Source organism: Hippocampus zosterae, chromosome 1 (genome assembly GCF_025434085.1).
Source record: "Hippocampus zosterae strain Florida chromosome 1, ASM2543408v3, whole genome shotgun sequence".
Classification (NCBI taxonomy): Eukaryota; Metazoa; Chordata; class Actinopteri; order Syngnathiformes; family Syngnathidae; genus Hippocampus; species Hippocampus zosterae.
Window position 1 is genome coordinate 19,708,729 of NC_067451.1, and position 66,933 is coordinate 19,775,661.

General features: G+C 42.1%; 2 protein-coding genes and 1 long non-coding RNA gene across 5 annotated transcripts; 1 reads left to right on the forward strand and 2 right to left on the reverse strand.

Moving 5' to 3' along the window:
- Nucleotides 1-6,406: 6,406 nt before the first annotated feature.
- On the reverse strand, nt 6,407-23,365 carry ssrp1a (structure specific recognition protein 1a). 3 transcript variants are annotated; one of them, XM_052069240.1, is made up of 18 exons: nt 23,229-23,365; nt 22,608-22,681; nt 17,374-17,559; nt 14,406-14,511; nt 13,870-14,063; nt 13,687-13,787; nt 13,422-13,551; nt 13,162-13,265; nt 12,184-12,312; nt 11,866-12,087; nt 11,428-11,500; nt 10,625-10,757; nt 9,600-9,645; nt 9,384-9,516; nt 9,128-9,295; nt 7,668-7,765; nt 7,408-7,591; nt 6,407-6,857 (listed from the first exon to the last, which is right to left on the reverse strand). In XM_052069240.1, exons 2-18 carry the CDS (start codon nt 22,659-22,661, stop codon nt 6,786-6,788), a joined length of 2,133 nt encoding a protein of 710 aa, XP_051925200.1. In that variant the 5' UTR covers nt 22,662-22,681; nt 23,229-23,365; the 3' UTR covers nt 6,407-6,785. The 3 variants fall into 3 exon arrangements, with proteins under 3 accessions (XP_051925200.1, XP_051925199.1, XP_051925201.1); XM_052069239.1 differs by lacking the exon at nt 23,229-23,365 and adding an exon at nt 22,821-23,063; XM_052069241.1 differs by lacking the exon at nt 23,229-23,365 and adding an exon at nt 22,819-23,063 and having other exon boundaries at nt 6,407-6,839; nt 7,396-7,591.
- Nucleotides 23,366-24,986: 1,621 nt separating this feature from the next.
- clcf1 (cardiotrophin-like cytokine factor 1) lies at nt 24,987-38,792 on the forward strand. The gene is made up of 3 exons (XM_052069400.1): nt 24,987-25,444; nt 36,633-36,787; nt 37,520-38,792. Exons 1-3 carry the CDS (start codon nt 25,429-25,431, stop codon nt 38,639-38,641), a joined length of 1,293 nt encoding a protein of 430 aa, XP_051925360.1. The 5' UTR covers nt 24,987-25,428; the 3' UTR covers nt 38,642-38,792.
- A 924-nt stretch (nt 38,793-39,716) lies between these two features.
- LOC127603468 (uncharacterized) lies at nt 39,717-40,107 on the reverse strand. The gene is made up of 2 exons (XR_007963061.1): nt 39,886-40,107; nt 39,717-39,844 (listed from the first exon to the last, which is right to left on the reverse strand). It is a non-coding gene; the product is annotated as an uncharacterized LOC127603468 (long non-coding RNA).
- Between the last annotated feature and the right edge of the window lie 26,826 nt (nt 40,108-66,933).

A 66,933-nucleotide genomic window follows, 5' to 3' on the forward strand; every position in this document is an offset into this window, starting at 1 on the left:
CCCATTTTAATGCTCTCATCAACATGGAATCATGAATCAGTTTTCTATGTGCCAAATGCAAATATTTACTGAAATAACAATTTCGATTTTCAATTTTACATGAACATTTTTCACTTGGTGCAGTTATTCATACATAATCTCTCACACAATATTACTGTCCATCAATAACGGTGAAAAAAATATTTTGTCACACAACAGCTGCTTTAACAGCTTTTTTTATGAAATCAAAACAGAGCAATATAACATTATAAAGTGCACATCTAAGGTACACTAGTACTCAGCCTATAGTGGATTTATACCATGGTTGCATACTTCATTTTTCTGTTTTTGTTGCGAACTCGATGAGGATGTGGAAAACCACACTTGAAGCCAATGGCAAGTCACTTACCCAAGTGTCCATCAAATGTGGCATATACCAAGGTGATGCACTCTCCCCACTGCTGTTCTGCATAGGACTGAACACCCTAAGCCAAGTAATAACCAAGACAGGCTATGGATACCGCCTCAGAAATGGAGCTACGATCAGTCACCTCCTCTACATGGATGACATAAAGCTGTATGCTAAGAGCAAAAGGGACATAGACTCCCTGATCCACACAACCAGGATCTACAGCAGCGACATCGGGATGTCATTCGGGCTTGAGAAATGTAGTCGGATGGTGACTAAGAGAGGAAAGGTAGTCCGCACTGAAGTGGTCTCACTCCCTGAAGGAACAATAGCAGACATTGAGGACAGCTACAAGTACCTTGGTATACCACAAGCCAATGGCAACCTCGAACTGGCAACAAGGAAAGCGGCTACGGCCAAATACTTCCAGCGAGTGAGGCAAGTCCTAAGAAGCCAGCTCAATGGCAAGAATAAGACCTGGGCAATACACAGCGATGCCCTGCCAGTGATCAGATACCCTGCAGGAATAATAAGGTGGCCAAAGGAAGAGATTCAGACCACGGACGTTAAGACCCGAAAGCTCCTAACCATGCATGGAGGGTTCCATCCCAAATCCAGCACCCTGAGTCTGTATGCAAGCCGAAAGGAAGGAGGCCGGGGACTAGTGAGTGTGAGAGCCACTGTCCAGGATGAAACATCCAAGCTCCATGAATACATCAAGGAGAAGGCTCCAACGGATGACGTACTCAGAGAATGTCTCAGACAATGGGGAACAGAAGATGAGGCGCTGGAAGAGGGACCATCATGGGAGGACAAGCCCCTACACGGGATGTACCACCGGACCATAACTGAAGTGGCTGATCTCAAGAAGTCCTATCAGTGGCTAGAGAGGGCTGGCCTGAAGGACAGCACAGAGGCACTCATCCTGGCTGCTCAGGAGCAGGCCTTGAGCACCAGAGCCATCGAGGCACAGATATACCACACCAGACAAGACCCAAGGTGTAGGTTGTGCAAAGAGGCACCTGAGACGATCCAACACATAACTGCAGGGTGTAAGATGCTGGCAGGGAAAGCCTACATGGAACGCCATAACCAGGTGGCTGGCATAGTCTACCGAAACATCTGTGCGGAGTATGGACTGGAAACCCCAAGGTCAAAATGGGAAACACCTCCGAAGGTGGTGGAAAATGACAGAGCGAAGATCCTGTGGGACTTCCAGATCCAGACTGACAAGATGGTAATGGCGAACCAACCAGATATCGTGATCATAGATAAAGGGCAGAGGAAAGCCGTTGTAGTGGATGTAGCGGTCCCAAGTGATGGAAACATCAGGAAGAAGGAACATGAGAAACTCGAGAAATACCAAGGGCTCAGAGAGGAGCTGGAGAGAGCCTGGAAGGTAAAGGTGACAGTCGTGCCTGTGGTGGTCGGCGCACTCGGGGCAGTGACCCGCAAACTAGATGAGTGGTTGCAACAGATCCCGGGAACAACATCGGACATCTCAGTCCAGAAATGTGCAGTGCTGGGAACAGCAAGGATACTGCGCAGAGCCCTCAAGCTTCCTGGCCTCTGGTAGAGGACCCGAGCTGAATGAGGGACGGACACCACCCGAGGGGTGAGATGAGGATTTTTATATATATATATATATATATATATATATATATATATATATATATATATATATATATATATATATATACACACACACACACACACAAGTATGAGTACCCCTCAAATTCAAATGAGCACTTCCAAAAATGGGTTACAAATGCCCTTGAGTTGCAATCCACAGAATGAAATAAAAAATCAATTCCTGTTGGTCCATCTTAGTATTGAGAAGAGTTTCCTGGAACATAAAACCTCTTTAAGTGGATCATTATGACAAAACCAAACACTTCAATTATCAACATTAAACATCACTTGTAACACATCAAGTAGAGTTCAGCATGCCCAAGTACAAGTGCACAGGCCCTCGCTAGCCCTCGTTCTAAATGCATTGTGCTGCATTACAAAGTGTAGCATAATTGGCAATAACGGCGACATTCGATATGGCCACTTCTCATTCCACTCATGAGCACCAGCAGAATTTTTAATGCTCGAGATAATGTGACGCAAGTCAGTGTATATAGCGTATGTGTATGTGTGTGTTCAGTTGGACTGTGCCATTGCTTAAATGGATCCATTATGTTTGCGGTCAGTTCATTGTAATGCGATCTGTGACCAAACACGTTCGTGCTGATAGGAAGGGTGACCGAGATCCCCAAGGTAGACCATTAGACGTCCTCTTAGTGACCCAGTGAAACTTATTACATTGATGCACACATTTGTTTTTAGCCCATATGCAAATGACATGTGTTTTCGTTGGTAATGAGGCAAGCCCTTGTCCTCGTGCAAGTTCAGTCCACATCGATCAAAGCACGTGATGGAAAGAAATTGCTGTCTGACAATTGGGAGAATTACGGTCATCATTGCAAAACAAATTGAAAATTTGAAACAACATCACTTGAAATGCATGACTAATGCAATATCACAAGAAAGGATATATTTGTTTCAAGAATGATGTCACTGTATGAGACTGTATTTGTAATACAACAAGAATAAAATCATATGTTTTGATTTAAAAAAACAACAACTTTGGGTTAAGAGAGAAAAAAAAGTTGTGATAGCATGAGAAAAATGTGGTAAGCGACCCCCCTCCCCAAAAAAGAAAGTGCACTTTTGGGGGTTGAAAAATATATTTTTTTTCAAATTGCTGAAAAAGAACAACTTTTAGAAAAAATGGGGAGAGAAGTAGAATTTTATTCAGTTACATCGTTTTTGGATTTATTTTACATAATTTACTGAAAATAGCCCCTCTCCCTTGCAAATGTAGATTCGTGTAATTGATGAAAATCCACCACCAACAAACCACATTTTTTTTTAATAGAAATTTTAGGGCCACAACAAGAATCCTGATGTGTGTATAGCAGGTTTCCTGGCTTTTCTGCATAAACCTTCCACACACATATCAGGATTCCTGGTATTCATTAAAACAAATGGACCAGTAGATTTTGTAGTTTAATTACACTTATTTTTAAAACCAACTCTTCTTAATATTTCTCGCATTTTGACATGATGTGACCACACCTAGACAACACCTAACATCAACAGTACCGTAGCTCGCCATTGTGAGGCTTTAAGGCTTTAAACAGAAAATGGCCACAGAGCTTTCGTGTCACAGAATATCATTAGCAGGTGAGACATAGAGACCGGAAGACTCACAGAAAGGCATAGAAGCTGTTGTCCTTGCATTGGTCCCTGATATACGGAAGAGGATTAGGGCCAATGAAGAAAAAAAACAAGGTTGGCAAGATTCTCACTTTTATCTCAGAAGTGTGACTTTATTCTCTGAATTCTGACTACAAGGTGAGAATTCTCACTTCAGAATTCTTAGATAAAATTGAGAATCTTGCCAATTTTGTTCCCCCCCCCTTCATTGGCCCTAATCCTCTTCCGTATTTTCCTTTCTTTTTTTAATCACAAAAAATAGTTGATAAACAAATTAATCATCTTGAAATGTGTAGTGGTTCATCTCAGACTTGTTTTCTTCCACATCATGGTTTTTGTCCTGAAACTCTTTGTTTCTTTTTAGTCAAGTCAACAGTATTTATAGAGCACTTTCAAACAGCCATCGCTGCATACAAAGTGCTGTACATGGAGCAATTTAAAGTATAAAGTAAAATCCGCCGCTTTGATGCTGCCCGCAGGGGAACTGGGCGCAGTGAAGGAGATGTGTGTGTGTGTGTGTGCGTATGCAGCTTTTTGAAAAACAAACAAACAAACAAAAATCTCTGTTAGTGTCTCTAACTGCACCACTACTAAAAAAAAAGTACATCAGATAACAGTCTGCCATATAAAACGGAGCTATTATGTTGTATTTGGCAATATATTTGCAAATGTGGATTATTTTCATTTCTGTCGTCCTCCATGAAAGGAGACTAATCATTGTGTTGAATCCCCCAAATAAATAAAAACATTGCATTAACTTTGGCCAACACTTGTTAATATTTTGGAATATTTTCTGACAATGTTCCGGACCAAACAGGTATCTAAATCATATTTCATTTTTGTTTGTGCATTTTATACACTGTCAATTTGCACTAATTTCCTGTTTTTGAGGAAAGGGATATAGTTTACATGAAAACATTTTTTCAAATCAGATTCCTTGATGAATCAACAAATTAATTTAATTGATAAATGAACAATAATTTTAAAAATCGTTTTTACTTCATCTCATAAAAACCACTCATGTTGCTGTCTTGTAGATGTCATTAATGGTGAGAAGAATTCTGAGTATTCATGCATTGTTTTGTGTTTTTTGTTATTGTAAAGTGTCCTTGGGTGTCTTGAAAGGCGCTTATAAATAAAATGTATTGTTATTATTATTAATATTTTGTTTTCATCTCTAAAATCTAGCATTTGAATAGGGGTATGAAGACTTTTTATATCCACTGTGTCTTGACACAATTGAGGTTGGGAAAGACTGCACAAGACCAATGTGCTTTCCCCATGGAATTTTTCATGTCTTTCTTCTGAAATGAGCTTTGAAAGTGGAGGACAACGGAAGTGAGTGTCATTATGTGACAACAGGCAGCCAAAGTGATGATGAACGGGAGGAGGCCACTCAAGACATCAGCCAACAGGATGTGCCGGAAGAGCCACTCATCACACAAATTGGAGTCAGAACGGCGGCAGGCCAACCGCACACGCGGGAGAGTGTCTGCATCTTCAAAACCAATCACGTGAACCTTGAATTAAGCTGGCTTTTAACAAACCTCTGTGTACTTGTGGATCATCGGCCTCCCGTTTGAAACCAGACCTTTCCACCACTGCCAGTGGCGCTGGCAGACTTCCCGCCGTTAGAGCACACTCGCAAACCGCCTGCCTGGTTAATATGGCCTGATGCGCCGACGCCATAGTGCAAAGGAATCCCGCGGGATTTTTCCAAAGGGGAGGAACGATACAGCAAGAGCCATTTTGTAATGGAGGCAAGGGCATCTCAAGACATCAATTACCCGGACGCTTCCTTTAATGTGGTTTAACATTTATGAGCTGTGTTTGTAAAAAGTGAAGACAAGGAAGGAGGGTGAGAAAACCAAAAGTGCTGGAACAGTCCAAATGGGTTCGTGTTAACTTCAGAAAGAATGCAAAATGACCGCCAGCCATCCATTTTCTAAAGTGCTTGTCCTCATTGGGGTCACAGCTGGACTGGAGTCTATCGCGCAGAGGCAAATCTTGGGCTGGTCACCGGTCAACCACAAGGCACATATCGACAAACAGCCAATCACACACAAGCATGTTTGGAGGCGTGGGAGGAAGCAGGACTACTCGGAGAAAACCGGGCAAGCACGGACGGGGCAAACATGCAAACACCACAAAGGAAGGCACAAGCGGAGATGGGTAACGCAAAACCTCAGAACTGCGAGGCAGATGCACGAACCACTAACTCACCGTGCCACCTCCAAAATGACCTGATCACACATGAAGATTCAATGAGAAAATTACTTGTTTTGTTTTTATTATTGCTTTGTACTTTACATTGCTGTACAGACTAATGGCATCATATTGAGGTGTTTCAATTTTTTCCCCATCTTATTCAGCTTGTGGAGATTAAAACCCCCCCACCCCCCGCCACCATATTCTCTTCGTAAAAAACTGGCAGAGTGAAACTGAGCGTAGACTGACTTAATACTTCAAGTGACAAGGTTTACATTGTAATGTTGGCAGATGCAACGAGAGGGAAGTGCACGTCAATGAAGCAATACGGTCCATGCAATATGAAAGAGGTCAATTTAGCATCACAGGACACGGGTGTGGATGACCGATTCGCCAATTAAAGAGATTGCCGTAGCGGTTATTTCCTGCCATGTACTGTATGTCATTGATTATGAACTGAATTACAGGCAACCATAAAACTACTCAATTCATTCTCAGAAAATGGATGATGGATGTTTTGGTGCAGCTAAAGAACATTACATCTTTTATTAAAAAAAATATTTTTATTCAAGCCTGGAAATATGACAATGGAAACTATGAACTACGAACCGCACCATCAAGTGTTATAAAACTACAACAGATATCCTCATGGAAGGACAAAGGGAGGGGGAAAAAAAGAAAACATCAAAAATGCAAATGCTCATCTTTGAGGAAAGATCTCGGAGACTAAAGAGTCGGCACGTCGTGCTGAGTCTTGGAGCCAAATTTACAACTTTGCGAATTAGCTCCGTTTTCAGTCTGGTTGTGAGACGTCAACATGAAGAGTGTAAATGCCAATTCATTGAGCGAATAACTGAAATGGTTTTGTGTGTGTGTGTGTGTGTGTGTGTGTGTGTGTGTGTGTGTGAGAGAGAGGTAGAGTTTAATCAGACTCTTCCTCTGAGCTCGCAGGTGTGGATGCAGCCTCCTCTTCCTCCTCCTCTTCTTCTGATTCCTGGTTCAAAAACAAAGGCAGCAAATGACATTTGAGCAACAATGAAACCAAAGCAGCTAATCAGAATCAGAATGGTTTATAATCATAAATTTTTTTTTAAAGTGTGTGCGCCAGCGCGACAATAATTGTTTATACATGTACGGCGGGAATCCTGCATCATACTGCCCCCGTGGGTAAAGTGGGCACAGCACAAGAACGGGAACGCATTAAGGGCTATTTTATTCATTTCAATGGAGAAAGATCGGAGATATGAGTGCGGTCACTGAATGAATTAAACTCAGACTCAAATTCAAGGCACCTCTGTACTCTGAGCGGCGAAGCAGTTAAATTTATGATCCGAGGCCAAGTTGAGGTTTGCTTTACCGGATTCTGTTTTGGCTTCATGGACAGTAACATTACTCCAAAGCGATTTGGAACCGGAGACGATGAAGATGATATGCAACAATTAGTTTTTGACCGCAGAGGTTGCCGGTATGCTTCCGCGAAGTGAAAGAAAGCCACAGACTAATTGGATGAGATAACACGTGTCGTCATCAACGCTTCTATCCACCTCCTTCTTCTTCCTCTTCTTTTTGGACTTGCTCTTGTGGTCCGAGTCGGACGAGCTCTCGCTGGTCTCGATGAACTCTTTGCTCTTGAAGCTCTCGTTGCCGCCACTGCGCTCCCTCTCCTTGTCTCCTGCGGAGGACTTTCTCTTCTTGTCGTCCTTTTTGCCTGCAGACTTCTTGGCCTCCCTGAAGGGAGAGAGGGGTCATATTAGGAAACGTTCAAGAAAGTAGCCTGACTGCCATGCTAGGTTATAAGTCTTACCTCTTGGAAATGGAAGAATCTCCTCCGCCGCTTTCCCTGTACTCCTTCTTTGCAATGTCATATTGCCGTTTGGCTTCTCCCGCCTTCGCATCCCACTCCTGAAGAACAGATAACATTCTTACAAGAGGTCTGTTCTGACACCCAAAAACAGAGCAGAGCACAACATAATGTGATGTCAATTTAATTAAGCAGGATATGGCTGCAGCTATCGAATATTTCGAGAATATTCAACCGATTGTGCCATCGATTAATTGGATAAAAATTGGTTTCGCATTATTAAACGCAATGAGGTGCATGTGAGTGGCAGACATGCTCACATTCTACTTCAGTGTCTGACTCTGAGCGCAGATGGTTTTAAAGGGGAGCAGGAGGTGAGTGGTGAGTGACATGGGCGTCATTGAAAGGGGGTGTTGAGTTGTCTGACTGTTAACTGTCTGCATGTCGAATGACTGCGTGAGTGGCATCTATTGGTGACTTTTGCATTAGGTACTACTTTGCACTGGTAGTCCACATTACAGTACATTAGCTAACACTGATGGGTTAAAACAGGGGTGGGCAATTATTTTCCCGGGGGGTGGGGGGCAAATGAGAAGCAGAAAATATTGTGGAGGGACTGGCAAAAAGTTAGAAATAGAAAATAAAGAAGATAGCACAATGTCTTTGTATGCCAATAATAATGTAACATTCTCCTCCACCATCACACTCAGCACCGGTTCTCCTCAAGGATGTGTACTGAGCCCCCTGTTGTTCACGCTCTACACATTTGACTGCTCTCCGACCGACTCTTATTAGCGGTCCAGTTTGCGGAAAGTTTTTAACATGATAACAATCAAACCATTCTAGGAAATGCTCATTTACTCGAGTCACAAGCAATTCACTGTGAGCATGGAAATTGCCAGAATCGGACTGAGTAAGAATCGCTTCCTTGTTTTTAAAGTCTCGTAGATTTGAGTCTTTCTGACTCCAGGTGTCTCCTGAATGTTTCGTATTTTGTTACCCGCTTCGTTTAATCAGATACATATCACTTTCCCTTCCATGGTCATTACTCTCTCCCTCTTTCTTCGTCTTCCCCTCACTCCTTGTGCTCTGCAACTTGAAGTAACTGCGCCACCTGGTGTTGAAATACCTGTCATTACAAGTCCAAACTAAATGAATGCAATCAAACCTTAATTGTGCACCAATCTTCGGCGGGCCGGCCGGATTAAAAAGACCAATGGGCCGGATCCGGCCCACGGGCCGTAGTTTGCCCACCCCTGGGTTAACATGTCTTGGCGATTATTGCTACGTTACACTTTATTTTCCCTGTTAAGCTTGCTTCATATTGGGTGGGGTCATTTTGTGAGCAATTAAGCTTTGACTTTTCTTTCTCGAGCCAGAAAATGATCTAGTTTTAACAAAACCAACCAAACCAAATCGTAGCGCAGTCAACGTATCCTTGGTCCTTCCTTCTAATTCCTTACCTCTTTCTCATCTTTGCCCAGCTGCCTCCACATTTCTCCGGCTTTCTTAGAGATCTCTGTGACAGAGATTCCAGGGTTTTCCGACTTGATTCTCTCACGGCTGGAATTGAGCCATAGCATGTAGGCACTCATCGGCCGCTTGGGGCCACCTTTGTCTTTCTGCTTCTTCTGCGGTGGTTAGAAAAATGTATGTGACTGCTGCTGTTAAATGCTAGCGCGAACACATTTGTCAGCATTCCAAATTCTTGCTTCTCACCTCTTTGCGTGGCTTCCTTTCCTTTTTCTCCTTCACCACTTTAGGCTTTTCGACTTTTTGCTTCTTTGGACTGTCATCCTCACTCCCCTCGCCTTCGTCGCTGCTGTCGCTGGCCGACGCCTTGCTGTCGTACCTGACGGTGGAAGGCAAAATATTATGTTTGCGTGGTGAAAACAGCGAGATGCGTGTTCGCACAGGGGTCGAGGTTTTCCTTACTCCTCTGCAATGTCGTCATCCTCCTCACCAGGGTTGAAAGACTCATCTAAAGCAGAAAAGGTCAACAAAGTCGAAGTCCAACTTAATATTGTAACCCCACCGCCCCCCAAAATACAAATAATGTTTTTTTTCATGTGAAGAGTGCTTGTGAAGGTTTCCATAACAAAACATAATGCGTAATAGTCATCAAGAATAACTGTCACACACCTAGCCTGTGAACAAACAGTGCATCTTAGCTTCTTGCTAGCAGACGTCGTGACCTTCCGTATGATATGTAAAAAAATAACTTTTAAACAATCCCTCACGGGCTCTTCAGATGGAACCAAAGCAGTTGAACCTGATGATGTTTCATTTCAATGTAATTAATACATAAATATGAATGAATAAAAAATAACAATCATAATGATAATAATAATTAAATTATGTGAAGGAAAATTGTAAATAGTACTGTGATTTATCCATTGTGTTCATATTGTATTTAATTGATAGATGTTTGTTTTTTTTTCTCTTTCTCCTTTCTTCTTTCTACATACATTCTTGCTGCTGGAGGCTGTAAATTTCCCCAGTGTGGGACGAATAAAGGATATCTTATCTTATCTTAAATAGGTCTCTATTTACATAAAGATTAAGTTATAATATTTGAGTTACTACAAGTGAAATATGTTATCCTTTCACAACTTCCGCCGAAAATATGTACATTTTAACTGGGCAAAATACTGCAACATTTTAACAAATATGAAATGTCACTTTTCCATTCAAAGGCAATTTTTACATTAAATACAACTGAAACAAGAGAGTGAGATAATGAAATGGAAACGATGAGCAGTTTCCTTTGTGTTTTGGTCCTTCACTGTACTGAATGTGAACCAAGGTCCGTATGGAACGGCGATTTCTGCCATACAATTAGACCCCAAGCGACTACACATTTCTGTTTCACCGTTGAGCCCCGAGGGCCTCAATAAGTGTCTTGCAATGAAAACAAGTTTGACGGCCCTGTTCAAAACATCATGTGCTCGTCAACTCACCACTGCCGCTGTCAGAATCGTCGCTGTCGTTACCCTCCTCTCTGATCTTGCCCTCGGCCTTCATACGCTCCAAGTAGGCATCGTGCTTGTCTTCGTCAGAGTCGCTGTACTCATCGATCTTGCCCTTCATGCCCTGGAAACAGAGTCCTTGGTTAGAGAACACCTACAAAAAAACCAGACTCCCTACATAGTCCACCACTCCCATGGAGATGCTCCCAGGCCCAAATGTTAAAGGTCAAAAGAGGTATGTGCATGAAAAAAAAGGAAAAAAGAAAAAAGGGAAAAAAAAGTTCAGTTCTATTACATTTACGCTCCTTAGCAAAAATGTCCTGAGTGCTTTTTCAGGCCAGCAAAGTTTGTGCATAAAAACTGTAATGTGTCAGACTGCAGGTGTTAAGTGTTGCTTTCGACCACAGTTGTATTGTGTTATTGCACATCAAAAGCCCCCCTAGGCCTCAAATCTGCACATTACAAATTCAAACAGACATACACACACACACAGATATGTGCCACACGCCTGCAGCCCTCCTGATACCAATGTTAGCAATTTTTTCCCAATCCAAAAGCAATGTTTGCGTCACACCCAACCAAAATGTAAATCAACAATGTGGGGCTGGATTTCGGTCGGCACGCCATGCAAGCACAAATCACGCCAACCACGAGACGAACATACGAACCTTCTTCTATACAGGGACAAGCACACACGCACAAGTACAAGGAGAAGGGAGGGCGACAAGTGTCATTAAGTGAAATGGATCGTGATTGACAAAAAAGCGTCTTGACACAGAGGGCGACCGCGTTACCTCTTTGAAACCTCTGTTCTTGATGTTGAGCTTCTTGGCGTTGACAAAGTCAAACAGTTTGTCGTACTCTTCCCTGAAGAAATGAATAAGCCAATGTAAAGATGGAGAATGAAAGACGCATGGCAACATCAGGAGTTTGGGGGTTCTTATTTCTTGTACTCAGCAAGTGAGGGATATATGGCTTGAAGGTGATTTTTTAATTTTATTTTTAAGAATGGACCGAAAATGCATTGTGGCATTTGCGCTTAATTTGAATTTACCCACATTTTCCAATGCACATCTCCAACTGTTGAGTGTTTCAGTAGTGGAAAGGTTTTGGTTTGTCCTGAAATGTCAACCAAGAGCCCAGCATACATAGCTTCGGGTGAGAAGCGTCTATTTTGGTATGGGTAGATTATTCTTGACTACTGGGAATACTTCAAGAACTCATGAAGTCACCTCTCAATGTTGCTGAAGGTGTACTGGTTGCCCTGCTTGGTCTCAATCTCAAAATCAAAGGAACGAGTGGTGGTGGTGCCTCGGGCAAAGTTGACGCAGGAGATCTCCTCGAAGCGCAGGTGCACGGGGGGTTTGTGGACGTAGATGAAGCCCCTCTCCAGGGGATAGAGGAGGCCCGAGGTTGCCTTATAGGAGCAAGTGATGCACTGAGCACCAGAGTGGCTGAGAAGGAAGTGGCAAAGGTTACATTAGCTGTATTTTATTCAGTATTAAAAAACAAAAAATGTGACTATAGGAAGGGTGTGTTTTGGTGCGAACCCCTGAAAGTTTCCAGGCACAGTGATCTTTCTGTTGACCAGGGCCTTCATCACCCTGCTGACCAGCTCGTAGAGAGACCCCGACATGTTTTTACTCAGTTTGCCCTCAAAGCGGCGCTCCACATCATCCCTGATGACAAGCAGGGGAAATTACTGTCAACCATGAGAACTGTGCTCCCCCACGCCCCCAGTGGAAAAAAAACCTCTTTCAAACAGCTGTGTGTACTGAGAGCCAAAAAGGGTATCGCAAGAAAATATATTATTGTAATACGACACAATTTAATATAATAAAATCCAAAGCCTGAGTCTCAAAAATGTGCAATTTCTTTTTATACGGCTTTATAATACAATAGGATGCGATACGTCACTACTTATTAAGCGCGTTCACAACAGCTGCAACTGTAACAAAGCGCTATATAGAACAGTTCACATGAGCACTACGCACTTTGCTGTGATTATGTTACTTGAGATACATCGCGGTTTTAACTATTTTTCACTGATAAAGTAAGGTATTTTTTACTGATAAATGTTTCGTTATGTATTGGTAAATTATGTATGGGTGGGTACATGGTAAATTGATATGCGAGTATTGGTGTTATTTGTAAAGCGGAAATGTGAGGGAAATGTCATTGTGCTGATTTTTTTTTTAAACTGTGCAATGACTATCAAGGTGATTCTGATTCACTTTTGTATTACTTACAGTATATTTTATTGTTTAGTTTTGTGTTGTCACTGCCTGGTATTGACACTTTTGTCCACTTTGGGCATCCGTGAACGTGTGTTGCTTTGCGTTCCATACGCAGCCGTATTGGTCACAGCCCATATCACATGTGCCGCTTAAAATGGAAACAGAAATTGACTGGAATAAAACTTGGGCCTGCAGTGTAAATCATTCACCATTTATGATATTTGTAGTGTTATGACCTAATTCGCGTGTATCATGAAGTGTCTGTCGAGTGTAATTGCAGCACAAACTCACTCGCTCATGTTGAGGGAGAGGCTGATGTTCTCCTCTTTGGAGAACAGCAGAATCAGGAAGTGGTAACGTGTCTGGCCCTGCTTGATAGGAGGATCCAGACTGATCTATACCAAAAGACAAGAAGCATATGTGATGGTCACAAAGAAAAGCCTTGTAAGAATATACAGTATAAGGTAGGCAAAATCTCACCCCACCCTATATTTCGGGCGGGGGGAGCTTAATTAGGTTGAAAAGCACTCGATAGCAAAATGCAGACTTACGACAAAAAACATCTGTCTTTGGTCCTTGTGTGGCAGCAGGAATAGACGAAGGACAGTGGTATAGGGAATCTTGTAGTCAAACGTCTTACCATGGAGGTGAAGGAAGGTTGGGTAGATGCGGATGTCATATCTGGCAGACACAGAAGGGCAACATTTGATTTTTTAAATTGAGCGCTAGGAGTCATTTGTAGATGAAAGAACAACATGGGCCTTTACTTTGCCCACCCTTGCTCTGAATGGCATTTGAGGCTTGTAGCTATTTTACCTTCCTCTGGGCGTGAGACACTGTAGTTCTTTGAAAATACACACAGCATCTCCCGTGGCCTGGATCACATCCGCCTTTGACAACACATTCTGGGCGAAGGCCTGAACAGGAGGCCGACAGGAGATTTCAGCACAGTTGCTAAATGGCTTCACAGAGAATGCGATGGAGGAAAAGTCCTCCCACCTCCACAGGGTCTTGCCGTTCATCCGCCTGGCCTGGCGGGACGTAGAAGCGGACCTCCATGAGCGAGACCTCGGCGTCGTCGTTCTGATGGAACTCCAGTGTCACTTCATTCTTGCCTGTGGCGCACTGCGACACATTGGAGAGCGGGACCTCAAAGGCTGTAATGTCATTCACGTCGAATGATAACAGCGGCCCTGTAGTGGAAGAACAATTTATGCATCAATAAAGGAAAAAATATAGATGTGTTTGTTTTTTTATCTTGGGCTGCCCCTACTCAGTGCGCCAAAAGCAAAGTACAAATTTGTTGCCAACTCATTCAGTACCAACCAATTCTGGACCAAGTCTGAAAAGACGTTTAAAAACATCTTTGGGAGTGAATGAGTTAACTACGTAACTAATTTCCTAGAGAAAATGACATTTAAGTGTGCATACATATGCAAATTGAACACGATTCGATTCAAACTGTGCCGCGTGTTCTGTGCACTAAAACAACTGCAAATCCAGAATGACTGCCAATTGTCATGTTGTGTTTTTACCAGAAAACTTGGCTGTTCCCCAGTTCCAACCCTTCACACACATGTCCTTCTCCGTTAGCTCCATGCTGTAGTTTGCTTTGAAGAAGTCGGAGATCTTCTCAAAGTCCTGATGCAGGGAGACAAACAAATGAATAATCTGTAGTTAGAAATGTCCTGCAGTGATGCATGGGTCAAAGCTTAGCAAAGCATTTGCTCACCCACTAGAAAAAAGTGGAACATGGGCTGGAGGGACTAATTAAACTGACGCTGTTGAAACCATGCCTATCATTCAGGCCTTCCAGGTCCACAGGAGGGTGAGCATAATCAATCCATCTAACTACTTTGTCCTCCTACGCGGCTTAATAATGCACACATCCAGGCACTGTCCTCATCACATGTGGAAGTGATTGTGGCAGGCACGAAAGAAGATAATGAGACTGTGGGAAAGAGTTTACACACCTGGATATGTGCTTGTCCGCTTTCTCATTACAACCCCTGCAATCACTGTGTGTGTGTGTGTGTGTGTGTGTGTGTGTGTGTGTGTGTGTGTGTGTGTGTGTGTGTAAGGTACGACATAACCAGGCCCCTCGCCTCCTCCTGACTGGATACGCAGCAACGACCGCGCAATGTGATGCTCCAAGCTCCCATCCAATGATTTCAGTTTGGTGCAAGAACGGGGAAACCAAGTTTTTGGAGCATTCAAATGAATGAAACCAGAGCGTAACCGCACTGACACTTTACATTTCTGAATGCGAACATAGTACTGCACTCGTGGGATTCAAAAAGAGAGACTGTGTGTAAATGTTCAAAACAGTTATATTTACTCGACTGTTCACAGGCGAGCTTGGTCCAGAAGGGGGCTGCTCCCAGGCACACGTTCAACATTGCGCTAAGGTTACGACATATCAGAGTGTACACAGCCAGAGGCCAAGCTAGCAGGCATCGACCAATTACTGACACTGGCTGAGGGATACTAAACAATGACATCACACGCCGGTGCTCAGACGTGAGGATTTATCTCTGAAAAGTGGTCTGATTAACCCCAGGAGACGCTGCTCACGCCACCTCAGGTTATACCGGAGCCTTTTTTCCACTCATTCCCTGGCATCCTGACAATCTCTGTGCACGCACGGCAGCAAGGGAGAGGGAAAAGAAAAACACACAGGGAGATAAAAACAAAAAAAAAAATTCCCCTCCACAGCAGTCTCTGCCAAATTGTTTCAGTGAACCGATATAAACACCGACTTACACGAGCCCATGATTACGCTGTTTATGCAGCACATGTGCGAGCGCCGCTTTCCTTCATTAATCCCATTAGGGCCTGACACACACACACAAGCAGACCTTTCAACAACTCATTCACATGGTGGCAGCACAGTGGCGCTTTGGTTAGCGCCGCCGCCTCAAAAACAGAATTCTAGATTGCAATCTCAGCTAGGAGATATTCTTCTCTTGCTTAAGGTTTTTTTCCGGTTTTGAGCTGTTGCTTGTTCGATTTTTTACTTTGTGTTCCAAGCCAAAATTTCACTTCTGACTTGTGTTGTCAGTCTCGACACCAAAATGACTTTCATACACCGATACAGAAATGATACCACAGAAAAAGCCAAGTTGAAACATGTCAAAATGTTCTTGTGTGGGGCGTGCTCACTTTCAACGTACAAATAATGCACATTTTCCACAGCTGACTGATAAACAGCTGAAAGCTTGAACCCTTAGTTTTTTTTGGGGACTATTCGCTAACTGCTGAACCGCACAGAAGTACTGGTGTGCAAGTAAAAATACTCGCTATTTGGGCTGAACGATTGCAGGAAAAGATTACATTGTGATTTTTTCTGACAGATACTGCGATTTCAATTCAATTGATTTTTTGTGTGTGTGTGTTTAAATCCAGCTCCAGGGCAATATTCATGTGGATGTACTGTGACGTTTCCAAATATGAATATGACATCATACCATCAAAACATATTCACATGTTCGAGAGATTACTCAGATAACATAAGGACACTAAAGCGACTGTATGAAGTCCTATATCCTTTTTTTTTTTTTTAATGAGGCGAGGTTTTGCGGTCATTTAGTATTGGTATATTATGCAACCCCAGTTACGGGGAAGCTTCAGATATGCCGCCGCTCGAGGGAACGGGGGAAAAACCCCAACAGTTGCCAATACACTTTCACCTGTTTATGAAATGAAACAAATAGTAAAACACACACAAAACACAAAACGAAAGCACAGAGAATGGAGAAGATGCAAACACCGAATTAACTGCGAGGTAAACAGCCAACACGAGTGAGTCCAGGCTCCTGACATTACTCACTTGGCCACCCCCCTTTACAACTATATTATGATGTGAGCCGAACTTTAAGCTTAATTAACCTTATTAAACCATTTAAAAAAAAAAAACAATTAATAGTTTTTGTATTCACAATTTATAATGCAGTATTTTCTTCAGTAAAAATGTAACAAAAAATGGTGCCGTTATATTGGGGCTGTAATGGATTAATGGGGCATTTCAATGGACTTGGTAACGAAATGAATTCCACTCTCAAGTCAAGGTACGACTCTCCCGTATGTTGCCCATTCAGTCTAAAATGTCAGCCTTTCTGTCTGTTTGTTTGTACAGTATGTGCCAGACCTGTAAATGAAAGGTTCACCAGGACCCCCCCCCCCCCCCCCCAACAGGATAAGTATTAAATTAACAGAAGGATATTGACCGAGATCTTAACGGAAAAAATCCCTCAACCAAATGGCAACATAAGTAATTTTTAAGAATCCCCCTCGCTTGTGTTACATCCCACTTTCATTAATACAGCACTAGACAAGCACGCTTGGAGCTGTTGCTCAAGTAAGGTCACATTTATTTCATGGAAACATTTCACTATGGGTTTCCCAAGAGAGGAAGCGATGCCAAGCATACAGCTGTCAGACCACTCCTCTAAATGTAGCTGTAGGGCCTATGGAACTGATTCGCAAATGCAATTGGACACTCACCGTATCCCTGAAGCCGTCGTATTTGTAGATGTGTCCCGTGCTGGTGCTCAACTTGATTCCGTGACCTAAACACACACGTCGCCATTGAGCCAGGCTAAGTTCACCTGCCGGGATGTTGTCCACCTTTCCGGTCTTGCTGCTTTTGTACACCACATTCTGCTTGCTGAAGCGCAGCCGGCCATCATTCTGCAGAGAAAAAATAAGGCACAGGGGTCTTTTGAAAAATTACGAAAGCTAATGTTCAACTCTTTTGGAGATCTCATGCTAGGTTTACACCAGACACATATTTAACTATTCGCATGACGTGATCCCATACAGAGTCAATGCAGATGGCGTGTTGTGGCATAAAATGGCAGCACGCCACGGGGAGGAGTATGGGGATGGGATGCGCTTGCCTTCGAGCCTGCGGGCAATCACACACATACAGTATCTGTTTTATAATAATAATAATAATAATACATTTTATTTGTGGGCGCCTTTCTAGAAACTCAAGGACACCTTACAACAAGCAGTTAAAATCACGAGTACAATGTTAAAAAACTACATCAAATAAGATAAGAAAAAATACAACAAAATAAATAAATAAAACAATGGCTTTATGGTCTGAGTGAATAGGCTTGTCGAAACAGATGTGTTTTGAGGCGGGATTTGAAATGTGTTAATGAGGCTGTATTACAAAGGTCAGCGGGGAGTGAGTTCCATAGCTGGGGAGCAGAGCGACTGAAGGCTCTATTTCCCATGGTGACGAGGCGAGCAGGGGGGACAGAGAGGAGGACAGAGGAGGAGGAACGAAGAGAGCGGACAGGCGTAGGAATATGGATGAGGTCAGATAGGTATGGAGGGGCTAGGTCATGAATGGATTTGAATGTGAGTAGCAGGATTTTATATTGAATGCGGTGTAAAATGGGAAGCCAGTGGAGATGTTGGAGGACAGGTGTAATATGGTTTATGTATGGCGTGAGTGTGATAATGCGGGCGGCTGAATTTTGGACCAGCTGAAGCTTATGGAGGGTTTTTTGAGGGAGACCAAACAGAAGGGAATTACAGTAATCGAGTCGCGAGGTGACGAGGGTGTGTACAAGTATAGCAGTGGACTGAGGAGTGAGAGAAGAGCGGAGCCGGTGGATGTTTCGAAGATGATAATATGCAGAACGAGTGATGTGGTTGATATGTGAGGTGAAGGAGAGGGTGCTATCAAGGATGACACCCAGACTCTTGACCTGAGGGGAGGGGGAGATGGAAGAGCTTTCGAAGGTAATGGAGAAATTGTTTATTTTGTTTAGATTGGATTTAGTGCCAATAAGGAGGAATTCAGTTTTATTGCTATTCAGTTTGAGGAAATTTGAGGTGAACCAAGATTTTAATTCCTGCAGGCAGTTGGTTAGGGAGGATGGTGGAAGTACGGTATTAGGTTTGGTAGAGATGTAGAGCTGGGTGTCATCCGCGTAGCAATGAAAATGAATGTGATGTTTCCTGAAGATATTACCCACGGGAAGAAGATAGATTAGAAATAGCAATGGGCCAAGGACAGAACCCTGAGGAACACCTGAAGTGAGGGGAAAGGGGTGAGATCTAAAACGTTTGAGCTGGATAAACTGGGTGCGGTCAGAAAGATAGGAGCGGAACCAGGAGAGGGGGATGCTGGTGATGCCAATGGAGGAGAGTCTGTCGAGGAGGATGGAGTGAGAGATGGTGTCAAAGGCTGCACTGAGGTCAAGCAGGAGGAGGATGGCGAGTGAACCGGAGTCAGCAGAGAGAAGAAGGTCATTGCATATTTTGAGGAGGGCAGTTTCAGTACTATGGAGGGGACGGAAGCCAGATTGAAATTGTTCGTATAGCTTATTGGAGGAAAGATGGGTGTGAAGTTGAGCAGCTACTGTTTTCTCTAGAAGTTTGGAGATGAACGGAAGGTTTGATATGGGACGAAAGTTGTTCAAGTCGCAGGGATCAGAGCCAGGTTTCTTCAGTATGGGAGTGACAGCAGCAGTTTTGAGATGAGATGGTACAATGCCAGTAGAGAGGGAAGTTTGAATAATGTTAGTGATGAGAGGGGAGAGGGCCGGGATAGAAGCTTTGACTAAAACAGTAGGGAGAGGGTCAAGCTGACAAGTAGAGGATTTGGACTTCTGGATTAAGATGGAGATTTGGTGGACAGATGGGGATGTGAATGCAGAGAATAGGTGGGTAGGAACCGGGGAGAATGGAGAAGGAGGGTTAGGAGCAGCTGAAGGGGTGAGTTGCTGGTGGATAAGTTGGATTTTGGATGTAAAAAATGAGGCCAGAGTATTACAAAAATCAGTGGAATAGAGATGTGAGGGAAGAGTGTCAGCAGGTTTAGTGAGTTTAGAAATGAGTGAAAAGAGTGATCTGGGGTTGCCTTCATTGGAACTGATTAATCCAGAGTAGGAGATTGATTTGGCTTTGGATATGGAGTCCTTGTAATGGAGAAAGTGGGTAGTGTACATTTCTTTATGAATGGCGAGTCCAGTTTTTCTATATAATCTTTCAAGTTGACGGCCTTTTGATTTAAGTTGTCTGAGGGTAGGGGTAAACCAGGGTGCTGTTTGGTTGAAGGAGACAGTTCGGGTTTTGCCCCGAGTTGCTCAAGTAGAGCTAAATAAAACCAACCTGACAAAATCGCATCACATCAGCATTGCCTATGCCAACCAGAGTCCGGCACCCTATTCAGAAAATGAAAGACGAGCTCAACCTCCGCTGGCACACTTGAGTTTTTCAATTCATCCTGCACGAAGAATGCGAGGACCCACAAAGTGTGCCTTGGTTTATCATGTAAGTATAGTTGCGGCTACTGGCACCAAACCCCCCGCCCCACCAAAAACAGCTGGGGAAAAATGAGAAACCTTGAAAAAGGGCCACAAAAAAAAAGAAGGAAAAATTAAATAAAATAGTGGCTGGCTGACGGGCCAATAACGTGGAGGTATTTTTACTGTCCTGTCTTCTAGTACCCCCTTGGGTGTGTGTCAGTAGTACGTTCTGTGGTCATGCATTATTTTAAAATATTTTACTTTATAAATACAATAAGCTCATATAATAGATGTTTGCAGATAAATGGAAGCAGAAAGCCAGTCAAGTGCCTCCATCCAAGGAAGAGGCGTTTAGTAATTAATGTTGAATTTTTCTTTTTTTTTACAACTTTATCACATTTTTAAAAAAGTTAAACCATTCAATAAATGCACATTATTTTTACATCACTGCTCTTTCTTCCGCCAAACTAAAATGCAGTTAACATACTGCATGTGCCTTTTATTATGTTCGATATTTTGGTTTTGGCAAATGTTCAGGTCTGTTTCAGGTTTATGTCTGTATTCATCAGCAATGTAAAGAAATAGTTTATTGTGCACCCTGGGTGGTCTCATGAACGGTCCAATCTGCGTAACTGCGATTTTCGTGGGAGGTGCCAAGTGTGCAGCATGCAAACCATTCAGTTGTATTGGAAATACTGCAGACGAGTATACATAAGACGTAGAGTGCCAACATTAAATAAACATGTCATTGAGTATTTAATGAATTTAATTTCGTCAGACTTGCCTCTCGTTGCCGTGTCTGTGTGCGTGCATGTGTCTGTGTGTAGCCATACTCATTTATTGATCTAACTGTACAGCTGCTGCCATCAGTAATAATAATAACAATAAAATCCCATAACTTCATGCAATGTTACATAGTGAGTCGAGTGTGTGTATATCTATCTGTATGAAAGACAAAGAGCAACCAAAAAATTGGCATTTAGCCTGACCGATCCAAAGCAATGTGAACAACATAAAATATGGGGTGATGTGGCCAGCATCATGAACTATGATGAATCTTCCAAAAGCTGTGGCGTTTCGACTGTTTAATATAAAGGGAGCCACAAAAATAAAACATTCTTTTTACGTGGCTTCCACCCAACTCTGGGATCAAGCATGGGTCTCCCCCAGTTGGGGAGCGCAGAGTGTTGACCTTTGAGCCCAACACCCTATTAAAAGTGAAGGGAAGTGAACGCCGCACGGTGCAGCAAGCTGCTGTCATCGGCACGAAAAAGGCAGCAAAATTCATGAGTTGCTGTGTGCTTCTCGATGGTCCGGCAGTTGGCGGGAATTGTGGGACAACAACATTGTTGCTGTCATTCAATGTTGCTTTTGAAATGAAGTGTTTAGTTTCCCTTTCTTTAAACAAGTAATTCTGTGTCTCTTTTCTGGAACATGTAGCACTTGTGACACGTGAATGCACAAATGAACGTGATCAAATGCGCGCAAGTGCACACAATGCCACAGCTCAATGTATGCTATTATACTCGACATTTGTTTTACATATTGAGATGGGTTGGCCGATTAATCGGTCGGGCCCTAGTTTTGAACCACATTTCTCCCTTTAATTCCGTGGACATTGGTCATGCATCGGCAACCTGGGGACAGTATAATATAGAATATACTACAGGAAGACAGTCACTCCTCAGTAGGCGACGGTAAAATTTGTTGTTCTTTGCAGAGGGGAAATAAGATATATGACTGCAAGTATTATTAATGATCTGCGGAAAAGTGTTGCTCCACTATGAATCTTTTGTTGTTTCAAGGGGTATTACACTGCTATTTATTAGCTGGTCAATGGCATTTTGCATCAAGTGAAGCTGACTTCACTAAGGCACATCTATTTGGTTGTTTTACATATATGTGTGGTGTAACTCACATTATTTTCTGTTCAAATTTGAGTAGGAGGCGCACAAAACAACGGTACGCCTATTTTGGAAGGAATTACAGAGAGGATGATTCATTAAAAGTTCATGAGTAAGTACGGCTTGGACTCCCGTAACAACTTCCGCAAACAACCCAGCCTCAATGTTGCTCCTCCTCGACAAGTAAATCTTGTCGAGATGCATCACTTAAATATAGTTCACTGACACCAATGTACTACTATTATATTAGACACTTCTTTGGGGCAGAAAGTGTAAAAAAGAACACAAAATGCTAATTTATGAGTTTTTCAGGAAATAACTAGCAAATAAAAAGATGCAAATTGGTGAATCCGTGGATATGCAGGAGACTACACCCCTTGGAAACAAATACTTTGCAACCAATGTATTAATCCATTCAAAGAGGATAACATCACATTAACGATCATATCGTCTTACCTGCGATAGCATTTTTCATACTTCAAATCGGGTCCGGATTTGTTTTTTTTTTGTCGCACAAAATATGTGTCCATTCGTCGATAAGGAGACTTTTTACTACGGTACTTACCCAGGAGCCTTTGACTTCCTGGTAAATCTCGTTGAACTCCAGTGTGTCTCCCATCTCGGCAATAGGCTGATGCTCTGCAGACACACAAACGGAATAAAAATAAATACACAAAACGACGTGGGTTTTTAGACATGTTCACAGTAAATGTCGTTCGGTAAATACGAAAAGAGGAGGCAATTGTAAAGAGGGAGGTAGCTTATTGTCCACACACACTCGGGAATAATGATTCCGTAAGCTTGCACTTTTCCTCAAGTACCCTCGTTTCTTCCAAATTTTGGCCGCTCTTACTCTCGGACTAGTTTCACGTTAGCACTGTTTCCGAGCAACATGTAGCGTTTCATTTAATAAAGTATGCAACGCTCATTAAACATATCGCTGCGACATTAATAGCTAAGCTAACTTGAATTCCACGAGGTGCGCTTGTTTTAGGCGGATGTATTGTGTTGCAATCTCAAAGCCTGCAGCCCGTATGTGGGTGAAAAGAAAACGAGCACCGCCTCATTTAGACACCAAACGCTTTACATCGAGCGCGCAAAGCAAGCAAGGCCGGTCTAAGGAAACAAAGTGGAGTTGATGAATTTAAAACGGACTCGGGATAGACACACGCTTCGTGTTACTTACAGATATTAAAGCTTTGCCTATTGTTCACCATTAACACGTAGAATGAAAATTTCAAAGTCTTGCTGTCAATCTGATGAGGAGGTCTGCCTGTTTTCCCGCGTGTAGCGTCAGGCGCTAACCCACGTCACAGGAAGCTCTTGCAGTTCGGTATTACTTCCGGTAGTACGATCAACTGCACTGTGAAATCTATCAATATTTTTATTAAATTCCAATCGAAAAACATATTTTATAGTAAATCTCATATTTAACCAACGATTTGTTCACGCAAAATATACATTTTAAAGGTTTGTATTTTGACATCTTATGGTCTAATGATGTAGTGAAGATTCTTTCCCACTAGATGTCGTTAAATTCATCGAATGTAACCAGATCATTGCCACGTTCTCTTTGAAGACTTCCACTTTTTTTCTAAAAAAAACCCCTCACATTTTAAAAAAGAAGCAAATCACGAAGTTCGAATGGTGATGGAGGAAAAAAGTCAATTGGGGCATGCAACGAAATGTCCAAATTCAAGCCTAAATTATAACTTGGGTGATCAACTAAAACATATTTTAATTAGAGATTGTACTTTAAATAGAATGCTGATATTTGTTATTCACAAAAGGAATAGAGTAATGAACTTCAAACACCACGGGTTTGTAGTGAAATCAGACATTAAATAGAAACGGAAACGAGAGGAAAACCAGAGAAGATTTGACACATGCAACAACTTCCGTGCAGCCCTTGTTTATTAAAAAAACATTTTAATTTCATGTTGTGCCAAAAACACGCACAAGTTATTTCCTTTCTCATATTTGTATAACTCTGACACATTAAGTACGCTGCGTTTTTTTAGGAGGTCTGTGTGTGGGCTGGCTTGTTTCCAGCGTGATTATAATCAGTGCACATAATTTGTTCATCTTTGTAATGCAAACCGGCCAGCGTTAGAGCACACTTTGGGAATATATATCTTTGAGTTTGCTGCGCGGGATAGGAGCATTTGAGGCCTCACCAAGAGCGCATTTTGCAATTCAATGAGAATGCAAGATGACTAAGACCTACAAAATCACTCTTGTGTGATAGCTGATGAGAATTATTAAGTGTAAAGAAATGACCAGAAGCATTCAGAAAATGTAAACATTCATGAGAAATGTATGGCAATAATTTTATCCCTACATTGCTGTGACGTTGCAGTCTTGAAAAAATATATATTTAATTTTCCCGCATTAATGTCACTATTTAGAGCAGTGATTTCCAACCCACAATTGATCATCAGGTGGGCTGATGGGAAATTAAAAAAGTTCACTTAACCGGTCCGAAAATTATTTTAGAAATAATTTGTCATCTACTGTAGGCTATTTAAGACAGGAAGAATAATTAAATGCTCTTCCACTAAATGTAACAAGCATACTTAACCTGTGTATCCACTGACATTTTGTTTTCTGGGTTTCCTTGAGAATGTAAAATCCATCCCTTGGATAAACAACGGCTGTACTTTTTTAGATTTTTTTAATGATGCGTGTGGTCATTATTTTTTGTCTAAAATATAGTTTTGTGCGTATTTATTATGTCTTACATGTTGTTGTTTTTTTTATTTATAAATCTGAACACTAATGAAAATGAGTGCGCGATTAATGCGCCCCCTGAACATTTTGCAGCCGTCTCATTGCATTAATACTCCCAAATATTCAGAAACTGATTAAATAGGTGAAGAACGTAAGTGGCGCGGAGACATCAAACGATCACAAGTCGGCGTGCGTGGAGGCTGCGATGACGCGTGCGTGCGTGGAGACGCAGATGAGTTGAGACAAGTCCCGTGGTTCCGGGGCGAGCGGTGATGCGTCAAACCGGTGAATCAGCCATAAGGATTAAAAAGAAGAAAGTCGGGATTCCGAAATGGGAAAGTGGGGATGAAAGGAGGAGAAGGAGGAGGAGGAGGAGCGGGGAGGAGGAAGAAACTACAAAAAGCTCTCGTCGCCTCGGAGAGTGTCACACCGATCACAGAAGTCCGAGCAGATGCTCCATCCTGACGAGCAGCTTCTTCAGAACATCTAACATCACCTGCTTTGGACCTCCTCATCGTTCGCAACCTTTGCTTCAAATGTGAAGGGGGGCGGGGTCGGGGGGACAAAATGAGCGAGAGAGCACCTTGAAAGGTTCCACAGCTGATTGATGAACTCCTGAGCACCGAAGGGAAATAAAAGAATTTGGAGTGAGGAAAATGACATTTTACATCGGTAAGTACAGACCTGGAACCATTTCAAAACTATTTCAAAAGTATTTTTCCCCTCCTTGTATTTGTGCGGAGGTATGCCTTCATATTTGAAACCTGTCTTCTCGATAATAGAATATTAGGAACTCATATTTTGGACAGAAATGTTCATTTTGCCGTGTTTTAACAAAATTGCCGATGTTATTTAGGAGCGATATTCAAAAAGAGGGGAAAACACAAATGCAACACAAGAGTCCCGTTGCCTCGATCAACCCTTTTTGGATTACTATGACTTGCATGACAACAAATCAACACAGACATAAAGAAGAAGCACAATTTTTAGCAAGCAGATTGGTATTTTCTTTGATATTCCAACACCGACAGAGAAAATTACAATCATTGTGAAGAGCTGTGAAATTTTCAGTGTTGTACACTTTATCATGGGGAACCCTTTTGTGTGTAAAATTATTATTTTTTTTGTTGCTTTCCTCACCATGATCCTAAATTGACTCTTGATCAGAGATTACTCCAAAATAGTCAAAAGACAGAAAAGGGGAAAAAAGTGACATTTATTAAAATATTCACAATTTGTTCAACAAGTTCAACTAGAATGAGTTATTCTTTGAAGAAAAAAAATAAAAACATGCCAGTCAATGAGTGATAATATTCATTTTGCACAGAGCGAGGAGAACAAAGGGGTGACTCGATAGGAGTTTTTAGCCCTTGTGAATTCCCTTTAAAATGAAGATAAAGTTTTTGGGGTCATGCACAGCAAGCTTTAAGCTGTCTCGTTGGCTGTCACCGATATGTGAAAGTACAGGATTCATGTTAGTCACAGCACACACATGCACGCACACATGTACGCAGGCACACACACACACACACACACACACACATGCACACACACACACACACACACACACATTCACACTGATTCCCATTCGCTTTTAAACAAAAAGTCTGTCCTCGGGCGATTAAACAAACATAACATGCAGGTATAAACACAAAATGTATTATTGTGATGGTTGAGTGGATGAGTGTGTGAGTGCGCACTGGCGCGCACACACACACACACACACACGCACACTTGAAACAAAGAACAATTGAAAGATTGTGCAGAGAGGTTGGGTTCACGATGATATTTGATTGGCCTGCGTAGATATCAAGCAGCAACGGAGAGGTTAATTCCAAGCAGACTCCCCATTGACACAAGTCCACAGCACCCAGAGGGGAAGAGAGAGAGCAGTGGGGAAAAAGGAGGGAACATATAAAATGAGTCGGTCACGCTTTGAACAGTTACACATGCTGTTTACATTTTTGCCAAATTAACATGGCCCCTCGGCGTAGGAAAAAACCTTACCACAACCCGCCTTTCAAATCCTCTCCACCCCCCTTCTGTCTGTCCTGCAACACTGTTGCAAGTCAACATACAGTAGGCTATACCACAGGTTAAGTAGCTGTCACATGCTTCGGAGGGATCCTTTCAATTACTAAACGAGAGAAGCAGAGTTATTGTGAAGAACGAACAAGGTGTCAGCTATCCTCTCACAATTTCATATAGACAGATGACACAATAAACCGACTGTAACTCAGTTGGTGGTAAAAATGTCAAAGGAAAACATTCTTGCAGAGCTGTCGTGAAAGCGCTTTATAAACCAAGATGCATTGTATTGTTTTATCAATTAACGGGTTCAATTCCAGCTCCGGCCTCCCTGTGTGGAGTTTGCATGTTCTCCCCGGGCCTGCGTGGGTTTTCTCCGGGTGCTCCGGTTTCCTCCCACATTCCAAAAACATGCGTGGCAGGCTGATTGAACACTCTAAATTGTCCCTAGGTGTGGGTGTGAGTGCGAATGGTTGTTCGTCTCTGTGTGCCCTGCGATTGGCTGGCAACTGATCCAGGGTGTCCCCCGCCTACTGCCCGAAGACGGCTGGGATAGGCTCCAGCACCCCCCGCGACCCTAGTGAGGATTAAGCGGCTCCGAAAATGGATGGATGGATGGATTCACTGTTTCCTTTAGAATGCAGCAAAAGGGCACAAACGGGGAAAACCCCCATACAAACGTTTCCCAGTTGCTTGTCTTCCAAACATTGTCATAATTACATGAATAAACAACATGAAGAAATTGATCTTGAAATTCCAAAGGTAAATGTGGAACATTTTAAATGTGTAAATGACTTTCTATAGACTTCTCTAAATGTATACATATTCACCGTTTTTGACATATTTGCAGAGTCTAACAAAGCAGGGGTGGGGATGCTATAAAATAACCAAATAAATAAATACATACATATATACATAAAATCAAAAAAACATGCAACCCACAAATGCTCCTAATAAAATGTGCTTTGAAGGCTGCATCATCCTCCACACCCTATTTTAGGGCTAAATACTAAATACACGCACACAGACACAGACACACACACACACACACACACACACACACACACACACACACACACACACACAGACACACACACACACGCACGCACACTCACAAAAGAAAATCCCCACCCATGCTTTTAAAGAAGGGGGGATGTGCATGGGGGTTGTCTGAAAAAGAGGAAGCAAGGAATGAAAGATGAGGATGAAGGCAACAAGTGGAGCCAATTAGTCAAAGGAAAACAGAGCAAAGGCAATTAGGCCGAAGCCTTAGCCAAGTTTCACTTTTCATTAAGATTTTGGAAGCAATCCGGAAGGAGGGAAGGCAGAAATTGACAGGTTGTATGAACTAAAGCAACTAACCATAGATTAGGGGTGGCTCGGTCAAAAGTGGCAAACAACACGGATGCTCATGTTTGACAGCATCTCCTAAGGCACCGATGGTCAGGACCGTGCTCGTAAATCCATTGTGGGTGTTTGGAGCAGTGAAATGTATGTGACGCCACACGGCTTTGGTTATATGGATTATTCGCCCCGTGTGTGCGCGCGCGGATCTGCGCCGCCCTGGATGCATATGTGTGCGTCTATGCCTGCTCGTTTGTGTGTGTTGAGTTAGTGAAGGAATGCGCATTTGATTGGCTACAGGCTGCTCATAAATGTGACCTCTAACTGTACATGCACACACCGCACGCACAAAAACATACACACACTGACCGTGACCCCTCAACTGTCACCCTTCCGAACCCTTCGAGTGGCCTCACATGTGATGTGAAATTGACCTTTAAAACGACACCACACTCAGGTGTCATGGCGTGACCTCGAACAAGTTCCTTCTGGTGTTCTTGTAACCATGACAACCAACCTATGATATTGCGCTAAACTCTAACCAAGTTCTAACAACGAGTCCTCGTGGGATTTGTGGGAATCAACTTTTGCGTTTTGACGTTGCAGATGAATAAGGTGCGAACGCAAAGTAAAAGGAGGGTGAGGTTCTGTTCTCACAAGTATTTTTTTCACGGTACACTTTCGGATGAAGTGCGACGGCCGATGTTCAATGCACAACCAAGTCACTTGCGGCATAACCTTGAGACGCCGTTGTCCTGTCTGGCGAACTTGCGGGTGATCAAACCGCAATGGCACACGTGTTAAAACGTTGATCCAGTGTTTCACCTCCCCTCTGGTATTTTATTTCATTTCTACTCAGATGTGTCGCAGAATTCACCAATTTATGCAATTATCCAATCGATACCTGCAACACATCTAAAGAACATGTAAATGCTCTTTTCCAAGATGGCAGCAGGTACAATTACCTGGGGTCCTCATCATTATTGAAGTCAATTGTTTATATCATTTGTGTGTCTGGTTTTATCTGCTCCGGCCCGCCCCTCAAATCGCATGCCCCTTTATTAGTCCAAAAGTTGCTGTACACAATAATTTCATGGCATTCATTGATTTGTAATTATTATTTTTAAACAATAGGCTGTGTACTGACTGAATCATCCGGAATCGTCATGGCAGTATTGACAATATTTTTAAAAGAAATAACTCCTTCAGATGTATCCTCTCATTTTCATGGGGGTGTTTTCAATCCGTACATAAAAGATTAATTGATTATATGCAACAACAACAACAACAACTAATAATAATAATAAAGAATCAAAGTTAATCCAAACACACTACAGGCCCAATGTGTTTGCCTTTTGTTACATTTTTGTTTGCTCATGTGACATTGCAAAATGTGTACCTTGGCTCAATAAAATTTCGAAAACTCTGAACTATATATTACAGTTCCCCCAGAAGTTACATGTGAATGTCAAAATTAAGAAATGAGTTGATGATGATAAACTTTGGTTCATAAAACAGCAGATAATAACTATAATAAGCATATATGATCAAATAAAATAAATAACAGCAACAGGGGTAATTTAGCTCTTAGAGGTTTGAATATACGGTAACTCATTTTCAGATCACATTTGGTCCCACTCAGAAAGAGAAAAAAGTTTGCGCAAACTCAAAGTCAAATTTTCAGTTCAGTGTCCTCACTTCAGTGTCAAAAACAACAATGAATCACATCAAGACATTTGACACAGTTTGTCCACACTGTTCAGATTAGTATGATTACATTTGCATGCCATTAATTTTGCCCCAAATTGAATGCGTCGTGATGTGTTGTTTTATTTTGCTACGGTGTTACTTTATGCATCGAAATCATATTGTGCTACATAGACGCTCGTTCCTACCGACTGCTGTCAGGCTGATGAATAAAAAATAACAATCATAATAATAATAATAATTAAATGATGTGAAGGTAAATTGTAAATAGTACTGCGATTTATCCATTTGTGTTCATATTGTATTTAATTGAAAGATGTTTGTTGTTGTTGTTTTTTTCTCTTCTTCTTTCTACCCACATTCTTGCTGCTGGAGGCTGTAAATTTCCCCATTGTGGGACAAATAAAGGATATCTTATCTTATCTTATCTTATCTTATTACTATTATGCAGCATTCTTGAATTGCTCTGATCCAACCAATGAAATGGAAAGAAACACAAGCATATCGTGCAATGTCACAATAACAGCATTGATTACTTTAATATTGTGAGTGAAAGTTGTTTGCCTTCATTGTGACATCAGTGCTGACATAATTTCCGAGCGAGGAAAATAGTCCTAAATTTGCAGACACGACGAGGGAGAAAAATCTCAGCCGTCCGCACGGAGCCTCACGGTTTCTGCTTTGAATGGTTCTAAACATGTCGAGTGATGGCCCCGCTTCAATGGGGGTGCGTCAAATGAGGGCAAGGATGATAAAAGTCAGAAGATAATTGATGGTGATGCGCGCCAGTTGGTTTGATTGTTTGTCTCGGCATTTGTATGATCACGACATCAAAAGCGGCTCCTCTTTCGCTAATGGATTCCTTTCTCTTTGATATTACAACACAACAAATCTGGAAGAAAATACTTCAAAGACAATGTATCTGCTGTCAATGAGGGAATCAACGCTCACTCGCACTGGGTCGGTAACCCTTGGGTAACCCTTATCCTTTTAATGCACAATCCGGTGATCGTTTTGAAAACACTTTATTTATTGTGTTTCCATTTATGAGTTTTGGCACGTTTAACCCATGTACAAAGTCACGTTGACTCAGCATCAGGGGTGAGAAGAAAATGATTCCACTTTTCTTGTGTTTTGTCCATAAGACAGTGTTGTGATCCAACGGCAGTATTAATGTGGACGAGCTGCTTCCGAATCCTGACAGAGCACTGCTTTTATGGAGTGTCTCCCTGACTTCATGTTCTTGCCGCTTCCCTTGTTGCATTCCAGAAAACGGGGAATGTCTGAAGTTTCTGACCTCCGACTAGTGAAAATGCACAAGAACACCGCTCAGTAACAATGGCGATATCCAAAAAGTTGAAAACTTCAGAACACTGTACAGACTACGTACAGCATATAGTTTTGCCATTTAGTATTAAATACAGCAAATGACAACATATGTTCTGTATTCTCAAAGAAAGCAAATCGCTGCGCTTATCAAGGTCCCCATGTCTTTTTTCACATGAGTGGAATGTGAGGTCGGATCTTATAATTTTTCTGACATCTGTGAAGCCTGTAATACAGCATCTTCCAAGATTTTATAAGAACCTATTTGTGTTATTTAGCGTGGAGTAATGATTCTCAAAGTGTTGGTCTAGTGCCACAAGGGGCAAGTGGGCTCTGTTTTGTCATGCCAAAGTACAGTTCAACTGTATTTAACTTTTAATACAAAAAAAAGGTTCCTTGAGATACAAATTAAATTCATTGAGTGGCCATTCTTGGAACAGGAATCTGTTCAATTTATCTTTCATTTAAAAAAAATGTTTTTAATGAATGGAACTGCAATTAGTCCATTCTATCCTCCACCCAAAACAACTTCAATATTTGTCAAAGCACTCTGGATACTATGCTTCATACAAACATAAAATGTAACAGTTGTTACATTTTATGCTTGAATTTCTATGAACATTTTTTTGCTTCAATTTAATGGACATTGTGTTTCTTGGGGTTATATAATACTGACATAAGGTTATACACGGAGAAGGTCACTAATCAGTCAGCTGCAGTAATAGTTGTGGTCCTTCATAGAGGATAAAGAATATGTGTGAATTTTGTTAAATTGTCTGTCATCATGTGTTGCTCCACTCTTTGTGGTGTAATATCAGTTTCTTAAAGGGTTATAACACTGAAGCTATTCATTGGCCAGTCTAAGGTGTTTGTAATTTTTGTTAGCATTTTGCTCAACTAGTTTGTGGTTGTTTTAAATACAAGTGGAATTCTTTTTGTTTTATGTTTAGTTTGACTAAACTTCAACTGAGCGTGGCAATAAAGTGCTTGTGGCCTTGTTTTCGAAAAATTGGTCTATCGTTCAAATTGCTGCTTGCTGGGAAGTGAGTTTACTTATGATGAGCACTTGTATCTCAAATTCAAAGCTAAACGATGGCTTGTATCTCTTTTCAGCTTACTATACCAGAGTGTGCTGAAGTTTTCTTGTTATGTTGCCCAGTCCAGCGGTTATGTTTTGTTGTTGATAGTTTGTTTGTTCTCATATAAAAAAAAGACCATCGCCAAAAGTCATATGCGGACAATGTGGGGACGCGCCAATGTGTGTTGCTATAATGCAGTTGTCCCAGAGAGAATGTTCTGGTTGATGCCCTGAAAGGAAGGTGCTTCCACTCTCCACCAGGTACATGCATGCAGCCTCAAGCCTGCGGCTCTCACCTTGAAGTCTGGCCTGACGCCAGCTCTAATGAAGTCACTCATTAGAACATTATACAACAACAACACAGAGCTGGCTTTTACGGTATGTTAGTTATGCGCGCTTGTACAAAACAGTTTTAACCACGGTGGAGGAAGAGGCTTGGCAAAATGAAAATGAACCCCCCCCCCCCCCCCCCAAAAAAAAATATCGTAATTACGATGAACCATGACCATCACGGACAGAACACTTGGGGCACTTTGTGTACCTTCCTCTGCATCAGACGCTTTCCAAACTAGTTTTTCCTCTGTAAAAGTGATCTATTTTGTTCCATCATGTGTGGATGCTAATGGATGTTCCACAGGAGGAACCTCCGTGTGACTTGATGGTCTTCAAACGTTCACATGTGGCACAAAGATGTTTATTGCTCCTGACAGGTGGCAGGGTTTTGTGGGATGAGGCCATCTGAGCAGGTTCTGCCGGCTCACGGGCGTTGTTGTAGTTGATTTGTTTTAAGGTGTGTGTGTGTGTGTGTGTGTCTGGGAGCGGCCCGGGACTATCGACGAGTTTTCCAAAATATTCCTTGGAGACACTTTGATGTGGGCGACCGGAGGTTCAACGGGTAGTGTTACAAGTGATCAGCTCTTATTATGTTGCTGCATGTAGTTCTTCGTCAGACTAATTACAAGATATCCATCACTCAATTTGTCGAAAGCAGTGCTTGCCCAACTTTTTACAGCAACTATCACCTGAAAAAATACTTTAATAACTATAATAACCGAATTTAAAATACAGTATGTCTTTAAGTGTTCATTAAAAATAAGAATGAGGTAAATACATAAATAAATAAAAATGAAAAAAAGAGAGTCTTTTAGTATGACTATAAACCACTGAAACATTATGCACAGTTTGAACCTTAACACTGCGCTTCAATACGGGAAAATCAAACATGCACTTCCATAATGAATCCATTAAAATGTATTGCCAAAAATTGTATGTGTCAGAATAAATGTGCTGAACTTAAAAATGAAATACAGCTGAAGTGTAGTCTTTCATATGCCACGCTGCAAGTGATCCTCCTCAACTTTACATACTTGTGTTAAAAGTTTATTTGTGGAATATGTAGTAGCCAGCGGCCCGGTAGTCCAGTGGTTAGCACGTCGGCTTCACAGTGCAGAGGTATCGGGTTCGATTCCAGCTCCGGCCTCCCTGTGTGGAGTTTGCATGTTCTCCACGGGCCTGCGTGAGTTTTCTCCGGGTGCTCCGGTTTCCTCCCACATTCCAAAAACGTGCGTGGCAGGCTGATTGAACACTCTAAATTGTCCCTAAGTGTGAGTGTGAGCGTGGATGGTTGTTCGTCTCTGTGTGCCCTGTGATTGGCTGGCAACCGATTCAGGGTGTCCCTCGCCTACTGCCCGAAGACGGCTGGGATAGGCTCCGGCACCCCCCGCGACCCTAGTGAGGATTAAGCAGTTCGGAAGATGAATGAATGTAGTAGCCATTTTAACGTCGATTGCTTGAATAATTGATAACTAGTATTATATACGATTACAAATGAGACTATTGATTGACTTTTTAAGTGAATTCATTGCTCATCAGTAAGAGTACATGTTGCGTGGGCTAATTAATTCTTTGTGTAAATCATTTCCATTTCAGTTTGGCTCACTCACAAATGAAGTTCGAATCCATGTGAAAGAACATATCGTATTGGACGTTGGAGGCATCACTCAAAAGCACATTGAGTTGCCCTGCGTATGAAATGTGCTCTATTAATGAAACTGTTTGTCTTACTCCCTCAAAATTAAACATGGACTTTCATTCATCTTTCATCTTCTTGTCAGATTGTCCCCCACAATTACTTTGTCAGCTAACCGCAAATATATCATATATCAAATTAAGATGACAAAACAATTACAGTGTGTAGAGACTGGTTGACAAGAAAATGTGTTAAACTGGACTATATAATTAAATGACAGTGCAAACTACAACCATAGAAAATATATTGTTCAATTAATACCGCTCTGTCCATGAATTCTGAGCATTATTTTCTTTGTAATTGTTTCAATATCTTGTGTAACCTACTTAATATTTGATTTTCCGAACATAATAAAAATGTGCTAACAGACCTGCATCTTCATTTTAGTTTAGAATAGAATAGAAAGCCTTTATTCTCATTTCATGGTGAAGATACAACAGAATTGGGGCAAAACTACAAATTTGTGCGCTCAAGAATAAACATTTGAATTAAAAAATAATAAAATATAATTTACTGTTAAAACTACAATAAAAATACATCACTTAATTGTTGTATAGTTTTTTAAAATGTTTTTTTTTGGTAAAACTCAGTACAGCTCTCCAGAACAAGAGAGCATTTCTTGTTAATAAAATCATAGCTGGCATTGAAAGAATTGAATATGACCTTGCTCGGCCGCTATTACAGAACCATGAGGGCTGTGAGGGAAAAAGGGCCAGAGAAGGGGGACCAGCCGGGCTGAAGGGGAAGCAGGGAGAGGTAACAGGGTAGAACAACAAAGGGCGAGTATGGTGGCGCAAACGGGAAGCCTCGGGTGTGTCAGTCTGACCAAGATTGACAGGGTTGCGAAAATCGTTGTTAAACAGTGGCATGTTTCGACCATAATTACATACATGAATCACCGCCTGCTGTGTCATGTGGTGCGAGAGAAACAGTTTGCAAAGGCATGACAGAAAGAATATGTTCGTGTGTGTGTGTGTGTGTGTGAGAGAGTGAGAGTGAAAGCAGCATTATGAGAGGCCAGCGAACATGCGGTCCCTTTTTGTTGAAAAACATCTTTCAGCTTCAATTTTCTCTGTTTGAAACCAGAGTTAGAAGCAGTGCAGAGTTTTCCGTGTCCCCTCAGAAGCACACACATGCACGCGCACCAATTACATTACACAGTGGTACCTTGAGTTGCAAGTTTCATGTGTTCCAAGACCAAGCTCCTCACTCAATGTACTCATCCTTTACTACAGTAGTATGTACTATCACAACATTTTTTCTCATTAAAATGAATGGAAGTGACATGTACTCATTCCAGACCCCCCACCCCCAAAATCCCTCAAAAAATAGCACTGTACTGCATATAAACAAACAAAATGTGGGACAAATAAAGGATATCTTATCTTATCTTATCTTATGACAAAACTTAATAAAAGAGAATGGAAAAAAATCAACTGCTGTGATTACAATACGTAATGTAGCATTTGTGTGTTAGATGTATGCACGGCCGAGTGACAAGCATCAGGGCCGGTGTCATATTGGCTATGTTCAATTCAGCTCGATACAAGTGTGCTCATTCTGTATTTGAATGTTAGACAATTGGTCCCATTCCAAAACTGTGGCTGTCCATGCCCACATATAAGGGTATTAACATTGCATATGTCACTCAGGTCTCCATAAAAAAAAAAAAATCAACCAAGCAACGGCTCGTAACTTGAAAAATTCATAAATTGGGACACCTGGAAGTCGAGTATACCACTGCATATATTCAAAGTAACGTGAAGCACATCCACATATTGGAAATACATTTTTTGACTCTACAAATGTCCTGCAAACTACACGACCTCCATAAACTAAGTATAAAAGCATTCATCGTCAATGCTCTTTTGTTTTGCTTTTGTTCTTTTATTCTTTTTTTCAAAACATATACGAGCACGTGCGTGTCGGTGTGTGAACATGGAAGCCATTCGCCCGACCGTCCCGAGCTACTAAGTGAGGTTTTATTTGAAGCTAGTGTAAACCTCTGAACGCCAGAGGGCCCAAAATAAGAATGGAAATGGAAAAAGCTTTTTTTGGCAGTGTTAAATGAGCGCCCTGGCAGTGTGTAAACAGACAAGGGCATTGCCATAGAGACAAAGAATTACACCGGAATATTGTAAGAGAGGGGGAAAAAAATACTTTAAACAATGAAGAAGCAGTAACTGAAGCAAAGTTCGGAATTTGTCACAGGGGGTCATTTCTGGGGCTGTGGAATCATATCATCTATGTTGTGATTATGAAAACTTCTGCAATTTGTCAATTGTTAACTACCAAAACGGTTGCCGTTGGAACATTTGGAATCCTTTTTGAGTGTGCTGTCTTTACAGTTCATCAAATCCACCTCGTGCTCTTAATGTCTGCTGCCATGGTCGCCGTCGTGGGTTCATCCCACAGCTTGGCCAGTGAGAGGAGTTCAATAGAGAGCACGTATGAGCTCACCAAATTTCTGGAATACCAGCTCAAGGAAATCAAAGACGTCTACGTGAGTTTTATTTTGCTTATTTTATCCATGTGATTTGTTGGTTCATTTGTGTGCTCTTATTTACATTTTTGCAGCATTTATTTATAAGAAATAAACCTATTCTCAATGTGTATTGTTGTTGTTTATGTTATTATCATATGCAATTGAATAAGAAGACCATTTCAGAATTCGAAATTTGCCTGAGAAACTGTAGAATGATCACTGGTTGAACTCAACCGAGATGACCATTTTGTAAATACGCTATTTGTATATTAATACTTTTCAGTGAATCCGTCAGTATTCCTCTGTAAATGCTGAAATGAAAATGTCTGAGATGTATTCGCACATACATGGGAAGAAACGCAACACAGAAAATCACATTTGAACTTTTAATCATTTTACCACGTGAATTCTACAGACCATTGTTACTTCTGGGGAATTACTCATGGGAATTATTTTGAGTTCGACAGAGATTTATTGACATCAAATACCTTTGTGCCATTTCTGTGTCAGTTTATATTATTTGTAATAGTTTAAGCAGATATGTCAAGGTTGTGTTAGCGTTATTTCAAACATTTACTGCGCATATGTGTTTCTCAGACAATGGGAGCATTTTGTTTTTGGTGACCCTCCTGTGGGTCTTGTTCATAGCAGGTCTGCACATCTGTTTGGTTCTGCTTAATGTGCTTGACAAGATCTCAAATTCTTGCAATTCAACGTGGACCTTGCGTGCTTGTGTCTCTGCCCCCATAGTTGACGTACCTCGGCCCCCCGTTCAACGATAAAGACTTTTCACCGCCAAGGCCCAATAGCACGGCTCTCTCCCTGCCCAGCGCCGCCACCCGTCTGGAGCTGTGGCACGGCCTGGAGAACCAGGCCCGCCTGGCTCAGAACCAGAGGGCCTACTCAGTCCTGTTGGCGGCCGTTAGAGATCTGGCCCGCTCCACAGTCTGCCCCTCCCTCAAGACCTCTCTGCTGCATTTCTGCACGGGCCTGGATGGCCTTTTGGGCTCCATATCGGCGCTGATGACCACTCTGGGCTATGCCCTTCCTGAAAGGAAATCTGGTGAGCTTCAGCGGGGCTTGGAGGGAGATAGCCCAACGCCTCTGATCAGCAGCGGCTCGTACAGGTCCAGAACCAGGACCAGGACAGGGAGACGGGGGCGAGGGGAGAGGGAGGGCGGCCTCAACGTGCATGTTAAGCGAGGGAAAGCGAGGAGGCGACCGCAGGCGCCTGCCGACAGAGGAAGGAGCGGCGGGTTGAGGGAAAAGGTGAAAAGAGAGAAGAGGAGAGGGAGGCGGGAAGAAACGGATGCCTGGCAGTGGGCCCGGGAAGAGGAGGAGCGAGTGGTCGGTACGAGGAGAAGGGGGAGGAGCTTGTTGAGTGTCGGCGAGGATCCAGCGGCAGAAGAGAGGCAGCCTGATTCCACCATGGTTGCCCAGGCAGGTGAGGGATACAGCTACAACCTTGACTTCCATTACACGGACACGCTCAGGAAGGAGGACGGCGTCATCGTGGATGGAAGGAAAAGCTTCTTTATGGACTTCTCCTCGTCCCATCATCAACGTCGGTCTCCTCGCTCCCTCCTCCCCCCTACGCTGCACCCGTCTCCATCCACCCTCTCTCTTCTCTACCAGCTCAGGCCAGGCGAGGAGCACGGGCTCGTCCCCACGTCCCCAACAGTGTCCTTACGCGGAGGCCCCTCGCTTCTCTCCTCCGCCTCGTCATCGTCCTCCGTGTTCCTTTCTGTACGGCCGGCCATGAGCGACTTTGCCAGGAAGGTGGAAGGCTTTTGGATACTGCGTGAGTTGCAGAGCTGGTTGTGGCGTTCAGCAAAGGACTTTAACCGCCTCAAGAGGAGACTGAGAGGTTGAGAAGATGCGACACAAAACAATAAACACGCACAATGGGCAGTGTGAACATTGACAGTATTTGCACTGGGGATGAACATTGACTCCATTTCTTTGATTGACAATGGGGGAAATCAGCAATCGGTGAATCAAATACTTATTTAAAAAAAATAAATAATAAAGCCGGCTGCACCGTGCGCAAGCTGTTAGCACATCCGCCTCAGTGTTGAGGTTGACAGTTCAATTGAGTGTGCCGAAATAGTCAAACAGTCGTGGAAAAAAACATTAGCAGTAAGACATCATTGTACTACTATACTCTAGTCGTTTTACTCGTGCACCAAATTGTCTTTCGGGATATCAGCTTTATGGAAAGCTCTTTGAGCAGTTATTCGATAGCCTTCATAACCAGTTTAAAGTCTACGAACTAGCATGTCATTTGTCCTCATTAGTAAGACAGATTTGGCATACTAGTAGGACAACTCCATTTTACTAGTGAGGAAAATCTGTGCGCACTAAAGTTGTCCTACTTTGGAGCAGAAATGTCACGCAGTAATGGAAGACAGAAGAGGAGAAATATGTTTGTAATAAGACACAGTCATTCTTCTTGTGCACCCACATCTTTCTACTAGTGCAATAAGATGTCTTATTACTGGGGACTAGGACATGAACCTTAAGATTGTTATCAAGGATATCGAATAAATGCTCAGATGCCAGACTGCCATAAGCGCATTTGTTCGTTTCATACGGGAATGGGAGAATGAGGGTCATTTGGCAGGTCACCACACACACACAATCACTTGCACTATCGCACACATTCTGAGACTGGTCTGAATTACCGGACTTCATGGCTCGTAGATCACCAGCAATACTGCTGCAGGTGGTTACACACACACACGCACACACACTCGTGCGAACAGAGTCACACACTTGTGGGTCAGCTGAGTGACAGTGCAGCCATTGACCAAAAGCAGATTCAGTCACACAACTTGTGTGAATCAGCAAACATTCATCAGAAATGTTATGAATGGGGAGTAGACAAAAGGAGTGCGGTGGGAGAGGAGACGGAAGAAACCGCCGGATGGGTGAACAGGTCGCAGACGTAGGGGCAGAAGAGAAGAAGAAAACGAGATGAGTCAGTGGAAGAGTCCTGGAAAGAATGGCCAGATTGGAGAGCAATGCTGAGTAAGCACAAGACGGCTGGTCAGTTACAGTAACTGTACAACAGTACTCTACAATATAACCAGACACTGGCAGTAACACACTCACACATGCGCGTACACGCACACACACACACACACACACACACACACACACGCACACACACACACATGGTGGAACCTCAAAGATTGAACATAATCCATTTTGGCAGGCTTCGTGAGTTTAGAATCCAGGTTTAGCATAGAAACTATTACAAATTGATGTAATATACTGTATGCAAGCACAAAACTGCCAACATTGTACCAACATGTTTTTTGTATAATTTTAACATTAACTGTTTGCATTAACATTAAATGCAAAAAAACGAACAATAAAAACATTCTTAAGCTTAGCTTGCATAACAAGTGATAGACATAGTGACATGGAGGCATAAGGACATGATTACTTGTGCCGACTCTCCATTGTACATCTTTTATTATTGTCATCAATTTAGCCATATTTTACTGAGCAGGCCAGAACACAGTTGTTTGTTTGATTCTTCACTTCTATGTTGCAGAATGTTCCGTTCCCACTTCTTGCTTTTTTTTTTGCCATCACTATCACTGGTATCCTTCGCTGGTGGTGTCAGACCAAAAATATGCAATTAGACGTGTTTGACTTGAGAGGTTCAACTGAATCACATAAAATTCATCGATATTACTTTCCACTATATGGACAATTACTCAACAAACCCCTGCAGTGACACACTTACAAAAAGGCTCTTCAGTTCAAGGTTACAAACATGTCCAATGCGCAAATAAAACACGGTATTTTGCAATAAACATGCTGTTTACAGTCGATTTATATATTTTTCCCTGCAAATAATTGCTGTGAATGTCAATGTTTGTACAGTATCTGGGATTTAGGGGTGGTGTTGTAATTTTATTGAATTAAAAACATATATATTGTTTTATTGGTCAGACACCTATAAGTAGCTATGATTTAGCAAAACAATTTGCAGTGGTCTCAGATTTTCCTTTTCCAGAAGCTGTATGTCATTGAGGGTTACATTTAGGGATCATTTTTGAACGATTCTGTAAGTCAAAACAATAAAAAAATTCAGATAACCAAGAAAATCTGACTGCTTGCAACAAATTCCACCACGTTTGTGTGAAATGCTACAAAATCATTGCGAGAACAGGTTCCAGCACGAATCCAACACGGTGCAAACATCCCGCTCTGTTATTTCTCGGATCGTTTTACGCTCATCAAATGAGAAGTTTTCATTGGCCGGAGGAACATTAGGACTCGCCAAACACATGTGATCCAAAAGAACTACAACAACGCAGCCTGATGGAGGTTATATCTAAAACGTGAGCGGGAGGAACTGGATGCTCCACTATAAATCTGAACCACCGCTATCTTTGATGAGGTTCTTGAAAACCTCTCTTCTCACTTGTAAATCCTCTCTGCCACTGCCTCTGCACGGCAGGGTGTTATGCACGTGTGGCTTTGGGCCTCCTCAGTAGATTCGAGAGTAAAGACGGATTGCAAGGGGAGCAGGATGCACTGTCAACTATCGGAAATGAAAAATGGACAGCAGTTGGGTTTTGGAAAACATTTGTACCAGCGTTTGGTAGAACGCAAAGCTTGACGAAAAAAGGACACAGGCCTTGCCCTCAAGAGCTGGCATGTCACACGTTCATCTGTGTATGTTTGGGACTCACATGTGAAAGTGATTATTTATGGTTTTTTAAAACCTCTTGATTTTTTTGTTTTGTTTCCCCGGACAGAATCTATGATTTTTTTTTTCCAGCGTGTCTTAACAATGTGGCTTAAGGTTATGAGACAAAAGTCCTGGGTCATCATTAGATTTGTTGTTTTCGTAATGTCATGACCACTAAACAAATGTTGTTATTAGGACAGAATCAGAAAGCACAGCACAAAGAATTGTATGGAACGATGTAAATTAAATAAAATGTACATCATTACTGAAGATGTTAGCTTTTATTTTGTGACATGTCCGTAAATAAGACAAAATCTGTTAAAGCAAATTTCAAATGAATGTAAATCCGACTGCAAATAATGACAGTTCCCACTATTGTGATGCATGTCAAAATCACTGTTGCACAATGAAACAAGAAAGCCAGTGGTGGCTCCAAGACATTTGAACAGTACCTTCTTGTATTTATTAAGAGATGTTTATTTATTTTTATCCAGTGTGGAAAATACTCGATTGAAATCTCAACAGAGAATAAATACGAGCTTTTGTATACAATGTGCTGTTACTGATCATTGGGGAAACAATTTTACGTATGTTTTCAGGTGATAGGCAAAGTTTGAGCTGTTGTCAGGAAACAAAAGCCAGTGCACATTTATGACTCCACCGCCCACCTAAAAAAAAGCCAAAGAAAGGTCTGGCTATGCCACACTGTCTGTCTGCACGGGTGAAAATTTACGATCTTTTCCCTTTTTCATCTTTCCTACCGCATCATTCCTCCTCCCACTTTTATCTCACGATCTCAAGAAGCTCCTCTTCCCGCCAAACATCCCTCTGACTTGTGACAGCAGGGATTGATGTCAGCGCAGGTACAAACACACCCCTTCTGGGTCCCACCGGGCGCCACTGCGTTTTGTTAACTAAAAACAATTCCGCAAATTGTTTTGGAGCAAACAAGTTGCCTGGTTATTGGTGTGCTAAATAACATTGTTTCCATGCATGTCAATAATTTATATTTCCAATTTAGATTACTTCTTTATCCTCGAAAAATACACATTTTTTTGTTTTTTGAGCCATGAATTTCCATGTCATGTCAAACAATGACCTCAGTCTGTGATTCCAAAAGAGGGTGCATTTCTGTGACAAATTATTTATTATGAGTTGCAAATACAGCTATCCTTGTACATTTGCAAAAATTCTAAAACTCACACAAAGGGCAGTTTCAGGAAATGTTTCCGTAACACAACGGAAAAACACAGCTTGGTGATTTGTAAAGGCACCTTTAAAAGCAGCATCAGCCGAGCAGGAAGTGACTTCTGCTGACACATTATCACACATTACTCATGAGTGAAAGTTGGGGATGCGGGGGGGGGGGGGGCAGTGCTGACTGGGACATGACACGTACATGAAAACACGCTCTAGACACATACGCTGTCTGTTTTTTACATTTAGTTAGCAATGAATGAGCGGCTGCCACCAGTCAACAAAGACACCCTTGTGTGCTCCTGTGTACGTGTGAGCATGTGTGTGAATCATTAGCTATGTGTCAGAGCTCCTTCATGCAAAGCCAACCGGCTATTCATTACCTCACCACATTCGTACTGATACGTAACACAGTAGGACATGCGAGTATGACGTGTTGTACAGGCCAAAAATAACAGTTACCACCCACGCCGCCTCCCAAAATTTTAACTCTCACAATCACAAATTAACCTCTCACAGTCACTAAAAAACTTTCACACTCACCTTGCCCCCCGTGAAAAAAGACTCAAGTAAGCTCAGACAAAAATGCATCAAACCACCTCTCACACACCAAAAGTCTCCCACTCACGTTCGACAAATAACCTCTCATACAAACAACACACTCTCAAATGTACTCCAAAACCCTCAAATGCACCAAATAAAGTCACACAACTCTCTCACAAACCGAAGTTTGAGTTTTTGTGGTGAATGTGAGAGTTTCTGTGAGTGAGAGGTTATTTTGTTGTATGTGAAAGTTTTGGGGAGATATCTGCATGAGTCTTTGAGTTGTGGGGGTTTTTTTGTGTGTGTATTTGAGCATTTTCTTGTTGAATATTTTTTTTGTGTGTGAGGGTTTCTGGAGCATTTCATTTTTTTGTGGCAGCAAGAGCGTTTTAATGTATGTGAGCGTTTTTTTCTTATGTGTTCAGGTTTTTGGGGGGTGAGTGTGAAGAGCTTTGAGTGCATGAGTGTTTGGGAGGGTGCAAGGTTTTTTTCGTGTGGGTAAGAACTTTTTGGGTGACGGTTAGTTCGTTATATGTTAGAGATTTTTTGGTGAACATGACAAATTATTTGATGTTCTCGAATGTTTTAGGAGGGAAATGTGAGAGCTTTTTTGGTGAGTGTGAGATGTTTTTGTTTTTTCATTTGAGAGCTAAGTGTTATTTTTGGGCCAGACGGCACTTCAACCTTAGAGTCCCCCAGTAGCAGACAGGCGATGAGTGACGAGTCATCAAGGTACAGTAACTGCCTCATTAGGCTGACGAGTTGAGCTGCTGACAGATGAATGCTCCACAGAGGCTGATGATCAGGCTGAAGATGTGAAGAGGAGCTGATGCGAGAGCCATATTGTTTGAGGGAGATTTGAAAAAAATCAAATGTGCCCTTGGAAACAGCACCCCTAAACTTGCTGTATTCTTCATGATTTGACTGTTATTTGCACTGGACTTATGATACACTGATCCATCCATCCGTTTTCTGTAGAAAGGCTACGCATAAAAATGTTAACATGGCTTTCAAATGGGCGCCAGGTTGTTGTTTGATGCTCATTTTTTTCCTGACCCACCGACCTGAAGGATGAAATTTAAGACTTCCATCTGGGCAAGATTTTTCATTAACAAGTCCAGATCTGCAATTTTATTATAACTGAATAAATGTTCCATTTTTTTTTTCAGTTTTCAGTTTTTATTCCCAAATGACAACAACATAATCATATCAGGGCTAAAGGATGGAGAATACAGATACAAGATACAGTACACAGAAAAGCAAGAAGTCTTGTGTCATCTGTGTGTGTCAACGCACTGGGCTTTTACTGAAATGTTCAATTATGATGCATTGCCATCCCGTTCATACGATCTTAACATGGTTTAATTCTGATTTGAGAATATTTGAATCTGTGCTGGAAATACGAGCAACAAATCAGAATTGTGTCACTTGTAGTGTAAATCAAGTTTTTGATTTTGGTGTCATTCATGCCCATTGCCCTTTGACTGACACAATCCTCAATGGATATCAAATTAAAACTGGTTGAACTCATGGAAAATAAACAATTCCAAAAAAAGAAACGAAGCAAACATGCTGCTGAGTGCTTCATTCTACACACACACTTTTGAATATTTGCTCACACGAGCTCTCAAATGGTTTTCCATGTGTGTACCCTCCTTCCGGCATGTCCTGTAGCATCCTATCTAACTGAATAATTTCCCATTTTGGCTCATTTGGTGTCATTTTTTTCTCCCCCTACATTTTCACCCCACGTGTCCCCTTACGGTCTGCTACAATCAAAAAACCTTTCACGCTTCCTTTCAATTCCCTCAGCCACCCCCGTGTTTCTCCCTCTTTTTCCATCTGTCCAGCGTCTTCTCTCTTTCTTGTCCTTTCCTTCCCTATCTGTTCTGCTCACCTGCAGCACATAAAAATTCCTCTTTTCCTTCTCCAGAGGATTGGCGGGTCGCTCGGGGATTTACCACATTCCTCCATGCTGTCTCTGTGTGTCTGTCTCCCCCATTTTCTCAAGCTTTGGCAGCACTACACAGCTTGTGATCCAGCCCGTCTTCTTCTTTGTCTTTTTAGCACATTTATATCCCCCATTTGGGCTATTTTTCCCACCTCTATCCATCCGTCTCGGTCTTTATTCTAACACGCACTAATCCTATGAGCTGTCAGTTTCGTGACCTCACCCGAGCCACCATACCTGCCCCACCTGGCCTCCAGCTTCCACAAGATGGAACATCCCGCCTACACTTTCTTCGCTGGAGGGCGCAGGGTTGGGCTGCAGCTTCTCATAGATGTTTAGGGGATGCACGTAGAGGGAGGGTTGCCGCTCCAGGGCTTGGGGGGGCCTGTGATGAAGTTGATTTATGCGTCCATCTATTGTTCGCCGGTTGTTGGGAAAGCTAAATGTTTCATGTCGCAGTTTGAGACCTCCAAAGGGCTAAACATCACAACCTTTCGAAAGGTAGCGCCGCTCGTTCCTGCCGACTGCTGTCAGGCTATTGAATAGACCGTCCTGAAAACCCGGACCCACCCCCACTCAACCATTTTTAATGTGCTTATATTTATATTTATTTGTATACCTTTTCTCTTCTCCTTTCTCTCTTTCATAATTTTACCGCTGTAAATTGGGAATTTCTCCATTGAGAGACAAATAAAGGTGTTTTTATCTTAACTTATCTTATCATTATCCCTTGTTGCCCTTTCAACATTTTTTCGAAGGCAATTATGGGAGAAATTGCTTCATCTCACTGTTGTGTGTGTGTGAAACTGAAAGACAGAGGACTGTCAAGCCATGACACGAGAAGACATATCTGATGCTGAGAAGCAGCAACAATACCTTAAACTTTTAACCTACCTCACACACTTATCCTACTGTATTTGATCACTTTAACTTGCATCATATTACCCGGCACCTGCCTCACTTCCTGACAACACCATTGTAATGTGATTTCTACCAGCCATTCAGCAAAGAAAAGTTTACGTACATCAAATTCCAAATATTCATTCATTCATCTTCTGTACCGCTTGATCCTCACTAGGGTCGCGGGGGGTGCTGGAGCCCATCCCAGCCATCTCCGGGCAGTAGGCGGGGGACACCCTGAATCGGTTGCCAGCCAATCGCAGGGCACACATAGACGAACAACCAACCACGCTCACACTCACACCTAGGGACAATTTTAGAGTGTTCAATCAGCATGCAATGCATGTTTTTTTTGGAATGTGGGAGGAAACCGGAGCACCCGGAGAAAACCCACGCAGGCCCGGGGAGAACGTGCAAACTCCACACAGGGAGGCCGGAGCTGGAATCGAACCCGGTACCTCTGCACTGTGAAGCCGACGTGCTAACCACTGCACTACCGGGCCGCCAAAATTCCAAATATTGTAAATCAAATACAGTGATAGAAAACTTATTGGTAAATGGGCTTTCGCTTTTATAGCGCTTTTCTAACTTGGGTACGCAAAGCACTTTACGCTGTTACCTCATTCATCGGCTGATGACGCAGCATGTTCTGCTCTGCCTTGTTTTTGTTTTTGTTTCAGCACCAGGAGGAGTGTTGGGCGTGACCCTTCAGCGGTGCACCTGTGTCGCGTCATGCAATCAAGCTGCATTGTATTCATGCGCTTCCAGGAGGCGCAGCATTTGTTCGATTATCGACCTTGTTCATGGTTCACGCCCAAGTGCCATCTTTGTAGACCTCATGCTCTCTCTCATAGTCACCTTTGCCTCGATAGATTTTGGTTTCGGAAGTATTTTCTTCGTCGAGCTATTCTTGATTAGTTTTACTAACTGAGCAAGAAAGACGCCTTGTCATTAAGGCCACTCCAATCCTGTCTGGAAGAAATCAAAACCTGGATGGCACAAAATTTCTTGAAATTAGACGAAAAGAAGACAGAGGTGATATTGTTTGGTCCCAGTGGCCCTTGTACATTCCATCCTGTAGACTTGGGCCCCCTGTCTCCTTATCTTAAGTCAACAGTCTCAAACTTGGGCCTTAAAATGGACAGTGATTTCAAACTCGATCGGCAAATTGGTGCCGTTGTTAAATCCAGCTTCTTTCACCTTAGACAGCTGGCCAAAATAAAACCTCTCCTCTCACATGAACACTTTGAGACAGTAATTCATGCCTTTGTCACATCCCAGCTCGATTACTGGAATGCCCTGTACTTTGCAGTCAGCCAGTCCTCCATTAAGCGCCTTCAGCTGGTCCAAAATGCCGCTGCTCGCCTCTTGACTGGTACTCGTAAGAGGGAGCATATAACTCCCACTCTGGCATCCCTTTACTGGCTCCCCATTCATTTTAGAGTTATTTTCAAGATCCTCCTCTTTGTTTTCAAATCTCTGAATAATCTCGCGCCACCTTACCTCTCTGAGCTCATCCGCCCCTACACACCTGCCCGGCGCCTCAGGTCTGTGGACCAGTCTTTGCTAGACGTACCAAGAACTAAACTGAGGCTCAGAGGGGATCGAGCCTTTTCTGTTGCCGGTCCCTCTCTCTGGAATGACCTCCCACTGAACATTCGGCAAGCCTCCTCGCTGCCCATCTTCAAAGCCCTTCTCAAAACTCACTTGTATTCTTTGGCATTCGACTCAGCATGACTTAGATTTGTTCTTGGTTTTACTGTTTGGTGCTTTCTACTGCCTTTATTGCCGATTTGTCTTACTGTTTGTTGTATATGTTCAATTGTTCCATGTACAGCACTTTGTATGCAGCGATGGCTGTTTGAAAGTGCTCTATAAATACTCTTGACTTGACTTGACTTACGTTCATGTGTTTGGAGTCATGTCATTTCGTTTTGTGGACTTGCGGTTTTCAGTTTTTCCTTGCGCTTTTCGTTCTCATTTGATTTACCAGGCTTTTTGTCACCAGTGATTTCTGTTACTGCTTTGTCATTCTCTAGCTTTTCTGTCAATAAAAATCTCTTTGTTATTGTCATTTAATTGAGTCTGCATTTCTGGGACCCACCTGTTCTTTGTTCAGACCCTGTCTCAACTGGGGGTTCAGTATCTTGCTCAAAGACACTTCGACACAATGAAAGTTGCAATGGGGTTGGGGAAATGACGACTCAACCACTGAGCCGCGCCATAGTATCCTGCATTGTAGCAAAATCATATCTACGGTGAACTCTCCTTATTGGTGGCACAAATTCCCCCCCCCCCCCCCAAAAGATTTGTAATTGCCTAAAAGTTTCTGAAAACTCTGGCAAATGACAACTCTGTTTTAAATCAGGCTCTTTACTTTCACGTAGTTCATTGGCACATAAATGCTGCAAGACAAATGGAAATGCAATTAAACCACTCCAGCCCCACAAACATGTGACATGTTTGTAGGCGCAGCTGCAGGATTTTTTTTCTTTCTTTCTAAAATGGCGCTTGACCATTACATAGGAGAGCTGAGAAAATAATTTACAGGTATAAATAGAACTTATGATATCAATGTAAAAAACTGGAGTAGCTGAAATGGGGCTCCACCGATTTTTGACACAGCTATAGCACCCCCTACCCCTGGTGTATCATCCTGGCTTGTTTGTAAAGAAAAATAGTATTCTACTGTAGCAAATAAATGAAATGGAATGTAAAGAATGAATCAGTTTGTGCTTCATGATTTGGGCAGCCACTGATGTGCATGTCTTGGCCACCAAGGGGCACCTTGCTGCACCATCCATTCATCCAGTTTCTAATTCACTTTTCCTCACAGGGGTCGCGGATGTGCTGGAGCCTATCCCAGCTGTCTTTGGGCAGTAGGCGGGGGACACCCTGAAATAGTCGCCAGCCAAACATGCAAACTCCACACAGGAAGTCTGGGCTGGAAAAGAACCCTAATAAAAAGTGAGGCGGATGTGCGAACCGGTAGACCACCGTGCCCGACCCTTGCCGCACCGTTTGTGTTCAAATATCTGTTGCGTAAAGTGTCATTGCACCATCAATGCTAGTTACGTTAGGCTGTCTTTCGTCTTTTGCATTGTGTGTTAGCATTATGCGCGTGCACTTTATGGTCAAATTATGTTATTTGGGAATAGTCCTGCTTTTTTGTTGTTAACTTCTCTGCCACAATTTAGTGCTCATAAATGAAATTCCTGCTTACAACCCAAGACAAAAAAAAAAAAATCATCCGAGTAATGGTTCATTTAAAAAAAATGTATGTCAAGATTCCACTGCATTGTTTTTGATAATGTGAAATTGTTTTACTTAATTTGGTAAAATGTTCCTTTTCCACTTTAAACTGAAAACTAAAGTGCATCTGTCTGGAAGGTAAATTCAAATCAGCTCTTGAGCACTTTTGACAACTTGAATATGTAACAGGCGGGGTTCAGCCCAGAAACAGCCATGATTTTAAGCCAAGACATGGGCTTGGTAAGTGTGTTTCTTGGGTTTAGGGCTTGAGGTGGGGGTTTAAGGTTGGTTAAAGTTTGGGTTAGGCTTGGTGAGGGAAGCTCAAATTTGACGCGTTCAGGAGTTGGTCTGATGCAAAAGTTGAAAAATGTTAAAACAGTGAAATATTTCTACCATCGACCCAAAAAGACAGCAAATAAGAACACTCACTAAGCTCTACATTCACTCTCATGCCTCCAAAATGGAGTATGGTAAATCCAACATAACACTTAGGGAGCACCAGGGAGCAAAAAAAGTTCCTCGTCTCTTTCAAATGTAGCATGTGCTTTCTTCTTTTCTGAAAGTATTTGATGTGTTTAATGCACTTTGTGTGCCTTGCTGTCGTCCTTTCTTGCCCGATCGGGTATCTCTGTGTGTGCTTTTGTGGAAGACATAATGAAAAGAGACAAGCGAGAACTGTTTTTAAGACAGGAAACTCAGAGTGACACTCGGAAGATGACCATACGAGTTCGATTGAATGTGATTACGCTGATGAATGGCATGCAAACATAAAAGCAGTCAGCTTGAGGAAAAGAAGCATTCTGGTGTGCACTCAAATTTGAGAGCATGTCAGCACCTTTTTTTTAAAGGCATAACATAGCCAAAGATCACTGAAGTTGTCATGTAATAAATTGTTCATCACTTTTGTTTTGATCATTTCACTGCAATTATACATATTTCTTCACCACGCTCATTTGTGTATGATTAATGGCCTCTTCCCTCTGGGTTTCAATAGAGTCAATGAAGCAGTGAATACATGGTCGACGGTACACGTTTGACGTGTCACACTTTGTCAGTGAGGGGAAAAAAAATGCTTGTTGCGGGCCAGCTGTCGAGCCGCACCAACACAACATACATTGCGATCTCTTCTGCGCGCTGTATACACACAGGAAGAATGGTGCAAAAGGTAAATAAAAAGCTTTTAAACTGTCGACATGACACACAAAGACTGGAGAGGATAGACGACGCAGACTCCCGCATTGGTGGTGGCCACACACACTTGTTTGGCTGGCCACTAGATGACTAGACTAATTGAATTACATGTAGTATTTGGACGGACACACTTTGGGATAAACACATTCAACCCTGCCTGACTTGAAAGAACAACTCAGGTGTTATTGTATTCTTTGAAAACCAACATCCTTGTTTCTGTCACTCATGAAAATATTCTTGCAAGAATTTAGTTGGATGAAAAATAAACTTCATCCAACTAAATCCATTGGATGAGCGCGTTGACCTCATAGTGTGGAGGTTGTGGGTTCGATCCTGTCACGTTGCGTGGGGGTGGACACCAAAATGCAGGCAGGAGGGAGGAGCAGGTTGTACTTGAAGAATTGTATTGATAAAAAATTAAATCCTAAACAAAAAGTCCTGAAAACAAAAAGAATCCAAAGCAGCAAACCAAAACCTTGACTGAAGCAAAAACTATCAACCGAAACATGACAAGCACAAACAAGCAATGACCGACACTGAGTGGTCGTGCCGGGAGTCCTTTTAAACAGCTAACGACATAACGACCAACAAGTGTGCAGCTGCAGGGAGAGACCTACAGTGCCACCTGTTGGTCACAAACTGAAACATGACAAATCCTGGCTCCGGCCTTCCTGCTTGGGTTTTCTCCGGGTGCTCCGGTTTCCTCCCACATTCCAAAAACATGCGTGGTAGACTGATTGAACACTCTAAATTGTCCCCAGGTGTGAGTTTGAGGGGGCCCGGTAGTGCAGTGGTTAGCACGTCGGCTTCACAGTGCAGAGGTACCGGGTTCGATTCAGGCTCCGGCCTCCCTGTGTGGAGTTTGCATGTTCCCCCCGGGCCTGCGTGGGTTTTCTCCGGGTGCTCCGGTTTCCTCCCACATTCCAAAAATATGCGTGGCAGGCTGATTGAACACTCTAAATTGTCCCTAGGTGTGAGTGTGAGCGTGAATGGTTGTTCGTCTATGTGTGCCCTGCGATTGGCTGGCAACCGATTCAGGGTGTCCCCCGCCTACTGCCCGGAGACGGCTGGGATGGGCTGCAGCACCCCCCCCCCCCCCCCCCCCCCCCCGCGACCCTAGTGAGGATCAAGCGGTACGGAAGATGAATGAATGAATGAATGTTAGCATGTTAGCGAATGGTTGTTCGTCTCCGTTTGCCCTGCCATTGGCTGGCAACCGGTTCAGGGTGCCCCCTGCCTACTGCCCGAAGACAGCTGGGATAGGCTCCAGCACCCCCCGCGACCCTTGTGAGGATAAAGTGGATCAGAAGATGGATGGATGGGGAATATTTTTCTTGCAGCATGTTGAGCTGGGGGCCTTCTTCCGTCTGACTTCATGTGAAAGGCAGACTACACCTTGGACTGGTCAGCAAATATACAGAGAGAAAGTTATTCACACTCCCTGCTGTGACTTATTGAGTAATGAATTCAGACCAGTGACCCACAGCACCATCAGGGGCTGTTGCTAAAATAATACCTTCAATTCAGTAAAAGATTATTTTTGCTAGCGCAAAGCAATTTCATGTCATTATTTAGTTTTTAGAAGATTCCTCACAACATTTTGAGGAACCAGTTTAGAGTGGGGAGCAGGTGGATCAAGCGCCGCCGCAAATAGCAAAATTCCACAAGTAATTGATGCCACAAATGTTTAGAATTACTTGATGGGGCACAATGCTCTAAAAGCACCACTTTTGTCACTTTTTTCAACATACAACGGTGCCTTGAGATAAGAGTTGAATTTGTTTTGAGAACCTAACTCAAAACACTTCTGAAATCATATTCCAAAGAATAGAAAGGCTGTTCATCTGTTGCAGCCCCGTCCACCAAAAATTATAATGTGGCTTTTAGTCAGAATAATAACATTCTATAATAATGTTCTTGATTACAATGCATAGCAATAACAAGATTATGAAAAAATGTGAAAATAGTATAAATCAAACATTAGTATTGCGCTGACATTTGTGTAAAATTCATTCGAAATTATCATGGGAACATATTACTGGAATCCGGTTCTCACAAAAATGAATCTGTTGTCAAAACTCTCTGTGGTGGACTCAATATGAAAATAAAAGCAGTTGCCAAACACACACACACACACACACACACACACACACACACACAGTATAGAATAAGTGATGTGTACTCCAAAAGGAACAAGCAGGAATGTTCAAGCGGTATCGGCAAAAGTTTTCAATATATGTCATCAAGTTCTATGTAGTGTGGTCGACAGAGCAGAGATGACATGCACAGGTCATTTTGCCCCCGTGCTCGCGTGCGCGTGCCAGTCAACACGAATCCTCATCAAAGAGTCGGGTGGGCGATCTAATAAAAAGTGACAAGAATGTGATTTGTTGTTCCGTGCCTTGACTTGATTGACACATTCATGAATCAAATCAAAGCAAAGACAGCTGGGAGTGATTTCCCCCAACTATTGTGGTTTAGGCACACAGAAGGAAGGAATGGGGAAGTAAGTTTCAGGGGGATGGCGGCACTTTCTTCAGTGTCACCGCAGGACCTCATTTGAAGCTTATTTGTGTCATTTGTTGATTGCTCAGGAATATTGTAAACTGGAACACATGAGTGGCGTAAACAGCGAATTAGAGACTAAAAGAAGACAGATATAGTTTTCAATGAGTGCATGCATCTTGTGAGAGCTAAAATGATCATGGAAGGCTCTCTTTATATGTATTTTAGACCTTAATTAAAAGTAAAACCTTTTTTTTCACCCAAGCCCATTATCAGACTCCTTATGGTTTATGATTTTCCTAATAATTTACTTTCACGCAAACAGGGATGCTGTGTTTTTATACAAGAACAGACAAAGTAGAGTCAGATGAGATATTTCCTCAAACATTTATTTGTGTTGGCATAAGAAAGACCAGTGGTTCTCAACCTGGGTTCGAACGAATTGGTCTCAGGGCTTCGACGGAGCCTCTGCCATGGAGGTTAAGAGACACCCGAGTCAATATGTGAATTACTTATGACACTTCAGTCACAATTGAAAGAAGATGTGAGAGTGCAGTTTAATGTGACAAGAGTTATGCTTTCAAGGCCCATTTGGACCTTCAAGGCACTGAGTGATTAGCATCCCTACTGCTGCTCTGCACGCTACTGCTCTGCCGCACAGTGAGTCGAGCATGGCACCAGGGGGGTTTGACTCCCGCTACCACTCCCTCACACTGAAATTGCATGTGCGCACTACGGTTAAAGAAGGCAAATATAGAGTATGTCGGGAAGGAGGTGCATAAAGATTCATCAACACATTTGATGCTACAGTCTGACAATGACATCTGACACTAAGTAGGGGCCCGGGTACAATCAAAGAGATCCCACAATGCTGGTGGGCCTGCTGGCTTGAATTATGAAATTCAGGCTCACAAGTTGCCTAAGTGTCCATCGACAATGGGAAAAACACATTTGGATAAATATGAGATAATTACAAGACTGGTTGACAACCGGGGGGGACAGGACATGATGGATGAGGCGGGGAAAGACAAAGGGACCCAGCTACCACTGTAACACAAACTGTGGATGGAGGCTTGGGGGTGGAAGGTTAAACAAAAGATGAATGGAAGGAAGGAGGGGGTGGGGGTGGGGGGTGGGGGTCTTCATGTCCTAGGCCTCCAGTATCGACCCTTTGCTAGAGCAGGCCCATGTCTCCATCAGGCACTATATGCAAAATTTAATTGGGAGGGCTCTATTTCTGCCAAGACATTGTTGATTTTGCTCTTGAGGAATTAGAGTGACTATAATATATAACAAGAACAGACGAGTGTTGATTTCCACAACATTCCAAGTGTTATACCACTCAGTAGGATAAATATACAGCATCTAGGCCTAAAAATACAACAGCAAAAAATAAAAATAAAAAAAACCTAACAAACCAAATCGCTAATATAAATTGATCATTTAAAATGTACAAAACTAATTAGTAAGTAGCATACGCAGCGTAAAGTATTAACGTAAGTGGCATATAATGCAAAAAAAAGTCATTATACAGTATAGGTAGCAGAAGTAAATATCTGTCTTGTAAGTAAGGAGTATAAGTAAGGAATGTAGGTAAATGAATTAAGTAGTGAGATCAAGAAGCATAAGAAAGCAGATTATGTACTTTGTGTGTAGTCGAAGTAAATGATTAAGTAATAAAATAGGTAAACAGTACTGTATAACTAAGGTGCATTAAATTTACTTCCACAATCGTAAAGACAGGTAAGAAGTTTTGACAAAAATGTATTTACAAACAAATGCCTGATCGACAAAGTACAACGAAGGACGCCGGTAACAAAGAACCGGGAAAAGGCGAGAACAAATAGAAAACGGTTGCAAAAGCCAGGGGATGAGGAAAAACGTAAATTGCTTGTCGAGAACAAGAGAATTCAACACAAGAATATACAAATTAATAAACGTCGGTGCCCACCTGCTCTAATGACTATTACCGCCCCCTGGTGGCCGTAGGTCCCTAAGCAGGTGCTTCGTGCACTTTCCCCTTTCCCCTTCATTCCTTCTATTTCTGCCTTTTAAGGCGTTGCTTCACATTCTGGAATGGGGCAGGTGAGCGTGGAAGACTGTGGGATAGCGTGGAAGGAAGATTAGATGGGAAAACAAAAGAAGAAAAGAAACGAGGGAGCAGTGTAGGGAGAGGAGATGTGTGATAAGATCAAGTTAAAAGCATACTTTAATGAAACTCCAACCACATATGGCTTCGATGCAGGTTATGAAAATAGAGCATCCTGGTAAGGACTTTTTTTATCCACCCCCCGCCCCGACCCCCCTACCCCAGTTGCTTTCTCAACAAACTTTTTCCAGCCCATTGTTGGAGTCCTCTACTGTATTTGCGTATGCCACATGTTGTTACTCAAAAGAGCCTTCAGAGATCATAATAACATAATTCCAGGAGAGTCTGACCTTGTAACTATGAGTCACACTCAGTCGTTTGGGTCCTTTTTGGCATCATATGATGTAAAAAGGCCGAGTATGCTTCAAATAAACAGGCCAAACATTAGGTACACAATATCATGACATTAAGCAAGAGCAAGGGCGCATTAAGTCATTTGGGGGCCGAAGGCGAATCCAGTCATGTGATACCACCATATCCATGTCAAGATTTTCAATATAAATGTTCATCATCCACTGAAAAGTGTCTCTTTGCTTTAAAAAAAATGTCTATACTGACGAAGCTTAAACAATAATAATTTTTTTAAAAAACTTTATTTAGGGTTCAAGTGTTTATTCATCAGTTTTTTCTGAGACATTTGGGGGCACCTGGCAATTGCACGCGTCTTCCAAATAGAGTCCGCCTCTGATTACAACAATCAGCTATTCATTTAACAATAATGTTTACTATCATAAACAACACTGAAAACTATACCCACGTTCCTAAGAGCATGACTAAATGTAAATCTTTCTGAAAGCATTGGTTTTGTGGTGGATTGTGTCTGCGCGCCCAACGAAACCACATGCCGTCATTATACTGTAGCTGCTCCTATTTGTTAGATATGTGTTGCTACCGATAGATATACTCCCGTGGAAATCCATGACATTTGTACAGTACAGTAGATGCCTTTAAAAAGGCTTCAGTTTACGGACTGATTTCTATGAGAGAGACAAATGCGCGAGACAGAAATGATGGCTACCACTCATGGATCACAGCGTGTTTTATGCACCCTTCAGGGGGTTTGTGTGTGAGCTGCATTTGATTAAAAGGCAATATTAAAGTTAAATGCAAAGGATTCCCGCTGCAAAAGAGAATCCAAAACGGCTGATGGATGAGGCAAACTAAGGCTGCGTGCACTCAGTGCTTCATACAAATATAGTCTCATAGAGGCCTGAGGACTTGTCAACACATTGTTGCAGGACAATTAAAGCAACAAAGAAAAATGGCGACCACATGTGTCACTTCACTTGGTACGTGCTGTTTAAAAGATTTTGCAACCGAGGGGAAGGGAGACTCTGCTCACATAATTGGAGTATTTACAACAGGAGAGGGGGAGGAATCCCATCATTCAGTTTTACGAACAAAACACTCCTGTTGCTGGGCTCATATTTGTTTGAACATGTAAATAAATGTACCCTGCTGTGTTTGTTTTCCACTTTAAAGTGAACACATTATTGCCGTAATGAATATTTATGTGGGGGATACTGTAGTTGAACCCAGTTGTTGTTGTTTTTTTTAAGTAAATAACACTATAACAAAGAATTAGGCCTGTTTTTATCTTAGTGGAGTTATGGTTCATCTAGGCAGCATTCGATCTCTTATGTATTGTATTATGAGTTTAGTTTTTACTTTATTATTATTATTATTATCATCATCATTGATATCTTCCACTTTTTTCCACCCCCAAATTAGCATTTACAAAAGGAATGCATCAATGACTGGCACGGTTATTAAGACAACAAAATGTTACATTTTTTATTTAAAAAATGCCCTTTTTGTGTAATATGAATGAAAAACATGGCATTAATTTATTTAGCAGTTTGTAGATCACTGAGGTGATTCTAAAATTTTCTGCAATTTGCATAACTTTCTGTCAATTTTGGAACAAACTGGAACGAAAGGGAAGCAGTGAAAAGAGACAGACTTTTTTACATCAAGGACATTGTCTGCTCCAAATCTTTCCACGGGGTGAATTAAACCAATGGAGGCTGTTCTATTTCACGTCGCACATCTGCCAGAGTAGACTAAAGAACTGCCGACAAACTTTGAAAGACATTTTGCTGGGAAATGTTGTCCTATTTATAGGCATCTACTGCCCTTCTGTGGTAAAAGTTGGGAACTATTTTTCTTATTTGGAACCACTTGTGTGTAGTTTTTACAATGGAAAGAATGATGTGTGTTTATCTTCTGCTCATGTGAATAGATATTGTATGTTTTTGTGTTTCAGATACTCCTCAGACTCGCCCAGTCCCCTGCCAAGACGCACAACGTTCTCACATTAATGAAAATTAAGACCACATTGGCTTTGTGTGACGTGTGTGTGTGTGTGTGTGTGTGTGTGTGTGTGTGTGTGTGTGTGTGTGCGTGTGTGTGTGTGTGTGTACTGATTGGATCTCATTTAAGTAGAAACAGATTCTAGAATGATAATTGCGTCTAATAGGATGGAATTTCTTGAACTGTGTCAAACAGCAGCATCGCAGAGCTGCTGCTCAAGGGGCTTCAAGTCAATTGAAAACACAAACACACACACACACACACACACACGCACACACACTAAACCACCACAAATAAAGACCTCTGTAATGACTCTTATTACATTACAACAAAATGCTCCTGAATGTATTTTTTCTTATGCTTACTATTACTCGTCTGATGTGTTTTTCATATGTTGACAATAACAACATCACTACAAGCCAGAACAAAGCACACACAAACAAAAAGTCACTGTGATACATTCTAAAATACAATTCAATTAAATCTTTCTTATTTTAGTTTGATACTCACTCACTCTTTTGCCACTTATTGCTCGGCAGAATGAACCAAAATCTTGCAGGTTCACCAATCATAGCAACAGGAAATTTGAACGGATGATGAGAGAATCTTGTGTATAGGCACATGCACACTACCCCAATGTGGTTGTTGTTGTGACTTTTGGTTTATCTCAACAGGACTCCTGATATATTTGACACAGTTGCAACACCGGATGCCCTTCTGAACACAAGTCCCATTTTTTAAATCTGAGTTTGGGACTAGCATTGGCTGGTTACACTCAGTACTTTGCTTTTAAAATAATAAATAAGTTACCCCAAATAAGGAAAGGTCACACGTGTTTTTTTTTCATCACTATCATTGGATCTATGACGGTATGATTCCACTTGCCCCAAATGCAAAAACACCCATGAATTGACAAGACAATTTGTTGAAATATTGAGAGTTGACAACATTGGTACACATGTGTGACTTGCAATCGGAGTTGCTGCAGGCTATGTCAAAGCACAGCGTAACATGGTGCATTAGAAAGTTGGAAGCCTTGTTGTGTGATTAGGACCAGACCTCACACATCTGACACAGATGGACTATACGTCATGTCCTAATCAATCCCGGCTCTCCTCCAAAGGGGCAGTGTTGCCGCCCATCAGTCTGGACATGCAGCCAAGGTCATGCAAAAAAGTGCAGAGGCTGCGCTCAAGCCTGACTATTCACATGCAAACCAACTGAATCATGACCACGCTGAATTTTCCAACTGAGCGGGTTCTGTGCCAAAAAGCTTCACGAATCCACGAATCCCAACGACTGTTCATTATCCGTGGATGTGCAGGCTTCAATCAAGATCACGAGGCCTCCGTTAAGAAGACGGCGATGAAAGGATGAGGATTTTGGCACCATCCTACGACAGCTCAAGAAGAAGAAAAATGAATCCCAGAGAGGATGCCAAAAAACATCTCAGGCTTACACATAGTACAGTAGATCTATCCGGCCTTGGCATCACATTCTATTCAAGGAGAACATGGATGTTTGTATAAATTGTGGACTGGGAAATCGAATACCAACAGTGGTGAGGACTCTTCAATCTCACTCACTGCAAACCATTTTTGAGCATTTTAATAATTTCGAGACCTACAGGATATTGTGTTCAATGATTGTTTGTACACCAAACTAGGAAATGAAAGAATAGGCTGTCTCCTTTCACCGGGAAAGACAAAAAAAGTTTTAGAATCAGCAATTGAAAAAAAGGTACCGGTAGGTTGCACAAAATGCAGTCGTTTCTAGTCGTGGACTCAAAAGCTGTGCTGATGTCATGTCCAAAGAGGGCCATTGATGACATCTATTGGTAGTTGTGCCTCATTCAAGTTGTTTCCAAGTTTAAAATTGCATCAGACACTTCCCTATTCATGCCTAGTGAAAAAACATAATTGGCAAGTATTCTTGTCAATTGATGGGTAGGAAGTGTGTTTGTGTTGTGTGTGTGTGTGTGTGTGTGTGTGTGTGTGTGTGTGTGTGTGTGTGTGTGTGTGTGTGTGTGTGTGTGTGTGTGTGTGTGAATGTGTGTGTGCGCAAGCGTGCACGTGTGTGAGACAAAAAGAGCAAGAGAAGCTATTGCTGTCTTTACGAGCACACTGTGCAGTGTGTTTGTGAACAACCGACTCATCTGCATGTTTTAATCCAAGAGATTGATTCATGAATTAGTTGTTGACAGAACACTAATATTATCAAACATTTATTTAGCTGAAGTATACATGTGGCCTCGACTCTGTCATGGTTACAAATGTGCTCCGAAGCTGCCCGCCATCCACATTTCAGCTGGAGAAAGCCTTGAACGGAAAGTGACAAAAATGAGAGACCCCAACAGAATGGGGGGGGACAGACTTGCGTCCGTAAGGTGACGTGCCTTTGAGCCTCTGGGTCTGAGCAGCCCAATTCCCCCAACGGTCATTGCGGGTACCGTGACAGACTGTGAGAAAACAATGCAAGACGGAGGGAAAAATGTCTGTTTTAAACATGGAGAACATAGTGTAAACGTGGCCGAACCAGATGCCTTGAGTTGCCTCATCTGGCTCCTCTCGAAGCGTAGAAGGGGCTCTACTCTGAGACCTGAGTGGAAGACCAAAGTTTTCACCCTCTCGCTAAGGTGACGGTACTCAACTGTTGTCAGAATAAATATATACAACAATTCACATTTTAACACAACAGAGGAAGACGGTCAAATGGCTCATCAAATGAATTTTCACACTTGACCAGGTTCGAATGAGCCACTTCTCGGTAATCAAATTAAAACAAATGATACACTCCCACGATTTGCCGATGCAAGTGACAACAGGTGATGCAGGATGCAAGTGCAAGAGGCTATAGATATTCATCCATTCATCCATATTCTGATCCACTTTATCCTCACAAGGGTCGCAGGACCTATCCCAGCCGTCTTTGGGCAGTAGGCAGGGGACTCCATTCAATCCATCCATTTTCCGAACCGCTTAATTCACACTAGGGTCGGGGGGGTGCTGGAGCCTATCCCAGCCGTCTTCGGGCAGGAGGCGGGGGACACACTGAACCGGTTGCCAGCCTATTGCAGGGCACACAGAAACAAACAACCATGCGCACTCACACTCACACTCACGCCTTGGGACAATTAAGAGTGTTCAATCGGCCTGCCCTGCATGTTTTTGGAATGTGGGAGGAAACCGGAGTACCCGGAGAAAACCCACACAAGCACGGGGAGAACATGCAAACTGCACACAGGAAGGCCGGAGTCGGGTGAGTTATTATTTTATTTGATTTTTTTTTGTCCATACAGCGGTTCTGCACCACTGCAAACTACAACCACTGTGATTAATGTTACATTCATACCTCTCTTGAGCATAATAGCTAGGAGCATGGCTGTACTGTACATTAATGGAACGATGCCACTGCATAACAAGCCAATAACAATAATCACAGTTTATGCTCACTCTATTAGCTGCAGGATGTTTGTGATGACAGGTAGCAACCAAAACAGGAAACAACTCTGCACAATAAAACACAGCACACGTGTTTACAATTAAGGGAACCAGCACATCTACTGAGATCACTCACTGCATGTTCTGTGAACACACGCTGTGAGCAAATGAACACCATTCGCCGCCAAATGTTATTTGTAAATTTGCTAACTGCTTTTTGGGTAAAGTTCCTTTTCTGTTCCAGCAGGTCTGTGCCTCCAAATGCACAAACCAAGGTCCATAAAGTTTGGGGTGAAAGAAGTCAACCCCACAAAGCACCATGAGGACAAACTGGAACAGAAATTTTGAGGGTGGTCTAAATTAGTGAAACATTTCCAGAAACACTAACATCTCCTGAATCTTCCAAAAAGAGTGGAATGGTCCATATTGCTTTTCATCCAGTGAGTGTACGAGGAGAAAATACAGAAAAGGTCAGATCGCAGATTCAAACTCCCACCTCAGAACTGTGATGCAGACACGCTAACGACCGTGTGCTTCATGCAACATCAACAAACAAACAAAACCCAAGTGGTGATGTTTCACTTATTCTGCTTCATCGCTCAAGAGAAGCTTACATATTGACGAGTGAGATTGTTGGAGGGGCTTCTGTATTTTGTTCTCACCCTATCACAATCACGTGAGAACCACGACACAGCTTCAGCTAAGTCAACCACCAAAATTGCTTGTCGCAAAAATGTCTGCCTCCATACGGGAGGCATGGCAGTCATCAATGGAATAATCCATGGCATAATCAATTTAAAAGATTTGCTAGTGGCAGACCTAGTTATGATTCCTAATTGATTACATTCATTTATGTGAAAGCATGGTCATCATTTCTTACAATAATTAGAGAACAGATAAAACCACAGTAAACGTTAACAACCTTATTTTTATAAATCTCTTCCATTGTTACATTTTCAAATTGTCACTTATATAACATTGCTAGAAAATCACAATGACCGATTCACTGGGGAGCATTTTATGGAACAGGCTCGTGGGCTACTCATGTGGCCCTTGGAGGCTACCAAAGGGCACCATGTTGGCACCACCCCAGGGCTACAGTCCATCCATCCATTCATTATTTAAGACACGTATCGCCACGAGGGTCTTGGGCACGCCTGAGCCTTTCAAAGCTGTCTTCAGGGAGGAGGAGGAGGAGTACACTCTGAACGGGTTGCCAGCCAATCGCAGGGCACACGTAGACAAACAGCCATTTACACTTAGGAATAATTTAGAGTCTTCAATTAATCAACCCTGCGTGTTTTTGGAATATGGGCTGAAACTCATCACAGGAAGGCCTGGGCCAGAATCGAACCATTGACCTGAGGCACTCTGAGGCGGCCGTGTGAAACAGTCAGTCACTCTTTGTCGTATTTCAGCAAATCCTAGTCCCTGACGATGCACGCTTGTTTTATTTGCAGCAGATGGCGCCATTGGAAGGCCGCTTGCATCTTGGAACCTGCTGCAAACTCCACCCAAATGATCATCCCCATGAATCGAGGTATTAACATTGGAGTTACACTAATTGTGAACAATTATAACATGATAACATTTTTTTTTTACATATGCAATGCATTAGTACAAGTGCTGTCCCTCCGGCCACCACCACAATGTCACTTCTGCTTCAGTACGACCACTACGATTGATAATTTTATATATTCATTCATTCATTCATCTTCCGAATCGCTTGATCCTCACTAGGGTCGCGGGGGGTGCTGGAGCCTATCCCAGCTGTCTCCGGGCAGTAGGCGGGGGACACCCTGAATCGGTTGCCAGCCAATCACAGGGCACACAGAGACGAACAACCATCCACGCTCACACTCACACCTAGGGACAATTTAGAGTGTTCAATCAGCCTGGCACGCATGTTTTTGGAATTTTATATATTGAATACAGGAATTAGAATTAGATTTTTGTGTTCCCCATTTCATTCTTCCCGTATTGACTACTGCAACTCACTCCTCTTCGGTGTCCATCAAAAATTCCTCCATAAACTTCAACTTGTTCAGAATTCAGCAGCCCGGATCATCACGAGAACCCCCTCCTTCCATCATATCACCCCCGTCTTCCGACAGCTCCACTGGCTTCCTGTCAAACTTAGAATCAACTTCAAATTACTTCTCTATACATTCAAAGCCATCCATAACCTTGCGCCCCCCTATCTGTCAGATCTTCTTCAAATCTCCATTCCCTCTCGCTCACTCAGGTCCTCATCCTCCCTCCACTTTTTTCTACCCTCTGCCCGTCTCAGTACAATGGGGTGCAGAGTCTTCAGTCGCTCTGCCCCCAAACTCTGTACTCACTTCCTCCCAACATTCGTAATATTGACTCTCTTTCCTCATTCAAAACCCAGCTCAAAACCCACCTATTCAGACTTGCCTACCCGCCTTAAATCTTTCTTTCTTTATTATTTTATCTGTATTTTACTATTGGTCTTGGCTGTACAGTGTCCTTGAGTGTTGTGAAAGGGGCTTACAAATATGAAGTATTATTATTATTATTATTATTATTTTAATGTATTCATTGTGTTAAGAAAACAGTCACACTTTTGGGGGACAAAGCGGCCTCAGTTCGCTTAAAACTCGATCTGGCTCTATTTTTACATTGTGTGGCTGGCCAAATCCTGTTTCAACTGACTTAGACTTAGACTGAGTGAGTGAGTAAGAGCATTTTAAGATGGATGACAAAAAATGATTATTTGATGGGACAAAACAAAAGTCCCAACAATAGCAACAACAGCTCATGAAGTCACTGAACAAATACATTTTATAGCAGGGGTCACCAACAGGGTGCCTCCAAGCACCAATCAAGTAAAAAAAATAAATCATATGGCTCTTAATCACACAACAGTTTCAAGGGGTTTCAAATATCCACAAAAAACTTCACTAAAATTAAAGAATACTTGAGTCAAATAGAAACATCCAAATAATGGAATGCCTCCAGGTATGTTGTAACGAGATTCAACTGTTTGACTTAATTTCATCGACATAAGATGTACTCAACCAAGATATGTTTTGATATTTTTTCTTTGATTTAGTTGTTTTAAATGTATTTCATGTTGTGTGCATATGTTCAAGAAATCAGTCAATCAGTGCAAAACAAAAACCAAACAAAAAAAACCCAACCTTTTACAGCATGTGTGTAACTGTCTGACTTACTTTCAAAGGGTGAGGAAAGTACAGTGGCATGGTGAGTTTGAGTGTAAACTGAGCTGACTTCAATGAACTCAATTGGGGATTGCAGAATGCAGTTGGGGTCAAATGGGACATTTCCAGGTGTCCACAGCTGGAGAGGGCTCACACAAATTCCGACGGGATTATTTTATTAAGAATTTGGGGCCCCTGACTTCCTATGTCAACCCTGGAGCTAGAAAAAGGATCCCATGCCTCTAACTTGGGCAAATTGCTACAGTATATGGCGAAAAACTGCAATGTGGACACTTCCCAGCAGAGCCCAGCAGGATGCAGATTTCAAAGGCAAAGATTCGTAAGACCTTTCCATGAGAATTAGGCTTCCATCTCAGCAGTTAGTCCAGGACAGTAATAACATGTGATTAGAAGAATGGGGGAGCTGATGGTGTGTACTTTCAAATCCATGACCTCTCTGACCTGATGATGTCACATGACAAAGAAGGCTTCAAACATCAGTGAGACAGGAACAACATGACTTCATTACGACTCCACAATTCTGCATAACCCATGAATGTAAATGTGCCTGTGCTGTTAATGACAAAGGAATCTATTTCACCAAAAACCTTTGTGTCAAGAGCAAAGCAGCATTAATTCAGTGAAATCATTGTGCAGCAAGCCTTCTGCAGAATGTGTGACTAAACATATGGATAATCTGTCATGCAAGTTTCCCATTGATATTCTCATGCAAGACACACTATTACACACACACACACACACACACACACACACACGGTATAATTAGGCACAATCACTTGATCAACATTGACACTCAGTTTCAAGCCTCCAGGTGGACCTTTGGAGTAATCTATTTTTCATTTTACTTAGAATTAAGTTCTAATTTCATCATTTTGTGTAATTCGAAGTGATAACACACCAAATACACACACTGTGTTGGATCGACGGGAAAGGGACTTTCAAATTGAATAAGCTAAGGACTATCGGAGTGATTAAATCCAACCTTTTCACTTTTTTGAATACTAAATTGAAAGAGATGCAATATAGGATAATTCATAGACAACACAGAACACCACCTTAAATCCAAACCAAACATGGTCCCAAGAGGTCCATAGTGTGTTTTGTATGTGGTCTTGTGTCACTAAAAAAAAAAGTTCAAAAATTAAGTTTAAGATTTGTCAAGATCCTGAGCAGTTTTTATGAGTAAAGAAAAATTGACAGAGTGGAAATGGAAAGACCGAGTGGCAAACTAAAAGGGAAAGTAGACAACTTGATAAATGTTGTAGGGCCCACTGACATATTGACAGGAATTTAGTTCATCTGATTCATAGCAGAAGAAATTCATTCGATGGGAAAGTCATGTGATGTGTCAGTTTGAGTTGAGGATTTTTTTTTGGAATGAGTAACTGTAACTGTATCTATAATCTCCTCATCTTTGCTGAGTGCTGGTTGCCAGACCACGTGTTTTTTTCGATGTCACTGCAAAATGTTTTTAAGTTATGCCATTCTATTTTGTTCATTGTCAATTGTGTTATCTTTTTATCTGTTTCTGTGTGAAATGAGGAAGTTATAAAACACTTCAATAAATAAACTAATTTGAAAGGGAGTGAAGGGAGCGGCGTAGGAGCACCTTGTTACCATCTCCCTCAAGATTTTTAGTGCTTTTCTTCCTTCGGAATTCTGCTATAAACATATTTAATCAATATCGAGATACACAAAAATGTGTTTTAAACAGGAAAAAAAAGATATTTTTTAAAATATATCCAAGTCTCAACTCATTGTCTGGTGTGTTATACCTTCTGTGTGCCAAGCGATTGGCTGGCAACCAGTTCAGGGTGTCCTCCGCCTACTGCCCGAAGACAGCTGGGATAGACTTCAGCATGCCCGTGACCCTTGTGATGATAAACGGATCAGATAATGGATGGATGGATGGATGAACAGCTATTTATTCCATCCAGCATCCATTTTTATCCTTTCATTTTTCTAAACTGCTTGTCCTCATTGGGGGCACGGGTTTGCGGGAGCATATCTCAACAGGTACACCCAACAACCCCTATGACAGTCACAGGGTTGCAATGTAAATAATTTTTGCTAAAGACTACAGACATGTCTTAGCTGCTCTGCTAATGAGTTGGGTTGTGTTAGTTTGAGTGGCCAATTACCTTACGGATGAAAAATGTACCACAGGTCTACTCATTGTCAGAGAAAAAAAGCTTTATCCCCGCACCCCCTCTTTTTGGTAACGATGTAATTTCTGCAGAGTTTGTGGGTTCAAATCCAGGCTCTGACCTTCCTCTGTGGAGATTGCAAGCTCTCCCCACGTGGATTTTCTCCAGGTAATACGGTTCCCTCCCACATTTCTAAAACATGCATGGTAGGTAAATTGAACACTCAAAATCGTTCCTAGGTGTGATTGTGAGTGTGAGTTCATCTTTGTGTGCCCTGAGATTGGCTGGCACCCATTTCAGGGTGAAGCCTTCATCTTGCCTAAAGACAGCCGGGACTGTTTGCAGCACACTTGCAACCCATGTGAGGAAGAATGGTTCAGAAAAAGGATGCATGGATGATGGATGTCATGAGTCATGAAGGTCCCTATTTCTTCATCTTGATCAATGATTCTCAAAGTGTGCTATGCAGGCTCCCTCTAGTGGTGTCCCAAATAATCACTGCATATGCAGCTCAGTTGTATTTAACTTTTTTTGTACAATACATTTGCATTTTATCTTTGGGAACTCTTTGTTTTCAAACTTTTGTTGAGCAGCAAGTTTAACTTTTATTGGAACTACATTTTATAGAATTATTGTATTTGGACATTTTAATTTTTTTT

What these genes read in the sequence shown, in the direction of transcription:
- ssrp1a (XM_052069240.1), bottom strand. Translation starts at nt 22,661, where the DNA reads ATGGGAGACACACTGGAGTTCAACGAGATTTACCAGGAAGTCAAAGGC. An exon ending in AGAACAGAGGTTTCAAAGAG is followed by an intron (nt 10,758 to 11,427) that starts GTAACGCGGTCG and finishes CTCTGTTTCCAG; the next exon opens with GGCATGAAGGGCAAGATCGA. An exon ending in TGGGCAAAGATGAGAAAGAG is followed by an intron (nt 7,766 to 9,127) that starts GTAAGGAATTAG and finishes TCTGTTCTTCAG; the next exon opens with GAGTGGGATGCGAAGGCGGG.
- clcf1 (XM_052069400.1), top strand. An exon ending in AGGAAATCAAAGACGTCTAC is followed by an intron (nt 36,788 to 37,519) that starts GTGAGTTTTATT and finishes CTGCCCCCATAG; the next exon opens with TTGACGTACCTCGGCCCCCC.